The sequence below is a fragment of the Alexandromys fortis genome, unplaced genomic scaffold (assembly GCF_014885135.2).
Source record: "Alexandromys fortis isolate MF-2015 unplaced genomic scaffold, M_Fortis_MF-2015_v1.1 scaffold_218, whole genome shotgun sequence".
Classification (NCBI taxonomy): domain Eukaryota; kingdom Metazoa; phylum Chordata; class Mammalia; order Rodentia; family Cricetidae; genus Alexandromys; species Alexandromys fortis.
Genome location: NW_026068112.1, coordinates 2,005,212 through 2,073,473, shown reverse-complemented (window position 1 = coordinate 2,073,473; position 68,262 = coordinate 2,005,212). Strand labels below are relative to the sequence as shown.

General features: G+C 48.5%; 5 protein-coding genes and 1 long non-coding RNA gene across 8 annotated transcripts in view; 4 read left to right on the top strand and 2 right to left on the bottom strand.

Moving 5' to 3' along the window:
* Positions 1–8,423, top strand: part of Tdrkh (tudor and KH domain containing) — a 10,832-nt gene extending 2,409 nt beyond the window's left edge. The window contains exons 2-14 of the mRNA XM_050124569.1: positions 1,713–1,862; positions 2,548–2,654; positions 3,294–3,483; positions 4,270–4,409; positions 4,494–4,815; positions 5,155–5,309; positions 5,432–5,604; positions 5,756–5,820; positions 6,101–6,252; positions 6,375–6,476; positions 7,181–7,256; positions 7,570–7,659; positions 7,809–8,423. Of these exons, the coding sequence (XP_049980526.1) occupies positions 1,739–1,862; positions 2,548–2,654; positions 3,294–3,483; positions 4,270–4,409; positions 4,494–4,815; positions 5,155–5,309; positions 5,432–5,604; positions 5,756–5,820; positions 6,101–6,252; positions 6,375–6,476; positions 7,181–7,256; positions 7,570–7,622 (1,659 nt within the window). The 5' untranslated portion in view covers positions 1,713–1,738 and the 3' untranslated portion in view covers positions 7,623–7,659; positions 7,809–8,423. The remainder of the gene's footprint in view (positions 1–1,712; positions 1,863–2,547; positions 2,655–3,293; positions 3,484–4,269; positions 4,410–4,493; positions 4,816–5,154; positions 5,310–5,431; positions 5,605–5,755; positions 5,821–6,100; positions 6,253–6,374; positions 6,477–7,180; positions 7,257–7,569; positions 7,660–7,808) is intronic.
* A 1,221-nt stretch (positions 8,424–9,644) lies between these two features.
* Oaz3 (ornithine decarboxylase antizyme 3) lies at positions 9,645–13,021 on the bottom strand (the record flags this gene model as incomplete). The annotated part of the gene is given in 6 exon segments (XM_050124568.1): positions 9,645–9,835; positions 10,578–10,663; positions 11,259–11,434; positions 12,446–12,523; positions 12,525–12,585; positions 12,861–13,021. Coding segments are annotated over 6 exon segments (693 nt in total), but the record flags the coding sequence as incomplete, so codon positions are not given.
* Positions 13,022–20,076: 7,055 nt separating this feature from the next.
* On the top strand, positions 20,077–24,677 carry Mrpl9 (mitochondrial ribosomal protein L9). The gene is made up of 7 exons (XM_050124564.1): positions 20,077–20,251; positions 20,394–20,550; positions 20,980–21,104; positions 21,253–21,303; positions 23,245–23,346; positions 23,999–24,082; positions 24,199–24,677. Exons 1-7 carry the CDS (start codon positions 20,108–20,110, stop codon positions 24,331–24,333), a joined length of 798 nt encoding a protein of 265 aa, XP_049980521.1. The 5' UTR covers positions 20,077–20,107; the 3' UTR covers positions 24,334–24,677.
* A 14,549-nt stretch (positions 24,678–39,226) lies between these two features.
* Positions 39,227–48,025, bottom strand: Riiad1 (regulatory subunit of type II PKA R-subunit domain containing 1). The gene is made up of 5 exons (XM_050124567.1): positions 47,501–48,025; positions 46,874–46,950; positions 41,234–41,280; positions 40,125–40,251; positions 39,227–39,369 (listed from the first exon to the last, which is right to left on the bottom strand). The coding sequence occupies exons 1-4, from the start codon at positions 47,585–47,587 to the stop codon at positions 40,181–40,183; spliced, it is 282 nt and encodes a 93-aa protein (XP_049980524.1). The 5' UTR covers positions 47,588–48,025; the 3' UTR covers positions 39,227–39,369; positions 40,125–40,180.
* LOC126489961 (uncharacterized) lies at positions 46,896–53,349 on the top strand. 2 transcript variants are annotated; one of them, XR_007589063.1, is made up of 4 exons: positions 46,896–47,016; positions 47,120–47,200; positions 47,327–47,490; positions 50,838–53,349. It is a non-coding gene; the product is annotated as an uncharacterized lncRNA (long non-coding RNA). The 2 variants fall into 2 exon arrangements; XR_007589064.1 differs by lacking the exon at positions 50,838–53,349 and adding an exon at positions 48,020–48,101.
* A 499-nt stretch (positions 53,350–53,848) lies between these two features.
* LOC126489943 (CUGBP Elav-like family member 3) lies at positions 53,849–67,234 on the top strand. 2 transcript variants are annotated; one of them, XM_050124558.1, is made up of 13 exons: positions 53,849–54,382; positions 55,408–55,490; positions 60,150–60,198; positions 60,604–60,732; positions 60,847–60,926; positions 61,807–61,950; positions 62,059–62,200; positions 62,408–62,557; positions 63,100–63,165; positions 63,472–63,612; positions 63,863–64,006; positions 64,611–64,747; positions 66,271–67,234. In XM_050124558.1, the coding sequence occupies exons 1-12, from the start codon at positions 54,238–54,240 to the stop codon at positions 64,736–64,738; spliced, it is 1,401 nt and encodes a 466-aa protein (XP_049980515.1). In that variant the 5' UTR covers positions 53,849–54,237; the 3' UTR covers positions 64,739–64,747; positions 66,271–67,234. The 2 variants fall into 2 exon arrangements, with proteins under 2 accessions (XP_049980515.1, XP_049980516.1); XM_050124559.1 differs by lacking the exon at positions 62,408–62,557.
* Positions 67,235–68,262: the final 1,028 nt, after the last annotated feature.

Genomic DNA, 68,262 nt, shown 5'->3' with positions numbered 1-68,262 from the left:
CTGAGTGATAGGGTGAACAAACTTTTCAGGTATATGTGCACCTCTATAAAATGGTTTCTTCCTACTTTACAGGATTGTGTGAATACTGAATAATCAGTGCATATAAAGTGGCGAGATAGTAGCTTCTTGGCATTTTTTTTAATCTTTGTGTTTCCACTGCCAAGGTTGTATCTAGCACATAGAAGTGTTTAATGTGTTTTAACTGCAGGAACAAAGTCAGTAGGTCAGAGGATGCAGGATAACAGACAAGTACTAAGGTAGAGTGTCATGACCCACATCAGTCAGCATTAGGAATCCCTGAGGCTTCAGAAGAGATACTACTATAGATGAAACTTGAAAGAATAGAGGAATCCCTGAGGCTTCAGAAAAGATACTATTAAAGATGAAACTTGAACAAATAGAACTTGAGAAAGACACAGGTGATCTGTGTCAGAGGAAGATCTGTAAATAGATCCTAGTCCCCTAGCAAATATAAAACAAAAATGAGGCTATGAAAATGGCAGGCAAAAATCAGACACAAAGTATCTTTCATCCTATTAAGGAATTTACATGTAAGCAGCTGAGAGCCTCATTTAAAAAAATAGAAATTGTATTCATTCAACAAAGTACTATTGATCAGATAGATGTTAAGTGTATGCTAAACACTGAAGAAAGAAAAATAATTTGTACTCTTGAGGAATTTATATTTTTTTTCAAACTACCTTCTCATTTTACGTACCAATCCCAGTTTCTACTCCCTTTTCTCTGGAATTTACATTTTTTGACCTTTATTATTCCCCCCCCCCCCCCCAAGCTGAGGACTGAATCCAGGGCCTTGTGCTTGCTAGGCAAGCACTCTACAACTGAGCTAAATCCCCAAACCCCAGAATTTACATGAGAGATTAAGTTGGCTTTTAATCATAGTGAAAAACCTGGGATGTTTTGAGAGAAAACATTACAAACATTACTTGAAGTTTTCCAACTTTTTAGGATTAGCTGAAGGGATGGCAAATGCATATTTGATATTGAAAAGTTTCTGCACCCCCAATTCTCTCCGCCAATGCAGCAATCCAAATCAGACCAAGTCAAACTGAATTAGAAAAGGCCCAGGTTTAATGGATAAAACACTCCTGGATGATTTTCCAGCCCACCACCTAACCAAGAGAGGAAACAGGAAAGACCAGAAAACCACACGTCTGTTTACTGTGGGAGAGGGGGACAGTATAGATACCCTGTGGGAGTGGTCTTGCTGGGCAGTGGTGGCGCACACCCTTAATCCCAGCACTCGGGAGGCAGAGGCAGGCGGATCTCTTGAGTTCAAGGCCAGCCTGGTCTACAAGAGCTAGTTCCAGGCCAGGCTCCAAAACTACAGTGAAACCCTGTCTTGAAACAAAATAAATAAAAATTAAAAACATGTGGAATAAGAATTACAATGAGGGAAATGTTATTTGCTTGACAGAAAAGTGAAGATACAATATCAGAGATTCATAGCAAAGCTAGTAAGGTTTTTTTGGAGACAGTTTTTCTGTGTACCTCTGGAACTTGCTCTGAAGACCAGACTGATTTTGAACTCAGAAATCCTCCTGCCTCTGCCTCCTGAATGCCAGATTTAAAGGCATGTATCACCTGTCTGGCTAGATAGTGGGTTTTTGTGTTTTGAATACAGTGTTTTCTCATGTCTCTCTGCCAACCAGACAAGTGGTGGCAGAAAACTACTTCTTGATTTGTTTCAGGACGTTAAATCAGAGTGCAGCAGAAAATGGCCACTGAGCAAACTTCATGGACAAGCCTGTCCACTATTCAAAAAATAGCCCTGGGCCTTGGGATCCCAGCAAGTGCAACAGTCGCCTACATCCTATACCGCCGATATAGGGAAAGCAGAGGTATGTGAACCCGTGTGCACTTGCAATAATATTTTATTGTTAAATTGAAAGCTGTCCTCACCACACCAATACTGTTAAAATACATTTTCAGTGAGAAGGGTTTGAAAATGTCACTTCATTTGTTCTTGGAAAGCTAATTTATGAAGGGACCTTATGTCATTGACTCTTCCCTTTAGCAAACCAACCGTGTGATTTGAACATATATGTTCATTCTGCTGCTTCTCTCCGGCTGTCGAAAGTAGACACAGCTGGACCTGGAGTACAGATCCCAGAGGAATGTTTCAGACTAATGAATGCCTCAGACAACTCTAGCCTTTATTGCTCTACGAGAATCATGTCTTAGAGTAGCATCCCCAAAACTCACAATTTCTAGAATCTGCCTTTCCCATTTTAGCATCTGAAATAGTATCCCACAGAAAATGCCAAGTGGTCTTGGAGGAGGGCAGGTAGAGTGCTGGGGATTAAACTTGCCCTTTTGTATACACACACCCTTATCTCAGCTATAAACCCAGCCCCAGCTCTGGTATTCTGGGATCTTCTAATTTCTATTCAGGTTCTGTGTATTGCATGTGGTTGAGATCCACATTTTGTCTCTTGGATTTATGTCTCTTATATATAGCCTGATTCAGGGGAGGGACAGTTGAGCTCTAGTGTATTTAATTCTGATCTGTCATGGTCTACATAGAAGAACGATTGACATTTGTTGGAGAAGATGACATCGAGATAGAGATGCGAGTTCCCCAGGAGGCTGTGAAGCTCATCATTGGTCGACAAGGAGCCAATATTAAACAGGTAAGTGTGAGCAGGCATCGATTCTACTGACTTGTTTCCTTCCTCTAACCACATTACACAAAACACCCATGTCGCACATATTTTTAAAAGAAAAACTACAGGAACATTAACCTAACTGCACTATTTTCCTTCCAAAATTTAGTACTTCTCCTCAGATGGTAGATGATTAAGCTTGAAATAGTATATGATTGGGGTGGTTCTCAACTTGATAGCATGAATATTTTTATTGGGTAGTTAATGAGCTCCCATTAAATGACAAAGAATTGCTACCTGACTATTCCATCTTTAATCATTGTTTAGCTTAAATGTCCAGAAAGCAAAATCTTTGCTGGGGGTGTGAGTATTGGTAAAGTTTACTAGCACTGGGAAGGATCTGGGTTTGCTCCCTAGCAGAAAAAGAATCTTTAATTGCAAATCCAAACAAAATCAAAGAACATGGGTTGTAACCACAGAGAAATTATTTTAAATTAGCTACTATGTGGATTACCTTTGTCACTGATTTTCTTGCATGAATATAAGTAAATGAGGGCTATTGGTAATTTCTTGATTTAACTGAGGTGTATGACTCTACCTGCTTCCAGGGTTTGATAGAGGTCCTTAGCTAGGACCAAATTAAAGTGTTCTTCCTTCTCTCTGCAGCTGCGGAAGCAGACAGGCGCTCGGATTGATGTGGACACAGAGGATGTAGGCGATGAGCGAGTGCTGCTGATCAGTGGGTTTCCTGTGCAGGTGTGCAAGGCCAAGGCAGCAATCCATCAGATCCTGACAGAGAACACCCCAGTGTCTGAGCAGCTCTCGGTGCCCCAGAGATCTGTGGGCAGAATCATAGGTACAATTGGACAGCTTCCTCTTCTTTATTCTCTGCCTGTCTTTCCCACATTCTCGAAGGTTTTCCTGGCTTCCCCTAGGGAAAACACCTCATTCAGACTTTACTTTTTTTTTCTTCAGAACTGCTGTTTTAAAAATAAGGATGCCTTTCAAATAGGTTTCTGTGAACCAGCAAGATGGTTCAGTGGATAACTGCTGCCAAGCCTGACTACTTGAATTCCATCCTAGGCCTCACATGGTGGAGGGAAAGAACCAAGCTGCCCTCTGACCTCCACACAGGTGCTGTGGCACACCCGGGTCCACACAAACCGCACATGTACACACACAATAAGTAAAGACTTACTTTTTTTAGAATAAAATTTTTTACAGGGATGCTAGAGATGTCCATAGTGTCCTAGACCTTTGAAGAAGGCAGTCATCCAGAGATTACCTGTCAAGCTTTTCCCTAGATCATTCCTTAGTGCTGCTACTAGAGGAGAGAAGTGTCCTGTTTTCAGCTTAGGGTTCTGACACACTCTGGACCATGAGTCTCACAGTGGAAATATAAAGTACAGCTGCTGTGTAGCTGAAAAGTGGAAATGTCCTGAAGTTAATCCTCCAGATAAAGTGGTTCAAATAGAGTTCTATATTCTTTCCTACAGTAGTCGCTTCGGTAGCTCCTTATTTACTATCTTACATTCTATTCAAATTAATTACGAGAACTGATTTCTTTTTGTAACAAAAAAAAATAGCGATTTCTCTATAGTGGATATTGGTCAGGACAGCTTTTTCTTCTGTATTAATGTAGGGAGAGGTGGCGAGACTATTCGCTCTATCTGTAAGGCCTCTGGAGCCAAAATCACTTGTGACAAAGAATCGGAGGGAACCTTACTACTTTCAAGACTTATAAAAATCTCAGGAACACAGAAGGAAGTGGCAGCAGCCAAGGCAAGTATACAAGAATGAGGGTGGCCCTTCTGCCCATCCTGTCATTATCTGGCTACACAGAAGTGACCCCTCTCATTCCCACAGCATCTGATACTGGAGAAAGTTTCAGAGGATGAAGAGCTTCGGAAAAGAATTGCCCATTCTGCAGAAACCAGAGTCCCACGAAAGCAGCCGATCAGTGTGCGAAGAGAGGAAGTGGCTGAGCCCGGTGGAGCTGGCGAAGCAGCTTTATGGAAGAATACCGACTCTAGCGTGGAGCCAGCGGCACCCCTGGAGGCTCCTCTCTGCAAAGGAGGTGGTGATATGGCTGTTACTGGACCAAAAGAAGCTTCCTGGGAGAAACCAAATGATGAAAACTTTCAGTATTCTGATGCCCTGAGCAATCCAGAGACGTCCATGTTTGAAAGTATGTAATGAAGAGGAGCCTATTAGATTAACCAACCTAAAATAGGAAAATTCTGTTTTTGTGATTTCCATCTTTGTCATAATGCCTTTTGGCTAATATTTTATTTACTTGAACTAATACCAAACATTAATAATTTTCCAAGTACAGCTAATGAAGAAAAATAAGATAGAAATATGTTGACAAAAACAGATCTAAGTAATAATTACATTTTTATTAGTTTCTTTACACATTTTGTATATGAGTGCGTGCTTGTATGTATGTATTCATGCAGGGATGGGGTGGGGGTATTCACGTGAGTACACGCATACATGTGGTCACCATCCTTACCTCTGTGTTTAGTTCCTAGTACTGACTTCAGTTCTGATGAGTACCGCGAAGTATATGTTTCTGCTTCTGAACACCCCAACCACTTCTGGATCCAAATCATTGACTCCTATAGCCTCCAGTTGGATAAACTTATCAGCGAGATGACCCAGCATTATAACAGTACTCTGGTGAGTTGCTGGAGGGAAGGCTAGGCTGGGGCTTACCTTTCTCAATGTCAGATGTTCCTTTCCGTACTCTTTTAGCTATCCCTTGGAAATAACCTCTCCTGACCTTCCATCCCCACGTTTAGCCTGAAGACTTGATTCTGCATGTAGGAGACATTGTAGCAGCACATTTAAATCTAGATGGCTGCTGGTATCGAGCCCAGATTCTTGGTACCTTGGAAAGTGGGAATTTGGACCTCTACTTTGTTGACTTTGGAGATAATGGAGATTCCCCAGTGGAGTCTCTCAGAACTCTCAGGTGAGTACAGAGACCTGTTAGGATCCGAGCTGTTGGCTCATATCTGCCGATAAAAAACTGGGGCGCTATTGGCAGATATCATCAAGGAGATTTAGAAGGAAACGTGTATACCTGGGATTCTAATTTCATTAAAATTAATCTCTTATTTTAGGAGTGACTTTCTAAGCCTTCCATTTCAAGCAATAGAGTGCAGTCTAGCACGGATTGCCCCCTCAGGTAAACCAGTTATACCACCTATTGACTTTACTTCCAAACAGTAACTTTCATACAACATGTAAGGAATTGCCCATTCCCAAGCTTTCTGAGTTTTGGAGACTCAGGTACCTTTTCCTTATTAGCACTAGAAAGCAAGACAGAAACTTACTTGGCAGTCAGATCCAGACACACCAAATAAGAATATGAGTAGTACATTCCTGGCATACATGCTGGGGTAGGATGTATCCCACCTCTTACAGCTCTCAGGCTCACACCCTTGTTTTCCCTCATGATCTTCCAGGTGAGCAGTGGGAAGAGGCAGCACTAGATGAGTTTGAAAGACTCACTCACTGTGCTGGCTGGAAGCCCCTCGTGGCCAAGCTCTCCAGCGATGCCCAGACTGGAATCTCAACTTGGCCACAAATCTATTTATATGATACCAGCAATGGGAAGGTAAGGGTGAGGTTCATACATTGCTTGCAGTCACTCTGAAAGATCTGGCTGACCATCTCACCCCATTGCAAATTTACTCTCCCTTAACAGAACATTATTGCTTTCTCGTTTTTCTTTTTTAGAAACTTGATATTGGGCTAGAATTAGTTCGTAAAGGATATGCAATAGAACTTCCTGAAAACAAAGAAGAAAACAGAATTGCCCCAGATATGTTGACGGACACGGTGAGTCACTATAGTCATTTAAGGTGCTTCCAGGAAAATTGAGTGCTTAGAGGCACAATGAAGGCATCTAGTCATTAAACACTTATATCAATTTTATTAAGATTTTAATGATTTTTTTCATATGTGTGTTTTGCCTACATGTTTTATCTTTATACCATATGCATGTACCTGATGAGGAAGCCAGAAGAGAGGGTGTTGGTGTCCCTGGAACTGGACTTAGAGAAAATTGTAAGCTGCCATGTGCATGCTGGGCACAGAACCTGGGTCATCTGGAAGAACAGCCATTGCTCTTGACCTCTGTGCCATCTCTATAGCAGTTGTTTTTTAATCTTGTGTGTGTATCTTTATAATGCATACTAAATGTGTGAATGTCCAAAAAGGAAAGAGACATTGGATCTGCTGAAGTAACAGGAGGTTGTGAGCCATCTAACGTGGGTGCTGGGAATCTGACTTGGGCCCTCCAGAAAAGTAATATGTGCTCTCCCTCTCTCACCTCTAGCTCCACTTCAACTTAATGAGATGAAGCTTATGTCCTCATGAGAACCTTTAGACTATATTTTCCAGGATGAATGAAAATGCAATCAAAAACATTGTGTCTCTCTTATTAGTCACCTTGAGCAACTGCCTTAACCAGACCTGTGATCAGAATGACAGGCTTTTCCCTTTCCAATTGCCAAAGTACTTTCTTTTTCTTTTTCCATAAGGCCGCAGAAGCAGATGATGAGACCAAAAGTAGCCCAGTAGAGATAACAGAAACCCTGACCATCCTCAATGTAACAGGTACAGTTATACTTTCATATAGCATCTGTGCAAGTCCAGATCAGGGAGGTTACTTGCAGCTTGATTTGGGACTAGTAGAGTACTTGACTGACATGCGCAAAGTCCTGGGTTAGATCCCCAGGACTGCATCAGACCAATTCTAGTATTGGTAAGTGGAGGGAGGAGCAGGGTCAACTCCAGTCCACACTGCATGCAACCATGTCTAAAAACACATGGCTCTTAGGACATTGAACACCAACCACCTGTTTTTCTGCTGAGCTTCACTGGCCATGCCTGCTGGAAACAATCTCACGTTCTCATTTCTCCTCACTAGAAGGCGAAGACTCTATGTCGTCTGATATCCTTGATGACATAGTCTGGTATTAGGTCTGGGCTGCAGCTGCTGGACCATCTGCTTTTTACTGTAAGTGGTGCCGTAGCAGCAGGAAAGGAAGGGGGGGACATAAGGGCCTTCAATCCCTCCTCCCTATGCTCTCTGTGTTTCTCTGGAACATCTCTGATGCAGCTTAACTTGCTCTCAAAGCCCTTTTAAGTTTTTTCTCTCTTTGGCAGGATTTGGTGCCAGGAGAAGAATCTGTGACAGATCCATGAAGTCCTTTATTTCAAATGGTGTGGCTTGCTTTGGATCAAATGCGTTTTCTGTTCCATTGGACCTACCACAAAGTGATAGATGGAGACAAATAGATTTCTCCTTCACTCCTGGCTCCTCTCCATCTTTCCGTGTTTGAATGCTGCTGTGAATTCCCAGCCTCGTTTCTGACTCACCTTCCCTGGTGACTATAGTAGTAGGAAGTGTTTGGACTCAAGACTGGAGTCGTCGGGAGACAAAGGGAAATTGGCATGTTTAGAAGCCTCGCAGAGAGTACTACCTCTCACTCTCAGTGCTGAGGTGACTGGAGACAGTTCTTTTGAAATAGTCCTTCAGCTATTTCTTTTTGAACTTTAAAATACAGGCAGAAGAAATGGAGAGGTAGCAGGAAATGCTGTAAATTTCTAGCATGTTTCTGTGTACAGCCACCTAGAGAAAGGTGTAGTTCTGCTTAAATAATTTGGGATCGTTTGCCAAATAAAGTTCTTTATAAAATTATCTAAAACCATATACTCGTCACAACTTGTATGCCTCTGAGTAAAGTCTCTTCTGAGTAAATCTTGATAGTAATTGCCTGCTGCCTCATACAGAGGCCTATCTTGAAAGATGTATCCTTCCCATACAAACATTCATAATCCTCGCTGTTACTTCACAAGTCACACAAAGCCCACCTGCCCTGGATCAGGACTCTAGAAACCGGGGGTCTAGGAATAGGTCTTCATTGTAAACTTGCTGAGCCCTGTCTCCTAGTGTCTCTTCCTTGCTTCAAATTTTTGGACCCAAGTAGCAGAAAGACATTAAGGGAGAAGTTTGAGCACGTCTTAGAGTCCTGGAAGAACCTAAACAGGTTCCGACTGGTAGAGCACTGATGTGTGCTCAGTCTGACAGTGGGGTTCCTATACAACAGGCTCTGAACCCATTCACTTGTTTTCCTCAGTGCTGCTTTCCCTGAAGGTCGGAGGTCATGACTTGCAGCTCATATTAAAGCTCATCAAAACCAACTGGCTGTTCTTGCAGAAAACCCAGGTCCAGCTCCCAGCACCCACAAGGTGGCTCACAACCATCCTGTAATTCCAGTCCCAGGCGATCTAGTGATCTCTTCTAAACCCTGTGGGCACCAGGCATGCATACTGTATACATGTATACATGTAGGCAAAACATTCAGGCACATAAAAATAAAACTCTGGCACACAGACACCTCAGCACTTGGAGAACTGAAAGGATCAATGTGAGGTACCACACTATATAGGCCAACCTAGGCTACATGAGACATTGTCTCAAAAAAAAAAAAAAGTATATCCCCTTTCTTATGCTCATTATGTCTTGAGTGTCCCCTGCCATTTTTGCAGTATATCACAGTACTTGCTGTCTAGAATGTTCTCTTGTTATCTGTTGTAATACTAGTCCTTAGGATGTACATACTTTTCTCTGGTTTTCTCTACATCCAAAGAGAGGGAAATAGCACAGGTCTCTAGTTTGAATTGAAATATATGAAGCATCCTAGCAAGGCTTAGTCTTTCTGAACATTCTAGTTGACTGGTCATTGATCTTGGCAGGTGCTCGGTAAATGGGAACGGAAAAATGGTTGAGGGATAAGGAGAAAGCGAAAGGAGCCCTCCCCTGTCTGACTCAGGTCACTGTGTTCTTTTTAGTCACTAAATATGTCCTACAATGAATATTTCTATCAGGTTCCTATTCCATTACAGCATCCCCCCTCTCAAACAGTGAACACTTTGATTGCACTACCCTTTATTTCCTAGGATGGAAGTATCTCAAATCACATCCTGGGCCCCAGAGTCCCATGTGTTGAGGTTTCCGGCCCCTCACAGAGATGGTATAAACATGTTTAGGGAGGCTCACTAGCCAGGCTGGCCAAGGTCCCTTTCAAGGGGATACACCATAAAGATGACATTATCCCAGGGAGGGAGGGCAGGATGATCTGGTCTGACCACCTCAAAGCCTATGTAGCTAAAGGCTCGCAGGAGGGCACCTGTAGAAGAGAAGAGAACAAGATATTAGAACATCCACTGAGGCTCAGCCCATGACTCCTTATAGAGTGACTCGAAAGCCGTGTAGTGCAGACTTGGGTGTGCTTGGGCCTGATACAGATGCAGGCCTACCCTGCCTTAGTATTCACTTTAACATTTGAGTTCACCTTTCAGATCTCCAGTTTACCCGTTTGTAAACTGAGAATGAGAACCTTCAAAGATTTAAAATGTGATTATCAAGCACTTAGTGCAATGATGGCATTCAAAGCTCTAAAATGGTGACTATTGTTGCTTGCAATCGGCGGCAAACAGCTTTTTTTTGTTTTGTTTTTGGCTTTGTTTTGTTTTAACCAATCTGACCTTGAATGTGGAATTCTCCTGTCCTAGATTTCCAAATAGTAGGATCACAGGCTTGTTCCATCTTGTCTTATACCCAACAGAGTATAAATTCTCTGAAAGATGCGCAGTGATATATTACATCTGCTTAAATATGTTCCTGTCCTACTGTGAAGGCTCGATACATTTTCTTGACCTCCTTTGTCAGTCTACCGCATTCCTTAAATGGATTCTGTGTAATTTCTCCGGTGCTCCCAGGCTCGTGCCTGGTACCACCTGCAGGGACTTCTTGTTAGTCCAGTTGTGATGGGACAGAATAGAATGTTGTGTGCCTTAATTTCCTTTGCAATAGAAGTGGGGACAGGGGGTGCTGAAATGCCAGACTCATCCAAAGACGTCTAAACACACCTCTGTCCTTCCGATCATTGTGGAAGTTCACAAACACAGAGTCCACATTGGTCTTCTCCTCCACATACTCCAATGTTGCTGTCAAGCTAGAGGCCAGAAAGAAAGTTAATACTTAGCTAACTTTATCTAGGAAGTCAGCAGGAGAAATACCAGTGAGGATTTCTCTACCTACTGAAACTAGAAAAGGAAAAGTTGCTGAAGGAGTTTGGCTTTTCTCTGAAGCCAAGGGATTCCAATACAGAAGGGGGTCATGAAGGAAAGGACTGCTGAGTAGCAAAATTATTCAACTATTTGAATCCTACTTTAATGTTCCTGAGTCTGAGTCCAGCAACCATCCCTCAACCTAAAATTATTCCTTAAACCCCAAGATTTTTTTAAAATATTTATTTTATTTATTTATTATGTATACAATATTCTGTCTGTGTGTGTGCCTGCAGGCCAGAAGAGGGCACCAGACCTCTTTACAAATGGTTGTGAGCCACCATATGGTTGCTGGGAATTGAACTCAGGACCTTTGGAAGAGCAGGCAATGCTCTTAACCTCTGAGCCATCTCTCCGGCCCCCAAACCCCAAGATCTTATCTGTGTGCTGTGTGTCTGATCCAGCTCCTAAGTCACTGTGACATGATGAACGGTGGAACAGAGTACCCCATCCCTTCCCCACACCCATCCAGCTCCTCACCTTTCTCGGTTGCCTTGATCCAACGCCTGATGTGGGATATCCAGGAAGAGTCGGTGGTCACACAGAAGGCCGTGCCAGTGAGCAGAGGAATGGGGGGTGAGGCGAAAGCGGAAGTCTAACTGAACTGGGTCTTGGTGAAGCAGGGGGTCAGTTGATAGCACTGTCAGGTTCCCAGCCTGGAAAAGAAATGACTGAAGTAGGGGCTGGAGAGATGGCTCAGAGGTTAGGAGCATTGCCTGCTCTTCCAAAGGTCCTGAGTTCAATTCCCAGCAACCACATGGTGGCTCACAACCATCTGTAATGAGGTCTGGTGCCGTCTTCTGGCCTTCAGGCATACACACAGACAGAATATTGTATACATAATAAATAAATAAATATTTAAAAAAAAAGAAATGACTGAAGTAGCGATCTGCTCGTTGAGTCTTCAAGTCACATCTGGGGTAAACTGGGGTGCTTTTGGAGAATCACAGGCAGATGAGAGAGGCTAAGAAAGTCAGACTCTTAAGAGATATGAAAATATTCCTCAGTCCTAGGGATAGTCTTTCAATACTGAGTTCTACTTGATGTCAAGTGCCTAGGAGAACGTTCTAGTGGTGGGAAGCTCAGGGTGTTGTCTTGCTCATGCTCTATCTCCAGCCCCACTTTTATTTACTTTTTTTTTTTTTTTTTTGGTTTTTCGAGACAGGGTTTCTCTGTGGTTTTGGAGCCTGTCCTGGAACTAGCTCTTGTAGACCAGGCTGGTCTCGAACTCACAGAGATCTGCCTGCCTCTGCCTCCCGAGTGCTGGGATTAAAGGCGTGCGCCACCACCGCCCGGCCTGTTACTTTTTTTTTTTGTAAGGTTGGGGGATAAGATCTTGCTGAGTCACTGAGGCTAGCCTTGTACTCACTCTGTGTCCTCTGCAGCCCTTTCAAGAAGCTGGGATTTTAGCTTTCACTGCCAGGCCTCTCTCAACTACTTCATGTCCCAAGACTCACTTTAATCTGCTATACATTTGTTCCTGCTTCTTTTCCCATCCTGCTCTTGGCTCCCAGCTATAGGAATCCATCTAGAAAGAAGTAGATTTTACAATGTGCTCAGGGGTCTACCTATGTCTAGTTTTCATGGCTATCAGTGTTCCCTCCTCAACAAAGCCATTACAGCGATCAAAGAGCTGGCCTGTCACATCACCGGTGCACTGTACTTACTGAATACAGTTCTTTAAGCTGGCTGTGGTCTTTTTCCTGCTCAGCGCTTCTGCCCTCCTGGAGGCCTCCTAAGGACTCAGGAGCACTGGAGGCAGCAATGGGGCCGAAGCGTCAGGTCCTCCTGTTCTTTGTAAGTGATGCTTGTTTGGGAAAGAGAGACCCAAATTAGTTTACCTCAGAGCCAGGGGTGAAGACATAAACTGAGAAGGTAACTTCCTGACTTCAGCTAAACAGGACCAGCCTTCCACAGTGTCTCCTGGATCACCTATGGAACATCTTATTTTTCCAGGCCAACCAAATAGAAAAATTGTACAAATCCATATGAGGCTTCTACCCTGCCTTTTGTAAGAATCTCTCGACTTGTTTTCCTTTCCTTCACTGTGTGTCAGCCACAGTGACAGATGGGAACAAGTACCTTCTGTAACAACACGGCAGCATCTTCTCCCGGAGGGTGATTCGGTATTTGTAGCAGTAGAGGTAATAGGCGTATGGTGACCAGATGGGATAGAGGTAGTTCCGTGCTTTTCCCCTCTTGATATAAGAAAGGGAGTAGAGAGAGGGGCGGGACCTGTTACAAGGCAGTTTCACGGTTCAGTGCCTCCCTGCGGCAAAGTGAGGGTCAGAGGGCGAGGGGCAGGACTTCAGGCAGCCCTGTCATTGTGACCTGGCAGGCACTATGACATAGACAAGAGGCAGGTGCTTATGTCACCTCAGTTTCAGCCCGCCCTGTCCCATCAGCTGGGGCTCGTGTTCAGCTGCTGGACACTCGACAGCTGTATAGGTAGTTAAAGAGGCTTTCCAACTTATGTCCTAATTGACACATAACCCTGCCTGCGCCCTGGTTCCCACCACCCTGACCGTCCCTACGGACCATTTCTAATTTCAGCAACTGCAGAGTTGGTGTCTGATGCCACAGTAAGCTTCCAAGACCCTGCTCCTGCACTCACCTCATTAGTAGTTGTTTTTGAAAGTCTTTCTTTTTCTTATTATCACTTTCCATAGCATAGAAATACTACAAATTGCAGAACTTTCTCTGTCTTTATAGGTTAGGAATCCCAAATTAAACACTTCTAGGGAACTGTAATGCTACATATCCTTTTGTTGTTGTTGGTGGTGGTGGATTTTTGAGAAGAGTTTCCCTGTGTAACAGCCTTGGCTGTCCTGGAACTGACTTTGTAGACCAGGCTGACTTCGAACTCAGAGATCCACCTGCCTCTGCCTCCCAAGTTCTGGGATTAAAGGTGTGCGCCACCACCCAGCAAATGCTTATCCTTAATCCTGGCAATCAAGAGGCAGAGATGGTGGGATTGCTCAACATCTGGGACCAGCCTGGTTTGCAGTAGCAACGTTCTGACTGGACAGAGCTGCAACACCCTGTTTCAAACACACACACACAGAGACGCAGCCGATAGAAACTGGTGAAGTTACAGAGTAGATATTAAAATGGTAGAAAGCTCACACTAACATAACTCAGCACTAAGTTACTGTGCCAGAACACAGACTCGGTGCTAATTCAAAACGTCAAGAGAATCAAGCCAGGTGTGCTGGCACACCTTTAGCCTCAGCACTTGGGAAGCAGAAGTGGGCAGGATCTTTTGAGTTCCCAATCACAGCTATGCTCTGAGACCCTATCCAAAAAAAAAAAAAACCAAAAAGATTGGGAGTATGGACTATTCAGCAGGGTTTCAGAACAGGTGGTTCAAGTAGGCCTCACTAAAAAGATGATTGAGGCTGGAGAGGCGCCTCAGCGGTTAAGAATACTGTACTGGCTGCTCTTCCAAAGGACCCAGGTTCAATTCCCAGCACCCATATGGCAGCTCACAACTGTCTGTAACTCCAAGATTTGACACCCACACACAGACATACATGCAGGCAAAACATCAATGCATATAAAATAAATAAATACTTTTTTAAAAAAATATTTATTTATTTATTATGTATACAATATTCTGTCTGTGTGTATGCCTGGAGGCCAGAAGAGGGCACCAGACCTCTTTACAGATGGTTGTGAGCCACCATGTGGTTGCTGGGAATTGAACTCAGGACCTTTGGAAGAGCAGGCAATGCTCTTAACCACTGAGCCATCTCTCCAGCTCCCAAAATAAATAAATACTTTTAAAAAAAGATGATTAATCAAAGATGGATGGAGTTAACATTGTTAAGCAATCAAACATGGTGGGGCACATCTTTAGTCCCAGAACTCAGGAGGCAGAGGCAGACAGATGACTCAGTGTGTAGGGACACCTGCTGCACAAGTGTAAGGGCCTGAGTTTGAAAAGCTGGGGCTGGTCACATGCCTAGAACTGCAGTGGAGAGAGAAGATAGCGGGGCTTGCCAGCACCAACCAGCTTCCGGTTTCCTGGGAGACCCTGCTTCCAGGGAATACAGCAGAGCAGGACACCTGAACTCCTCCTTCGGCCTCTTCACACAGAAACAGACTCACAGTCAACCAAATCAATTCAGTATGTGCACAAGCAAGCTTGCTAGCTCGTTCGCTCTCTCCTCCCTTTTTCTCTCCTCCTCCCCTCTCTCTCTCCTCTCTTCTCTCTCACCTTCCCACTCTCTCCTCCCATTCCCTCTCTCTCTCCCCCCTCTCCTCTCTCATGCATGCACACACACATTAAAAAAAAAAAGTCCCTTCCCTTTTTTTTTTTTTTTTTTTTTTTTTTTGGTTAAACAAGACAGGGTTTCTCTGTGGTTTTGGAGCCTGTCCTGGGACTAGCTCTTGTAGACCAGGCTGGTCTCGAACTCACAGAGATCCACCTGTCTCTGCCTCCCGAGTGCTGGGATTAAAGGCGTGTGCCACCACCACCCAGCCCCTTTCCCTTTAATAACCAACTGCTCTTCCTCTTGAACCCATAAAAGAAAGCCCTAACCAGTCACTGGCACTCTTCTTGCTCAGGACCTAGCTCCTTGTAGTATTGCTAATCTGGGCTTTAACTTTACCTCTAAATAAGGTCTTTGTGCTTTTTTTATTCTTTGAACTAAATGCAAAAAAAAAAAAAAACCTGGAAACACTGGGACTCTAGAGCAACCCCTCCCTAATAACATACTCGGTAACCCCAACCAGAAGGGAAGAGAATGAATCCTCGTCTGTCTCACTGATGCAAATCTCCCTCATACAAGCTCCAGTCCCTTTCTGATCTGCCTGTGGCTGTGCATGGTCGCTGTCAGAGAGCCATCACCCTTCGGCCTCTTCCCTTGACGGGTTGGTGAGGAACAGGTAGCTGTGGCAGGAAGGCCTCAGCTGTTTCACCAGGACAGCAAAGGAGAGAAAGAAGTGGGTGTGACGGGCACCGTCCTAGCCAGGCTTGAAACAGGCTCACAGTCAACCAAACCAATTCAGTATGATTTTGAAGCAGAATACAGATATAAAGACATAGACTCTCCTACCTCATTCCAATACTTTTTGTTCCCTGAAGTGAAACCAAAATGTGTTACCACTTGAATTTTTTATTTATTTATTTATTTATGTATTTCAAATGGTTTCACTATATACTATGTAGCTCTGGCTTGGCTGCCCTGGGACTCACAGAGCTCCTCCTGCTCTGCCTTCCGAGTGTGGGATTAAAGGCGTGTGCCACCACACCTGGTCCACCACTTGGATTGTTTTCAATTATTTGTATGTCTGGGTGTGTGGAAGTCACAGGACAGCTTTTCCAGGAATCTCTTCTTTCATCTTGCTTTTGAAACAATCTCTCTCGTGTTATTTCTGCCGCCACACTATGAGCTTGAGCTTCCGGTCAGTTCTGTCTCTCCCTCTCCTCTCAGCATAGGAATGCTGCGGCTGGGATTACAAACAGCCAGCTTCCATCTGGCTCTCCTGGGTTTTGTGTGTTGTGGGACTCTAACCCGGGTTGTCAGGGTGGCACAGTGCTTTCCTACTAACTCGCCTTTCCAGCTCTGCCACTTAGATTTTTTAAAACCTTTTCTTCCTTCCTTTTGCATTTTTTTCCTCTCTCTTTTTCCGCTCACCTTTTCTTTGGTCTCATTTCTGTCTGGGTTTCAGAGTGGAACATTATTACAGGAGCTGACCAAGGTGGTGGTGGTGGGGCTTTGATAATTGTTCTCATGGATTGGGGGAGGAGATGGTTCTGCTATTCCTGGATTTCAATAATTGAAAACATAACTTCCTATCTGCCTTTAGCTTTTCATAGATAAACAATGTGCTTCTCTGCAGAGGTAAGCAGAGAACACAAAGGAAAAGAAACACATTGACATGTCAGTGAGGCCATTGCTTGCACGGTTCCAGCCATGACAGTCTCTCCTCCAGCTCTCACTCAAGCAGGAAGCCAGCCTATGTGTCAGCAGCACCTTTCCCGAGAGGCTCTCCGGGTAATAAAAGAAAAGGTAGAATACATGGGATTTCCTGATGGCCTGTGAGATTTAAAAAAAAAAAAAAAAAACTGTTCTCAGGACTCAGAGGACCAGAGGTGGATCTGCAATGAAAGCCTCCTCCTAGGTTTCATGGTATGGGAAGGTGCCACGCAAGCTTCCAAAGGAGGGAGGCAACTGATAATTCTACCCACTGTGATGCCTACGAATCATAACAGTGGCCAACGTGTCATACATATGTTGAAGGTAATCAACAACTCTAATCGTACTTAAGGTCTTCTCAACAAGAGGGAAATCACACCTGGTACTGAAACCCAGCCTTCCCAGGGCTAGTGAGGTCGTGGATCTTGGAGAACCTGTATCCTCCTCCTTACTAAATCAGCACACTCTCTAGCTACGTTCTAATTTTACTTTATCCTCACGTCCACAGAGAAGTGTAATTCTTGGTTCTCATCAAGGAACATCTCTGTAACAGGTAGACATCATTCCAAAAAACCACAGCCACCAAAATGCAGTTCCAACCGATCCATCTATAACATAACTTCACCTAAAGTTTAAGAACTGTTGTAGAAGAGGTTCTCAGCCTGGGAGGAGCAGGGGTCACAACTCCTTTGGAGTCAAATGGCCCTTTCAGAAGGGTCACATATCAGATATTTCCATAACAATTCATAACAGTTGCAAAATTACAGTAGTAAAGAAATAAGTTTACGATTGGAGGTCACACAATATGAGGAACTGTATTAAAGGAGTGCAGCATTAGGAGGTTGAGAACCTTTGTTGTAGAAGAAGAGGCAGAAAGATCATAAGAGTCAAAGGAACAAGAAGTTTGCTATGAGATAGTGTCTCCTAGAAATGTCAGGGAAGCTCCATCCGCAAAGTCTCACTGACAGGACTGCCTAAACAAGACCTGAAGGAGGTTTCCATGCCCATGAGAAAGGAGAAGGCTTGCAAGGCCTCAGCCCTAGACGAAGAACAAGAAAGTCTTCCCTGGAGAAGGGCACACCAGTTGTTAGCCAGAACCAAATGGCCGGCTCTGAAAACATACACATACAAGTAACATTATACAGACTGAGCAGGCTGCACTTACATATATACACACACACATATAAATAACAACAAATGAGGGGAAAGAAGCCTTGAATTTGAGAAAGCAAGAGCAAGGAAAGGTACACGGGAGGGGGTTAGAGGGAGGAGAAGAAGGGAGAAACGACACCGTCTCAAAACAATAAGGTGAATGTAACTGTTAGCACCAAATGTTGGAAAAATTAAAAATGCTGCAGGATCCCCGGCGGCAGCAGGCAGCAGAAATGCTGTAGGTCCCCAAATGGTGGTAGCGGGCCATGTGGCGGCAGACAGCTGGCCCTGAGAGCAACCAGTCCCAGGCAGAGATGGCTGCTCATCCCTGAGCAGTGGCACCATAGTCCCAGGCAGGGAGACACTTGGCAGGCGGGCAAGAGACAGACATGGATATGCACGACATGCAGAGTGAGGTTGAATATTTATTGGAGAGGTTATGGAGGGAGAAGAGGAGCAGAGAGAGAGACAGAGAGGAAAGAGGGGAGGGGAGGGGAGAGAGAAGAGGGAAGAGGGAGGAGAGGGGGGGGAGGGGAGAGAGACAGAAAGGGGGGAAGGGGAAAAGTGGGAAAAGAGGCAGAAGTGAAGCTGCCTCTCAGACGGGAAAGAGAGCGAGCTCAGGCCGGAAGCTGAAGATCAGCCTGCCTCAGCGGATGGGGGAGGGAGTGGGCGTGGCTTGTCTCTTAAAGAGACAGCACAATCATTACAGTAATAAAAAATTTGTGTCAAAAAACAAAGCAAACAACAAAATGGCGATATCGACTGAAATGGAAAGTCTGCCTGTAGGGCAGCTTGGGAAGAAAAGGGTATAAACTGCTTATTAACTTTAAAATGTCTGTTTGACTGACTAGGCCAGGCGGTGGTGGCAAGCGCCTTTAATCCCAGCACTTGGGAGGCAGAAGCAGGCAGATCAATGTGAGTTTGAGACCAGCCTGGTCTACAAGGGCTAGGTCCAGGACAGGCTCCAAAGGTACAGAGAAACCCTGTCTCAAAAAACAAAAACAAAAAAACAAAACAAAAGTCTGTTTGACATCTAAGAGAGCAAGAAGATGCTGGATATCCATTCCTATGTGAAATTTTTAGGCAGTCTAGGTGAGAAATTTAAACATCACTGATATATAAATAACAGCCATAAAATGAACCAGGAACATCAAGAGAGCGGATACTTAGAAGAGTCCTATTCCATACACTTAGTGTGTGTGGAGGGGAAGATTGTTGCCCTGGAAACCAAGGAGATGCATGTAGGTCAGTCTGCTTAATGGCACATGCAATGAAGCATAGTGCCTCTTTCCACAGACTATAGACCCTCTTCCGTCCCGTTTTTATAATCTATCCAGAACAAAGACTCCACAGAAGGAATTGTGTGGGCCTTACAGTAGTTTCTTTTTCTCTGTAGTTTATGTCTCCTGCAATGTTAGCCAAAATACTATCATGTAACAATATCAGGGAGAGTCAGCAGAGCTTTTAGAGGATCCCACCCTTTAGATACTCAAAGGAAAATTGATAGCGGCATCCATATTCTTTTAGTATTCAGAAATTATAACGTCAAAATTACAAATGAGCTCAACAAGTAGAACTAAATCCATTTTTATTGTTATCATTAATTATTATTATTATTATTAAATTATTTTTGTTGATCTCGCTGGCCCAGAGTTCGGTGTAAATCAGGTTAGCCTGGAAACTATCCTTTTTTTTTTTTTGGCTTGTTTTATTTTATTTTTTTTATATTTTTTTCATTTATTATGTATACAACTTTCTGTCTGTATGCCTGCAGGCCAGAAGAGGGCACCAGACGTCATTACAGATGGCTGTGAGCCACCATGTGGTTGCTGGGAATTGAACTCAGGACCTCCGAAAGAGCAGGCAATGCCCTTAACCACTGAGCCATCTCACCAGCCCCGGAAACTATCCTGTAGAAAGATTACAAGCAGGCACCACCGCGCCCCCTATGCCTCTTTTTTAAGTGAAGCTCAAGAAAAGGTGCTTTTTTTTTTTTTTTTTTTTTTTTTTTTTTTTTTTTTTTTTTTTTTTTTTTTTTTTTTTTTTGTCAGTCTGCTTAATGCTCATTGCATTATCTGTGAAAAGAGGTGACGAAAATAAACAGCAGGTTTCCCGACTCTCCTGTCGCCGTTCCATTCCGGGTTCCCGGGTCTCAGCAGAGCCTCCAGCCCTGCAGCTCAGGCGCGCCGCGGGCAGCCCAGAGGCCTCGACTGCGCCTGCGCGGGGCCCTTCCTCTGTCTCAGCGCCGGAGTCATGGCCGCCTCCGTGGCTAGCCGGGGTCAGGCCCTGTTGTGGGCTGGCGCTGCTTGGCTGCGGCAGCGAGGCGTCGGGGAGCTACTCCGGGCGCGAATGGAAGGGGGCACCCCGGGGCGTGACTTCAGTCTGTCTCATTACCGGGTGAGGGCCGACTGGGGCTTGGGGACGGATTGAGAGCGGCAGGGGCCGCTCCGTGGGGTGGCTGGCGGGCTCTCCTTGGGATGCGGGTGGCGGGGTGGCGGGTGTTCCTGGACGCTCGCTCACCCCAGCCCCCGGCCGCCAGAGCACGGTCATCGTGGAGCGCTGGTGGAAGGTGCCGCTGGCCGGGGAGGGCCGGAAGCCGCTCCTGCACCGGCGGCACCGCGTGTATAAGCTGCTGGAGGACACCAAACACCGGCCCAAAGACCCCCTGGAGCTCATCCTCACGCAGTCAGTGGACGGTAAGCCTGGACCCGGATGCTGACCCACGGGGTTGCTGCTATATAATGTTAGCTCTTCCCGCCTCTCGTTTGTTTGCCTTATGTTTACTACTTAGTGGCTCCGGTGTGTGTGTGACTTAAATAATGACCTCCAGCACGGAAAATTAAAACGCGTGTGCAACACTGTTAGTTGTAAAGAGAGAAGCCAACAGTTTGCATCACAAATAATGAAATCCTTTGATTGAACAACTCAGTCTACACCAGTTTTTAAACTAGACTTGTGACAAGTGTAGTTCCTAATAAATGTATGGTGTGAGCGTGTGCATAGGCCAGAGGCTAGAGCCGTTGCCTCCCCATGGTGCTAAGGTTACGGACCACGTCCAAACTCAGGTCCTCTGTGTGGCTAGGAACTCCTGCAGACTTTTCGTCTGTTCCCGTTCTCATTGGCAGAAATTGGAGTGCGGGGCGATCTGGTCTTGGTGAAGAAGTCTGTGGGTCGCAATAAACTCCTTTCTCAGGGACTGGCTGTGTATGCATCCCCTGAAAACAAGAAGTTGTTTGAAGAAGAGAAATTGGTGAGCTCAAAGGATTTGGAGGAATAAAACATGAAGGTTCTTGCTGGGGATGTCTTCTTCCAGTGGGGAACTGGAGGAAGCCCGGTGTGGTCGGACTGTTACTGCTCAATGTGGGCTCATTTCTTCTACTTGGTTTTGTCTTTTGTAGCTGCGACAAGAAGGCAAACTGGAGAAGATCCAGACGAAGGCAGGAGAGGCAGTGAGTAGGGAATTGTTACTGCCCCTTACAACCGTTGCCAGCCTCCTGAGAGCCTCCTCACTGTTCCACAAGGGATGAGAGCAAGAGTGTCCTGGCCGTCCTGGAACTCACTCTATAGGCCAGGCTGGCCCCAAACTCATATCTGCCTGCCTCCCCCTCCTGAGTGCTGGGATTAAAGGCTTTTTTTTTTCTTTTTTTTTTTTTTTTTTTTTTTTTTTTTTTTTTAGAAAAATGTGCCAAATTTTTAATTTGTTAATTTCTTGCATTAGAAGTACAACATTTGAAGACATCTTTGTCCTGGGAATTTTTTTTTTTTTTTTTTTGCCAAAAATGCAGTAGCTTTTGAGGGAATCACCAGTCTGGGAATCAGGATCTGTGGGAAAGTATAAGGTGAGGACAGACAAGAGAATATAGACGCATGAGAAGGTAAACCGTAAACTACAGGCATTAAAGCAGGCAGCAAGTGGACTCTAGGGGGACTGGAGTTACTGGGGGGAGGGAAACTTTTTTTCCATACATAATATTAAATTAGGCCTTTTCAAATTAGTAGGTTTTGGGCAAACTAGGAAATATGTGAATTTTTAAGGTACATTTGTTGGGGTGGGAGGCAAACTGGCCTTGAATTCTGTGTAGGACCAAGGGCAGCCTGACCTAATCCTCCTTCCTCTTCCCTTCAGTTGGTAGGCTACAGATGTGTGCTTGTGATTGGGTTAATAAAAAGCTGATTGGCTGATAGCTAGGCAGGATTTTCAGGGCAGAGAGAATGCTGGGAATAAGGGTGGAGTTTGCGAGCCGGATAAAGAAGCAGCAACATGGGAAGCTCACAGATGAGGTAAACGAGCCTGGGGTAGCACACAGATTAATAGAGATGGTTCGTTTAAATTGTAAGAGCTCACTGGGGCTTACATTTATCATTAGTAATGTCTCTGAGTGGTTATTTGGATAGCTGCTGGGACACAGAGAAACTCCACCTACACAGACGTGTACCACAAATGGATGCTGGGATCAAACTCGGGCCTATGTATGTTAGGCACACATCTCAGCTCTAGGGCGTATTTTTTTTAAATATTTATTTATTTATTATGCATGCAATATTCTGTCTGTGTGTATGTCTGCAGGCCAGAAGAGGGCGCCAGACCTCATTACAGATGGTTGTGAGCCACCATGTGGTTGCCGGGAATTGAACTCAGGACCTTTGGAAGAATAGGCAATGTTCTTAGCCACTGAGCCAACTCTCCAGCCCTCTAGGGCGTATTTTTAAATGAGGATAGCACAGTCTGCCTGAAGTAGAAATATGTATTGTGTAGTATTAGAAAATATATGACTGGAAAGAGGGTTGGGACAAGATGTACAAAAATAGCTCGACTCTTGAAGTAGTTTATACAAATAATCATTTTATAAGTAGGAAAAGCAGTGATGGCGTGTGAAAGACTTGAAATTCCATAAATGTCAAGTTAAAAGTCACTGCATCCCAAAATATACCAGGAGCCTTCCTAGATGACCCTAAGGTTATTGTGTTCATGTGTGTGGGGTCAGGGCACATGTGCAGTCCAGGGGACAGCTCTCATGAGTCAGTTCTCTCCTTCCTCTGTGTGGACCCTGGGGTCAGACTCAGGTCATGGTTCTTGGCAGCAGGTACCTTTACCCTCCGAGCCATTTTGCCAGCCCTAAGCCCTAGTTTAATGCATTACTTTCTCTTTGCCTAAAAACAGCAGGGTATGGATGAAATCCCCTATGAAGTCTTGGAAAATATCTTTTTTCTATATCAGAGTTGAGAAAAAAGGATGTTCCGGGTTTGTTTGTTTGTTTTCCCCCATGAGTGTTTTGTTTTCACCTGTCCTAGCTGCAGGGCAGAAATGATGAGCTTTTCCTGAAGTCCCAGATGCTGTGACTCTGGCTCTGACTTCTGCTGACACAGCCCTGATTTGTGATTCTTTTTAGACAGTGAAATTTCTGAGAAGCTGTCATCTAGAGGTGGGCATGAAGAACAACGTCAAATGGGAACTGAACCCTGAGATAGTTGCCCGCCATTTCTTCAAGAATGTGAGTGCTCCCAAACTTAAGTGTCCCCTTGGGTCAGAGCCACCCCTAGACAGACCCAGGATTGAACCCTTTCCTATAAAATGGTTTTCCCAGCTAGAGTTGGGAATTAATTACTCTTGTTTGATTTGCAGGGAGAAAAGAGGAATGTAGCTAGGAAGTAAAGTAGTTACAGATTTAAAGACTAATAGGAAAAAGCAATTTATTTTATCTCTAGCTAGGAGGAGCCTGGGGATATGTGACTTACTAGAGAATTGTTACTTTTGTGTAGAAAGCAGTGTTGGTCTCAAGACCTGTTCTGTTTGTAATGTTTATAAACTTGCCACCTTTGCTGAGAAAGACTGAGCCTGTCTGCTGTCATCTTCATCTGTGGGCTTTTGTTCCTTCCCAAGGTCAGCCAGAATCATTTCCCCAGATGTGGGGAACTGTGCAGGTTACCTGAAGGCTGAAGTTAAAGGCTTTATCTCAGCGGTTCTCACCCTGCATATCAAATATTTACATTACGATTCATAACAGTAGCAAAATTACAGCTATGAGTAGCAACAGAATAATGTTATGGTTGGGGTCACCACAACATGAGGGACTTTATTAGAGGGTCGCAGCATTAGGAAGGTTGAGAACCGCTGGTTTATCTGTGGTTGGTTCTATCTTCCAGCTTGGTGTTGTGGTTGCCCCGCGTGCTCTGAAGTTACCCGAGGAGCCTATCACGCGTTGGGGCGAGTACTGGTGTGACGTGACCGTGAGTTTCAGGGATTCTCTTTTGATTGGGAGAAGAGTCAGCATGAGAAGCTGATCGGGTGGTGTCAGTTCTGCCTGACTGATCTCTGGCTATTCCTCTTTTTAATGTGTGTTCAGGTAAATGGACTCGACACTGTAAGGGTTCCTATGTCCGTAGTGCTCTTTCAGAAGCCCAAAACCAAAAGATACAAGCGGTGGTTAGCCCAGCAGGCTGCCAAGAGCGTGGCCACCACCAGCTCCCAGGCAGCCTGAATGTCCTCTGCCTCCAAAACGAAGCAGTCAGAGGAGCATTGGAGCGAAGCAGGCCAGCACATGAGGCTGTCCCAGCCCTGAGCAAGCATGGATCCTAGAGAACGTGGACTCAGCAGACTGGACATGTAAGGCTCGCTGTGTTTGTCACCTCGCAGTCACCACGGCCATCTCTGCAGGCAGTAGATGTCATAAATGAGTATCAGTGAACTGCAACAGTCTTCTTAGCCCTTCCTTCCGTTGGAGAGTCTTTGGGAACCAGTGAAGGGCTGAGCCATTGTGCCTAAAATGGCTGTGTTCTCATCCAGACTGTGTCTCATGCAGAAATAAAGAGCCGTTGAACTGGACTTGAGTTGGTATGAGCAGGATATCCAGGTAAGGCGTCCTGCACCGTGGAGGAAAGCGCGGTCACTGTGTCCTGTGGTTGCCCTGAGCAGACTGCTGTAGCCAGTCATGTTTGCTCTTAGAACTTTCTGTCTCCGTGTGAGTGAGGCAGTGAATTTCATGAAGATCTGAATCAGGCCTAAGGATGGTTGGTGGGGAAAGTGGAGTTGGATTAAAGAAGCTTAAAAGAAGAAAGAATTTCTGTATAAATTTCTTAACCAGCTCCTCACATTTCATAAAGAAGCCCTGACTTCCAGACCAAAGATAAGCCTAAGGTGCTTAATTAATGCCATGTGCTACCTCCGACCAGCCCCATACATGGGTTGGGTTTGGTTTGGTTTGGTTTGGTTTGGTTTGGTTTGGTTTGGTTTGGTTTGGACAGGGTTTCTCTGTGTAGAACTTAGAACTCATTGTCCAGACCAGGCTGGCCTTGAACGCACAGAGATCTGCCAGCCTCTGCCTCTGTCTCTTCAGTGCTGGGATTAAAGGCCTGCGCCACCACCCAGCCCCACACACGTTTGTTAAAAGCACTTACTTTCAGTTCTAGTCTCTGCATTAACCTTTGCCCACGACAAAAAGTTTGCCTGGCCACAGCTGAGAGCAGCAAGAGTGTAAGGACTTAAACGTAATTGTGAAGGGGCTGGAGAGATGGCGTGGCGATTTTAAGAGCACTGGCTGCTCTTCCAGAGGTCCTGAGTTAAATGCCCAGCAACCACATGGTGGCTCACAACAGTCTAACTCCAGCTCCAGGATATCTGACACCCTCACACAGACATGCATATAGGCAAAACACCAATGCACATAAAAATGAACAAATCATTTTTAAAAAATCAGACACCAAAAAAAAAAAAATACTTGTTTTAAGTGTGAAATGACTGTTGAATGCTCATCCCTGAATCGGGTATTCCTATCACTTCGTGTAAGACTAGGGAATATCAAGGAGTAAGACAAGATGATTGTAAGACTGGGAGCAGGTGGGCGGGAGGAGTGCCAGAAACTAGAGACATGGCTTAGCTGTAGTGAATAGCAGTGACTCCTGTTACCTGCACAAAACCTGCACACATGTTCAACCCCAGCACTCGAGGCAGAGGCAGGAGATCTCGCTGACTTTGGGGCCAGCTTGGTCTACGGAAGCAGTTGCGGGTCAGCCAGAGCTGTACAGTTAGACCATGTCTCAAAACAGCAAGAAAGCATGAAGGGCTGAAGAGGTGGCTCAGCAGCTGAGAGAGGTGCTCCTGCACTGCCCTTTTCTGGCCTTGCAGGCACTGCAGGCGCATGGTAGGCACCTCTACATGTCAGCATTTTTTAAAAGACGGGGCTGGAGAGGTAGCTTACTGGTTAGAGCACTTGTTCTTGCAGAGAACCCAGGTTCAGTTCCCAGCACCTACATGGCAGCTCACAACCACCCATAGCTCCAGCTTCAGGGGATCCAATGCCCTCTTCTGTCTCTGGTCACACAAGGCATGCATATGATGCCCATACATACATGTAAGCAAAACACTTTGCATGGTTATTTTCTTAAAAATAAAAGACATGGAAGTAGACATGATTGGTTGGGGGAAATACGGGGTCAGTAGTGGGAGAGAGACAAAATGGTAAGGGGATTAAATACAATCAAAATTCATGGTATCCGTGTATAAAATTGCCCAAAACTTTTAAAACATGTCTTCAAGTGACCTTGCCACAGAATTTCTGAAATTCTGAAGCAGAAGCAGGCAACCCAGTAAAGCCAGTGTGGGAGGAGCAAAGTAAACCACTCTGCCTTCTACCCGCTCGTGGAAAAACTGACCTTAATAAAGCCGGCAGGAAAAGAAATGTTTTCCATTTGGCTTCCCATCTGCTTGAGCCGAGGCTTCCCTTTGTGTCTGTTGAACTGAGAGCTTACACCGTCAGCTCTCCTGAGCTGAAGCCTCCCTGAATTACACACTATCTTTCCAGGGTCTCCAGATGGCAAACGGGTACCACTTGGTGTTACTTTCTATGGGACGGCTCTGGGAAGCATGGGGAAAGCCAGCACTCACATTAAGTGTCATGGAAATGGTAGGACTTCTGAGGGAAGTGGGCTAGCTGCGGTGGATGCCTGTAAGCTTAATATTCAGGAGACTAGGGCAGGAGGGTTGGAAGTTTGAGAATAGCCTGGGCTATATTGAGGCTCTGTCTCCAAAAAAGAAAGGGCCGAGCATGGTGTCGTATGCCTTTGATCCTGGCACTCAGTAGGCAGAGGCAGGCAAATATCGGGTGGATCTCCAAGTTTGAGGCCAGCCTTATCTACAAAGTGAGTTCCAGGACAGCCAGGGCTACACAGAGAAACCCTGCTCAATAACTAAACAAATAAATGTGGGCATATGTACTATTAGCTTTAATTTTTTTTTTTTTTCGAGACAGGGTTTCTCTGTGGTTTTTTTGGAGCCGGCCCTGGAACTAGCTCTTGTAGACCAGGCTGGTCTCGAACTCACAGAGATTTGCCTGCCTCTGCCTCCCGAGTGCTGGGATTAAAGGCGTGCACCACCACCACCGCCCGGCATTATTAGCTTTAATTGTTAACACATCCTAGAGTCTTCCGAGAAGGGGATCTCGGTTGAGGGATTGTTGGGTCAGCTTGGCCTGTGGGCATTGTCTTGGTTGCTAGTGGATGCAGGAGGGTCTAGCCCTCTCTGGGCAGGTGCTTCTGGGCTGTATGGGAAAACTATCTAAATGCAAACCTGTAGATTCCCAGGGTTACTGGCCAACCAGTCTCACTGGCAGGTGAATCCTAGATTCGGTCAGAAACCCTGATCAAAAAATGAGGTAGAGAATGAATGAGGCAAAGAACCACACTGACCTGTGGTTCTGCGTGTGCACACACATGAACATGTACCCGCATGCACATGTGCACACACAAAGGAAAACTATAGGATGTCAGTCAAAGGTCTCAAAACCTAAATGGAGAGACAGTTATCACACCAGTAAAGATGTCTTTGGGGGGGGGGGGCTGGAGAGAACACTCAGCGGTTAAGAACACTGGCTGCTCTTCCAGAGGACCTGGGTTCAATTCCCAGCACCCACATGGCAGCTCACAACTGTCTGCAGCTCCAATTCCAGTGAATCTGGCACCTTCACACTGAAGTACATGTGGGCAAAATAGCAATGCACATAAGAATAAAATCTATTTTTAAAAGATGTCTTAGGGGTTCCCTAAGGGAGTATAACCATTTGGTGATGTTCTCTGGCACGCTCTTCTAGTTCCCTCCCTGTTGCCGACCAAAGGCAATGTCCGGGAGGAAATGGCTAATGCAGCGAACAGTCTATCATTGAGGGAGGTCGGGAGTAACTCAAGCAGAAACCATGGAGGAAGGCTACTTGCTGACTTACTAGTTACAGATGGTGTAACCCTGCTCTCCTCAGTCCTGTGTCCTTGGCTTCCACACCCAACTCTCCTCTTTCCATCCCCAGCCTGCACATGGTACAGTGCTGGCTAAGCTCTCTGGTTTCCCTAAGGTGAGGCGTTCAATCAATGTCTATATCTGTCTATCTGTCTATCTACCTACCTACCTACATATCTATATCTATCTGTCTTATATTTCTCTATATCTTATCTATCTCTCTATCTCTCAGTTTTGGGGGACAGGATCTCTTTGTTAGCCCTGGCTGTCCTGGAACTCATTCTGTAGACCAGACTGGCCTTGAACTCACAGAGATCTGCCTGCCTCTGCCTCCCAAGTGCTGAGATTTGAAAGACCCTCTGCCCCCCCCCCCCAGAACCCGCAGCTGGCCTGCTCCCGTGAGAACATCCTGTTTGAAAGATTTTCAGGACCTGCAGTCGGCTGTTCCCATGAGAACAGCCTGTTTGCTTGAGACCCTCAGGACCCCCTCAGGACCTGCAGCCAGCCTGCTCTCATGAGAACATCCCGTTTGCTTAGAACAGGATACCTGTAGTTGGCTCATATGCCAAACTTAGAATGTCAGCAGTTCACAAAAGGAACAGCCGCCCCTACAGATGTTTCCCTTATCACGTAGCTATTCTCCTGTCCTGGAATAGACCAATCACTGATAATAACCCTTTGAATAAGCCAATCCAATAAGGTGGAAAACAACCTACAGGTCACACACCCCCTTGTGTCTGTGGCTTTTTGCTTTAAAAGATGGACTGTAACAGCTATCGTTGTCCTTCATATCCCGAACCTGAAGGACCCTGTCATGACAGAATACAAATCCTCTTGCTTTTGCATCAATTTGTGGTTATGTGAGTGCTGTCTGGAGCAACTCCTCCCTGACATTTGGACTTCTAGTCCAACAGATTAAAGTGCCACCATACCCAGCCTGGCAAGGTCCTTTTTTTTTTTTTTTTTTTTTTTTTTTCTCTTAGGGGGCTCATAACTGGCTTTTGTTTATTTGGGGTTTGCCTTTATTTGTCCTCTGGGTGAGACAGCACTCAAAGTGCCACATCTGCAGATGTCAAGAGCAGCTTTTAGGAGTCCATTATCTCCGCGGGGATCCCCAGTGTCCCACTCGGGTGTTCGACTTGGGATAAATTTTAAAAGGAGCATGTGAGGGTTTGGGGAGGTGGCTCAGTCGGTAAGTCAGTGCACGTGTGAGGGCCTGAGTTTATACCCTCAGCACCCAGGTAAAAAGCCAGGCGCACAAGGTGGAGAAGCGATTACGGAAGACAACGATGTTGCCCTCTGGCCTCTGTGCACACATGCACACATGTGCATCTGCACACATGTATATTCCCACACAAAAACAGGAAGGGGAAAGAAGAAAGAACTGTCTTTCCAGGGAGCAGTGGTACCATTAACAAAAACACTTTTGCAGGCCCAAAGGATGAGAGGGAATTTGATGGGAAGCATTATCAAGTCTGGGCTCCAGGCTCAGTGTTTTGTGTCCTTTATATGCAGGAGATGTGAGCACCTTTGTAAGGCTGGAGAGAGAGTTCCACAGAGCCCTGTCTTACAGATTTGCCTTTGTAACTTGAGGGCTTCAAACACTTAGCTTTTAATTGGTGATCAATCACCCTTAGCTTTTATTGTCTTTCTCCAGTGTATTGATTACCTGTAGCCACATCCTTTATGAAACCTGATACATTAATTTCTCAAGCCTATTTCTCGCCAATAGCATCCCCTTTCCCAGGCCCCCATCGCCACTCAGCACAGTGAAAGCTGCCACAACCAAAATAAAGTGGCGTTGGCACTCACCAGTCTGCTTCCCACGCCGTGGGATCTACAGGTGATTCTGCTTTTAAAATTGGCCTGCAAGCCTTTCTGTGTACCAGATGCATACCTACCCAGTCCAGGAGAGGGCATCAGATTCCCTGGAACTGGAGTTTCAGGTGGTTGTGACGCCCCATGTGGGTGCTGGGCAGTCCTGGAAAGGGCCCAGCCAGAACAGTCAAGCACCAAAGGTTTAGCGGCACTTGGAGTTAGCACTTGAAGTTAGTATCTTGAAGTAGTTTAGAACCTAGGGATAGGTTCTAAAAGGACACCAGGCCTCTACTCCAGATATTTGGGATTTCATTGTTATTGTTTTTGTTGTTGTTGTTGTTATTGTTTGGGTTTTTGTTTTGTATTTTTTTTTCGAGACAGGGTTTCTTTGTGTAATGGTAGTAGAGACCAGGGCGGCCTTGAAATCACTGAGATCTGCCTGACTGCCTCCCAAATGCTGGGATTAAAGGCATGCATCACCACTACCCAGTCTTGTTTGCTTGTTTGTTTTTACTCCAGAGCTTCTAAACACCCTAATTAGCTCCGAGTTGCCAGTGAAGGGGAAATGTACATCATGGTGCACACCCAAACCTCTCTTGGTACAGCCGGCAGAACACTGACTGCTGTGTTTCATTTCAAAACTGTCCTTCCTGTCTCCACTCACTAGACTGTGAGTGCCTTGAGGGAAGGGTGTGCCCAGGACTTTGCTGCAGGAGAAAGTGGTAAACCTGGTGCTTGAGAAAGGAATGAAGGGAAAACAACCCTGCAGGGACGCTCTTCAGCCTTGGGGCTGGAGAGATCTCCTTGGTTAAAAGCACTTGCTGCTCTAGCAGAGAAACCAGGTTCAATTCCCAGACCCCACATGACAGTTCTCAACTGTCTATAACTCGTAATTCTGAGAGATCCCGTGCCCTCTTCTGGCCTCCGCAGGAACCAGGCACACACACGGTGAACGTACACACATACATGCAAAACACTCATACCCATAAAATCAGAACAAATCTTTTTTTTTTTTTTAGGGGAAGGAGGAAGAGCAGGGAGCATGTAGGTGCTCACTGAGGCAGCACTGCCAACAAGAGAAATGCTGGATTCTGTTATTTTCTAGGAAATGTTCTACTTCAGAAATCAGAAAATGGGGAACTGGAGAGATGGCTCGGGGATTTAAAAACACTTGCTGCTCTCACAGAGGAGCTGGGTTCAGTGCCCAGCAACCACACAGTGCCTCACAGCCATCTGTAATTCCAGTCCCATAGGGTTTCTTTGTGTAGTCTTGGCTGTCCTAGAACTTGCTCTTTAGATCAGGCTGGACTCGAACTCACAGAGATCCACCTGCCCCTGCCTCCCTAGTGCTGGGATTAAAGGCGTGTGTCACCAATGGTGCACATAAGAAGTTCCAGGACAGCCAGAACTACACAGAGAAACCCTGTCTCAAAAACAAGTTTTAGAAAGAAATATGATAAAGTATTTTTATTCCCCACTCCTACCTGATTCCTCGTCTGCTAGACTTCATTCTACAATGGAATTCTCCTGATTTCATAGCAATGCCCACAAGAGGGCAGTAGAAACCTGAACATGAAGACAGGGTGCCCTGGTTTCTAGCTCCTGCCCTCCTTCCACCCAGAGAGAACAGCAAGACCAGACTGTGAGTTCCTTGAGGGAAGAGTGTACCCAAGACTGCATCAGGCATATACAATGAGTCCTGGTCCTCGGTAACTGCATCATCACAGGGATGACAGATAGACTTAGGGAAAATCGTCCCCAAGGGAGTACTTCTTGCTGCAAATCCAAGTGAGAGCTATGGCCGACTTGGGTGGATGAGACCCCCAGCACAGAAATCTCTTTAGGTCACTAGGTGACAGAGCTGGAGTGCCTGGGCTCCGAATCAGCTCTCTGTTTGTTCCTGTCAGATCCGGTCTTAACAGCACTTTCAGAAGCTCCTAATTCCGTAAACCTAAAAGTAAAATAGAGCAGGGGAGATGAAAATAGCAAGGCTCTAGAAGATCCAAGTCTCCCGTTCCAAGAGCCTGCTCTAAATGCTGGCGGTCTTGGCAGAGACTCCTTATCCTGGCTAGTTTTACATCTGCTTGACACTAGAGGTGTGTGGGAAGAGAAAATGCCCCACCAGACGACCTGCAGGTAAGGCTGAGGTGCTTTTCTTAGTTGAAGATGAATATGAGAGGATCCAGCTCTCTGTGGATGGTGCCAGGCCTGAGCTGGGGGCCCTGGGTTTTAGAAGAAAGCAGGCTGAGCTTCCCTCCGTGGCCTCTGCCGTGAGCTCCCACCCTGACTTCCCTTGGTGACAGACTGTGATTGGGACATCTAAGCTAAGCAGCCCTCTGCTCCCCAAGCTGCCTTTGGTCAGAATATTTTATCGCAGCAACAGGAAGTGAACTAAAATACCCTAAATCCTGTCTCCTTTCTGGGGTCCAGGGAGTGCAGGCATGCCGCCCAGCCCTCAGTTATCTTGAGGCTTGAGGGTCAAAAGGGGGGATGTCTCCAGAAAGCCACCCACACTGGCCGTGTGGCACCCTCTCCACACACGCTCATGCTGTAGGGGCTGCCAAGCCCACTGTTGACTTCTGCCTCCCCCACTGATGCTCTTCACATTAATTCCTCCCGGGACCCAACCACAAATCCATGCAAACCTGAACTTAGTTCATCCCTCCATTCTGATCGATGCCCCATTGCTTCCCTTCTGTATTTATGAATCAATCATTGCTTCTCCCAGTAAGCAACCCTGGAAGTCTCTATAATACACACTTTCCCTTACATCTAACCTCCATTCCAATCGCAAGCCCCGTCTCCTCCTCCTAGTCCTGGAACTCATCTGTGTTTGCACCACTGTGTAGACGAAGATGCACCCTGTAGCCCAGTCTTCCATCTGTAAGATGTGTCCGACACTGTTGAGAGGCTGGCCTTGGAGGGCTGAGCAGACGCCGCAGGGCTGCCATCACCGGAACGCACAGGTTTGCGTCACAGACATGAATAATCAAATAACAGCGGTGAGAAGCACTGTGAAGGAAATATAGCAGGCAGTGTGACGAGTGCTGAGTGAGATGCTTTTGTTTCTGAACACTTACTTATGTGTTTTGCTTGCATGTATGGTGGTTTAAATGACAATGGCCCCCATAGGTCCACAGGGAGTGGCACTATCAGGAGGTGTGGGCTTGTTGGAGGAAGTGTGTCATGGAGGGTAGGCTTGAGGTTTCAGAAGCTCAAGCCAGGCCCAGCGTTGCGTTCTTCCCCCTGCCTTTGGATCTGGAACTCTTGGCTCCCTCTCCAGCATTATGTCTGCCTGCCCACTGCCATGCTTCCCACCCTGACAATCACGAACTAAACCTCTGAAACTGTAAGCGAGCCCCAATTAAATGTCTTCCTTTATAAGCATTACCATGGTCACCATGTCTCTTCACAGAACTAGAAACGCTATACCATGTGTGCAGTGCCTGAGGAGGCCAGAAGAGGGCACCAGATCCCCTGGAACTGGAGTTACAGAGGGTTTGTGAGCCACCCTGTGGGTGCTGGGAACAGAACTTAGGTACTCTGCAAGAAGAGCAAGACCTCCCAGTCACTGAGCCCTCTTTGTGGCCCCCTGGTTTGGAATGAGAGTGGTCTCATATGGACTGGCCTCTGTACTATTTGAAAAGGACCTTGAACCTTGAACACCTAATCCTCATATCTTCACCTCCCAAGTGATATGTAGATTTTTAATTATTTAAAAATATCTGAGGGAAACTACTTTAGTTGGATTTCCAGGAAAGGGTCATCCAAATCTGACAAGCAACAATCTAGGGCTCTGTTGCTGCCTAAATATTCAAATTAAACCTTCCTAAGCATTCTGAACGTGGAGATATCTGTGAAACCAAGCCAGGGCAGAGGATGTATTGGGCTCACGTTGCTTTCCAGAAAAGGAAAACATTGGCAGTTCATTCATCGCTCCACTTCTGCCCCTGCAGTCCTGGAAACTCCAGAGACGCCGGTCCTGAACAAGTACCAGCCGCCTCCAGACAGCTGTGTGAGAAGCCTTGCGTGCGGAAGCTGCCCCCAGTGAGCTTTATCTGCCCTCAGTGAGCTTTATCTGCACAGCATCCTAGACCCCAGGCATGGGGAAGAGAAGTGGGCAGAGTTCCAAACTCCCAAGTGGCGCAAAGGCACGCTTGAGGAACGAGCAAATGAGGGCAGCTGCGCCAGAGTAAGGAGAAGTGGGAAGGCTGATGTCTGCAAGGTAGACAGGGACAAGGTTTTGGAAGTTTTGTGGCCCCAGGCTAGCCATTTAGGTTCACGGGACACTAATAAGGCCTTGGGCAGGGGACAGAGAGATGGCCCAGTTGTTAAAAGCACTTGTTGCTCTTCCAGAGGACCCAGCTTCTGTATCAACACCTGCATCAGCTGACTCACAGCCACTTGTAACTCCAGTTCCAGGGGATTTGACACCTCTGGCCTCTTCATGATTTAAAATAATTTTTCAAAAAGAGGCCTTAGACAAGAGATTGGCACGTTCAGATGAGGGTTCTTTTTTTTTAAGATTTATTTATTTATTTATTTCTTATGTATACAACATTCTGCCTCCATGTATGTCTGCAGGCCAGAAGAGGGCACCAGATCTCATTGCAGATGGTTGTGAGCCACCATGTGGGTGCTGGGAATTGAACTCATGACCTCTGGAAGAGCAGCCAGTGCTCTTAACCACTGAGCCATCTTTCCAGCCCTCAGATGAGGCTTCTTAAGATGGACTCGGTGGTGGGTGCCTGGCTAGCACACTCAAGGTTTGATCCTCTGCCCCAAGACAAGATGGCTATTAAAGTTCCTCTCCCAGATCCTCCAGCTCTTCCCTAGAAAATGGGTCACAGAGTGCAGGGACTCCCTACCTCTTTTGCCCCCTGATCTGGTCTCTGTTAAATCCCTGGAGGGTCACATGGCCCTGAATCTGGCTCTGTCCACCTTGCCAGAAATGCACTGGAGTCCAGGGGGCCTTGGTGACGGCTGTGGCTGGTGAAATGGAGAGCCAGGAAGGCCAGACTGGGTACCTGTCACCATCTTGGGATCCCCCTGCATTGAAGCCATTGTAGACGGACTTTCTAGGGGTGAAACGAAGCACATTCTCTGTGGGTACTCTGTAGACTGAGGAAGAATGGGCTGCCACCGTGGCTCTTGTCTCCTTCCCCACAGGTCTTGTCCTCATTCCCCTTATTTTCTCTTCCATACCACATAAACACGTCTCTCTCCGGGGTCTTACGATCTAAAATTCTTTGCTAGCTCTCCATCTCAAAGATAAGCATCCAACCTTTGCCTTTTAGTAAAGGCTTTTGCTTTTTGTGGTTTGTCTTCTCTCTAGCATCTCTTCCCACTGCTCCCTTCCCTACCAAGATGTCATCAAGGCCTGGCGTCTTCTGATTTTTTTTTAAATAAACATTTATTTATTATGTATACAATATTCCATCTGTGTGTATGCCTGTAGGCCAGAAGAGGGCACCAGACCTCATTACAGGTGGTTGTGAGCCACCATGTGGTTGCCGGGAATTGAACTCAGGACCTCTGGAAGGGCAAACAATGCTCTTAACCTCTGAGCTATCTCTCCAGCCCCCGTCTTCTGACTTTTCCTCCCTTTACCCTGACCCTTGTTATTTCATATGTTCTTATGATGCCTGCTTGGCTCCAAGCTTTACATCCAGGCCTGAGTCAGAAAGAAAAGCAAGTGCTTCATCTACTGTACCAGCCCAAGAGCTTTCCAAGAACCTCTCAGCATCCCACAGGCACATGTGCTGATCCTAGCTGCAAGGGAGGCTGGGAAATTAGGATATGTCTTGGCAATGACAATGTCAATCATGTCCTGTCAATAGACAATGGTAATGTCTATTAGTCTCTATCCCTTATGATCAAATACTTGAGGCTTTGCTAGCTACAAACCTGCAGTCGTCAGTGAGGTTTATAATCTGAGCTGAGGGTAGTGGCACATACCTGTAATCCTAACAAAAGGAGGTAAGGATAGAAAGAGCGGGAGTCTGAGGTCAACCTTGCCAGCATAGCAAATGTGAGGCCAGCCTGGGCTACATGAAACCCTGTCTCAAAAAAAAAAAAAAAAAAAAAGGGGTGCAGGCCAGTTGTGGTAGCTACACACCTTCAATCTCAGCACTCAGGAGATAAAGGGAATCTAATTTCTGAGTTCGAGGCCAGAGTGAGTTCCAGGTAGTGGCTAGAAACGTTAGCAGGTGATAAGCAGGCTCTGTCCCCGCCTCATGTTCAGCATAATGGGAGCAATGGTACTTGATTTCCCACTGCTCTACAAATCTGCCTGGAAAACTCTTGCCCGTCCCACACCAGTTTCCACAAGGCCTCTCCTTCCTCCTATCCCACCTGCCTACTTCTGCCGTAGGCAGATGCGCCTGCCTTTATAGTTGCCGATGTGCTGAACCGTGAGGGCTCATCCAGCTACGTCACATTTAGTCTCTCCACATGAATTCCAACTCGGTGAACGCCTGAGAGCCAGACCTGGTTCCCACCCTGCTGGAGTTTTCAGACTGAAGACTGAGATGTTCAGCCAGGCAGTAAGGGTGTACATCTTTAATCCCCAGCTAGAGAGGCACTTGGATCTATCTCTGAATTCAAATTCAAGGTCTGCCTGGTCTACAGAGTGAATTCCAGGACAATTGGGGCAAAAAAAAAAAAAAAAAAAAAAAAAAAAGAAAAGAAAAGAAAGAAACACTGTCTCAAAAAAACAAAAACAAACAAACAAACAAAAAGAGGTGTTCAAGTAAACTTTTGGAGGTAAAGACTATCATTTCCCCAGGCCACAAAGAGCCTTAGAGCAGGAGAGCCTCTTATCCCAAGGACTAGCACAGCATCTGGCTGAACTCCTGTTTTCCTTGGGAAGACTTTGAAATGCAGTTTAAGTGTACACACTTGAAGAGGGGTGGGAGGACAGGGGCTGGCGGGCAACAGGACAGGAAGGAAATCTAAGGACATGCTGTATGCTGTGCTGGCTGATCTCGGTTGTGGACTTGATTCTACCAGGGATCAACTAATTCCAAGCAGCTGGGCACCCGGTGAGGGCTTTTCCTGATGGTGGAAGAGCCCACCCTGAATCTGGATCACACCTGCTGGCACCCACATAAAAGGTCACGGAAGAAGGAAGCTTTTGCTTTGTGCCTGCTTGTTCTCAGCCACTCGGTGACCTCATCTACCCCACTGCCGAGGCGTTCCTTTGCTAGAGTTAGAACCTAGTCCTTCAGGATTCCAAGTAGACAGCACTGTTGGACCACCAGCCCACAGTCTGTACACCTCTGTAAGAAATCTCCTTTTAATGAATAGAGATGAATTCATTCTATCTGTTCTGCTCCTCTAGAGACTAGCACATACATGTTATGTATACATGCATACAAATATCATTGTGAAACCTATTTCTTAAAAGTCACATAAAATAGGGTGGTTAAGAGCAGCGGCTGCTCTTCCAGAGGACCTGGGTTCAATTCCCAGCACCCACATGGCAGCTCCCAATGTTTGTAACTCCAGTTCCAGGGGATCTGACCCCTTCTTCTGGCGTACTTAAGTATCAGGCACACATGTGATACACAGGCATACATGCAGGCAAAACACTTATCCACATAAAATAAAAACTTTAAAAATGTATTAAATAAAAAACAACAAAGGAGACATTGTCCTCATTTCTATCAGGGATTCCCCCCAAGACTGAGCCAGCATTATAGCAGGCGCTCAAGGACATCAAGATCACCATGCTCCCCCATCTTTCCTTTCTTCTCATGGGAATGGGCCCAGGAACATCTAATATGTATGTTTTCTGACCAACGTTTGCTTTGTCTGTTTTTAAGATTTGCTTTTATTGTTTTGTTATGTGGGGGGAAGGGGGTATGTGCACATGAATGGATCAGAGGTGTCACACTGGCCTGACGCTGGGCTTACAGACAGTTGTAAGATGCCGGATAAGGGAGCTGGGAATTAAACTCAGGTCCTCGGGACCAGAAGTATGGGCTCGTAACCAGTTTTGTTTGTTTGAGATGGGACCACATGCAATAGTCTGCGCTGGCCTGGAATTCATAGAATTATCATGCTCCATCATTCTGAGTGCCGAGATTATAGAGGCACACATGAGGACCAGAGGACAGCTTCCGGTGCGAGCCGCCACACCAGAGGGCACACATGAGGACCAGAGGACAGCTTCCGGTGCAAGCCGCCACACCAGACGGCACACGTGACACACGTGAGGACCAGAGGACAGCCTCCGGTGCTGTTCTTGAGCCACTGCCCACTGTTATTTACCTCAATTTGTTTTTTGTTTTTGAAACAGGGTCTTTCATTGGCCTGGGACCCATCTACGGGGCCAGGCTGGCTCAACCAGGAACCCACAGCCTCTGCTTCCCCAGTTCTGAAATCACACACACACACCACCACACCTGGACTTTTTGTTTAATGTGGGCTCTGGGGCTTGAACTCAGTTCCTCCACCTTAGAAAGCAAGCATTTTGCTTTCTCCCCAGGCCCTTTTTTTTATACTTCCTAAGCAAGGACAGCTCTGTCCACGCCAGAGACGCTGAAGTCTAATTCTGAAGCACAGAAGGAACTCCTCTAAAGCCAGGGCAGCGAGCGGCAAATGCCCACAGGCCCAGCACCTTCAGAGCCATGGCTGAGGCAGGAGAATCATGGAAAATTCGAGGGCAGCCTAGGCTACAGAGTGGGACCCTACTTAAAACAAAAACGAATCAACCTCCTGAGGGTTCCAGTTCATAACTTATGTGGTTTCTGGGCCTTCCTTTTCTGTCGCCCGTTTTAACCAATGCAAGTGAGGACAGTTAGGAGCCAGGGAATACAAATAACACTCAGCCTGTGTTTCTGTTGCCATGGTGATGCTGACACGTGAAACTCACGTGAGCTCTTTATACAGTGAAGCCGGCTGATTGCAGAGGCCAAAGAATGAGGTCACAAACCTGAAAGGTATACAACACACACACACAGAGACACACACACACAGACACGAGGTGGGGGCTAACTGTGCAAAGGGCTTCATGCCACCACCTGAACTGTCTTGCTGCCTCTTATCCAGATATCAAATAGATGACCAGCTTGCTCCTAGAGCTCCCAAGAACCAAGTCCTCCCCCTCCCCAGAGGCCTGTCAGGTATATGTTTTACAATATTCATGGCCCCTCTTGAGTTCTCACCGTCTGTCCTTCTGGCTGGAGCGAACAGTCCCTGCCACTCCCAACCCCAGGCCACCTCAGGGAGAAAAGGAGAAAGGCAAGAACAGCAGGCCCCATGCACGGCGCTCCCCTCCTCCTCCTCCTCCTCCTCCTCCTCCTCCTCCTCCTCCTCCTCCAGCCAAATGAAGGTAAGAGAGAGAGAGAGAGAGAGAGTGGGTGGGTCTGGATTTAATGAGCATCTCTGAAAACCTCTGTGGGAGGAAGAGGCCCATACAACTTGGAGACCCAGTCTGATGGCAACAGGGCTCTCAGGCCTCCAGATGACCCTGCAAGACAGAAGTGGTTACGCTAGATTAGGATTGCGGCCTTTCCCACCTCACAGTAAGAAAAAACAGCTGGGCGGTAATGGCGCATGCCTTTAATCCCAGCGCTCAAGAGGCAGAGGCAGGCGGATCTCTTGTGAGTTCAAGACCAGCCTGGTCTACAGAGCAAGTTCCAGGACAGGTTCCAAAGTTACACAGAGAAAGCCTATCTTGGAAAGCAAAAACAAACAAACAAAAATTAAAAAAAAAAAAAAAAAAAAAAAAAAAAAAAAAAAAAAAAAAAAAAAAAAAAAAAAAAAAAAAAAAAAAAAAAAAAAAAAAAAAAAAAAAAAGGAAGAAAAAACAAACAAACTACTAAAAATAACTCCAGCTTTCAGAATGGTTCCAGGAATTATCCTGCCTGTGAGGGGCGGGAATAAAACACGAGGTGCTCTGTCATGTTGTATAAGTAGAGAACAAAGTAGCAGGGAAGCTGCTCCCAACCTGAAGCTGGGAAAAGGCCTCGGCGTCGACTCCCTCCATCCCCCACCCCCCAGGACACGTCCCACACCCACCCTCTCAATTTGCCTCACTAGATCCTGCCGCTGACACAGAGACACTCAGGGCCTCGGGTCCCAGCCTCTAAGCCCCCTAAACTGTCAGGGAAATGGCACACCCGCCCCACACTGCTCTGCTCTGCAGTTTCCCCGGCTTGCGTTCCTTCACACCTAGACCCATAAGCCCGTGTTGCTTGTCACAAGAATAAGGCTAACACCCACCCGAGGCTGGATTCCTTCTGGCTTCTCCCCGCAGCTGAGCGTTGTGGCTTTGCTAATTAGACTCCTTTCTTGTCTTTAATTAGCTGCATGTGAATCTTGTGGGGAAGTCTTGGATCTGTGAAATAGTCTGGGACAGAAAATCAGAACGAAATTATCTCTACTGAGGGGGAAAGCCTGGGCAACAGCATACTCTACTGACAAGTCGGAGGCTTTGTCCTAACCGCACTCACTGGTGGTCCCCACTTCACAATACCACCTCGGCGCTCACCGCTAGGCCCTGGCAGCTGCCTTGATGAATGAATGCCAGGAAAGCAACCCAGGCAAGGCTCATGCAGGTTGCCCAGTCTGGGCTCTTTGGCCGACTTGATGCTCAGGGAGCCAGCCACCAAGGGCTCAGGATCTGAGTCCATCTTAGAACCCAAATGAGCACCAAGTATTATTCTGATCTCCACTCGGCTTGCCCGTTGGTATCTCTGAAATACAGACCTTTTCTAGGAACACGTCTCACGGCGCGACGGCAGAAGAATCCTTCCGCCAGGAAGAATGTGAGCCACAGCTCTGCTGTGGCAGCGAAAGCGAGCCGAGAGCGCTGTGGGCTCCCAGGGTTAACCGCACCCAAGACACCCGCCCAGCTCCCACTCTACACAGTTTGACCCGAAGTCAGCTCGGCAGCCGAGTCCATTAAAAACCACCTGGGGAGCCTTCAAAACCTTGGCTGCTGGGCCCCCGCCCCAGACTAATTAAATAAAAATCTCTAGAGGCGGAGCCTGAGCATCTGTATTTTTCAAATGCTCCCCTGGCGGTCCTAAAGTGCAGCTCGGGTCAGGCGCCACTGTAAGATCCCCCGCGGACTAGGGCTGCCCGCTCTCCTTTCTGAATCTCAAAACTCATTTGCCCTCCAAGAGAAGTCCTGCCTCGGTGCCACTCTGGCCTCATTTTGAGGAAAAGTTAGGGGTTAGAAAGGGACTTCAAAGAACAGCTCCTGTTGGGGTGACATCAAGTGAAGAAGACCCCAGGCCCCACAGAAAGCCCTGGGCTTGCCCAACTCTAAATCCCCAATTCTGCTTCTGGCTCGGGCATGTGTGACACCCCGCTGCCTCTGTACTCACGCGCAGCAAATTCAAGGATGTTGTCTGGTCTCTTCAGAAACATTTCTCTGAAAAACAGGAAAAAATAAAAGGAAGGCAGGTAAAGGGGGGTCTGTGGGTGTGGCCACTGCCCCATCTGGCTCTTTGGGAAGCAGATTAATGTCAGGCCTGCCCATTCTAAAAGTCATCAATAAATCAGAGGATCTTCAACAACAACAACAAAAAAACAGAGGGTCTAAGGTAAGGAACAAAACCAAAACCATGGAGTGGCCAGGTGTGGTGACCATGACCATGCCATTAGTCTGGGCACTCAAGGGACTTAGGCAGGCAGATCCCTGTGAGTCCAGGCCAGCCTGGTCTACATAGTTGAGTTCCAGGCCAAGCATCGAGCACTAATGAACCTAGGCCGTTTTCCTGCCACAGAGGAGCTGTGGAGCGGCCAGCAGGCTTTGTCCCCTGACACACTTACAAACACTGGACCAAACATGGCAAAAAAGAGTATCTTCCAGGTCCCCGAGGATCTCATGTTGAGTGGACATGAACGTGACCCTGGAATGGGCTGAGGAATTTTACCATGGCTTTCTCAAGGCCAGGAGACAACAAAGCTAAAAAAAAAAAATTATTTAACAACTTTAGATGCTATTAGCTCTACTACACAACAGGCAGACATGAAAATGATATCACCAGGATGCTGGAAGTGTCTGACAGTCCAGAAAGTTCTAGGTTTCGTAAAACATTTACTAATATTATATTGCTTTATAACATCCCTGTAAAATGGCAATTATGTCTCCATTTCCCATGTAAGAAAGCAAGCCTCAAAAAGGTTAATCATAGCCAGGCGGCAGTGACGCACGCCTTTAATCCCAGCACTCGGGAGACAGAGACAGGAGGATCTCTGTAAACTGAAGGCCAGCCTGGTCTACAGAGCAAATTCCAGACCAGCCAAGGCTGTTTGAGAGACCCTCATGTGGGACGTCCTTCAGTATATGTGTTGCTTTTATTGGTTGATGAGTAAAGCTGTTTCAGCCAATGGCTTAGCAGAGTAAAGCCAGGCAGGAAATTCGAACAGAGATAGAAAGAGTAGGTGAAACTGACAAGATGCCATGTAGCCGCCAAAGGAGAAAGAGGTACGAACATTACCAGCAAGCCACGAGCCTCATGGTAAAATATAAACTTCTAGAAATGGGCTAGCTTATAGCAAAGCCATTGATCAAACAATTATATTTAACATATTAGCCTCTGTGTGGTTATTTTATAAGTGGCTGTGGAAACTAGCAAGTGAGAGAGAAACTGATGGGGGGGGGGGCAGCAGGACAGAGAAAACTTCCAGCCACAAGACCCTGGCTTGAAAACAAACAACAAACCAAAAAAGGTTAATCATTTGCCCAAGTTTATACAGACAATAAACACAGGCGAGGGCCAGGTCTTGGGTGCCCGAGGCCAGTGTTCCCTCCTTGTTTGCTTTGCCTCTGGCTGTGGTGGCCGCCAGCCACCTCCATTTCCAGGTGCTCTCGTGGCCAAAGTCCAAGGTCCAATAATTTTGCTTCCCTCCTCCTTCAGTTCAATTAGAAGATTACTGAATGTAAATTACATGTAACTACAATTTATGAGAATGATTTTAAAGTAAGAAACAAAAAATCGGGGCTAGGGAGATGAACTAAACCTCTGAAACTGAAGAACACTTGCTGCCCAAGCAAGAGGCCCTGAACCCAGAGCCCCAGTACCCAAGTCAAAAGCTGGGCCCTGACCCCGTGTCTATAACCCCAGCACTGAGGGAGCTGGAAGCCAGGGGATCACCCAAGCTCTCCAGCCATCAGTCAGCCTCACGCCAGATTCAGGGAGACCCTGTGAATGAGACTAGACATAGAGAAAGTATCCACATGCTTGTACATGTGCATACACGTGCACACACACACACACCACAAACACACACACACCACATAAACACATACATCACACAAACACACACACACATACCACACACACACACCACACACACACATACCACACACACACATACCACACACATACATACCACATACACACACACAAACACACACACCACACACACACATACCACACACATACGTACCACATAGACACACCATACACAAACGCACACACATATACACACACACACATACACACACGTGCGTGTACTCGGGTGAGTGAAAAATACAGGCCTTCCTGGAAGACCTGACAAAAGGTAAGTTTCCTAAAAGGCCAAGGAGCCTCAAGTGGTTGCTAAAAGACTATTAAACAGTGCTTTGGAAGAATGGTGTAGTGGTTTGAATAAAAATGGCTCCCATAGGCCCATAGGGAGTGGCACTATTAGCAGGTGTGGCCTTGAGGTTTTAGAAGCTCAAGCAAGGCCAAGTGTCTCAGTCTCTTCCTGCTGCCCGCAGATCCAGATGTAGAACTCTTAGCTTCTTCTCTAACACCATGTCTGTCTGCAAGCTGCCAGGAGTCCTGTCATGATGATGGACCGAACCTCTGAAACTGGGAGCCATAAGAGTTGTCCTGGCCGCAAGGCGGTGGTGGCGCACACCTTTAATTCCAGCGCTTGGGAGGCCGAGGCAGGGGGATCTCTCTAAAGTTCGAGGCCAGCCTGGTCTACAGAGTGAGTTCCAGGACAGGCTCCCAAAAATCTACAGAAAGAAACTCTATCCTGAGAAAAGCAAAAAACAAAACAAAACAAAAACCCCCCACCGAAGTTGCCATGGTCATAGTGTCTCTTCATAATAATAAATAGAAAACCCTAAGACAAGACATTCCTAGTCCAGGGAAACAGCAAGAACCAGATATGGAAACATCAAGAACCAGATATGCAAACAGCACTGGGTCGTGTGACTGCCCTGAGGTTAGCTGCTGGGTTGTATCTACTCTATCTGTTTCACAGTGCCAGGCAACCCACTGCTCAGTGCAGTGCAGGAGAAGTGAAGGACTCCTGATGGGAGGGGGGACAGGGTGGGGGGCATGTGCTTAGCACGGGGCAGTGGGTTGCTGGCACTGTGAAAAAGGGAATGGGAACATGTGTTGGACTCACACAATCACAGAATGAAGACAAGATCGAGTAGAAGGAGGTGGGCCCAGAGTGGCAAGGATTTGTGCCATTAGAAGCCAGCAGCATAACTCAGGCCACCACCTGGGGACTGAGGCCAGCCTGGCCGGTGTTGTGAGACTGTGTGAAGTCATCATAGTAATAAGTAACGGGTCCCTTTAGAATAAAAATGTAAGTATGATCCCCACATCTGGCACTGGCACATGACATATATATCAGGAGAGAGATAGAAATACAGATAGATATACAGATTTTTTAAAAGACAGATTTCAAGTATGTAGACATGGCTGATCTGGAACTCACAATGTAGACCAAATGGGCCTTGAACTCACAGAGATCTGCTTTCTCTGCCTTCTAAGTGCTGGAATAAAATGTCTGCATTAGCACATCTGACTTGCATCATGATATTATCTGCCCTGGCCACAATGGATCTGCTCTTCAAAGAGACGAGGTCTCAGGAAAGGAGTTCACTAACTCCTTTCCTCCCTGTTGTGTGACTCTGAAGCTCCTCGGAGAAATGGCCAAAATATGAAGACTAGTGAGATCCAAGGAAAAGCAAAAGGGGTTTGGAAAACCTGGTGGTTTCTGGGGCTTGAACCAGGGCTTCAGGCATGGCAAGTGAGTGTTCTGCTGTGGGGGGTCCCAGGTGCACCCAAGCAGGCAGCACCATATGGTGGAGAGAGCCAGGGGCTGGAACACTTGGTTCTTTGGTCAGAAGCCTGAGAAAGAAGTATACTTCCCATCTCCGAGCTTAACTTGTCTCATTTGCAAAATGAAACAATAATGTAAACTGTCTTTTATTTATTTTCAGATTCATTTTTATTTTTTTTATTTTATTTATTTATTTATTTTTTTGTTTGTTTTTCGAGACAGGGTTTCTCTGTGGCTTTGGAGCCTGTCCTGGAACTAGCTCTGTAGACCAGGCTGGTCTCGAACTCACAGAGATCCGCCTGCCTCTGCCTCCCGAGTGCTGGGATTAAAGGCGTGCGCCACCACCGCCCGGCTCTTCATTTTTATTTTATGTGTGCTTTTCTTTTGCATTTTTGTAAATGTACTACATGCATGTCTGATGCCTGTGGCATCCAAAGTTGTCAGATCCCCTAGAACTGGAGCTATAGGCTGTTAGCCACCATGTGGGTACCGGGAACTGAACCGAGGTCCTCTGTAAGAGCAGCAGGTGGACTTAACTGAGTCATCTCTCCTGCCCCCATTAGATGGTTTTAAAAAAATAATAATGGGGGGGCTGGAGAGATGGCTCAGTGGTTAAGAGCATTGCATGCTCTTCCAAAGGTCCTGAGTTCAATTCCCAGCAACCACATGGTGGCTCACAACCATCTGTAATGATGTCTGGTGCCCTCTTCTGGCCTGCAGACATACACACAGACAGAATATTGTATAGATAATAAATAAATATTAAGATAATAATAATAATAATAATAATAATAATAATAATAATAATAATAATAATGGGCTGGGCATGATGGCACGCCTTTAATCCCAGCATTCGGGAGGCAGAGGCAGGCGGATCTATGAATTTGAGGCCAGCCTGGTCTACAGAGTGACAGCCATGTCACATGTAGTCCAGGACAGCCAGGACTACAAAATTAAACTCTGTCATGAATTTTCTTTTATAGAGTTGCTGCGGGGGTGGGAGGGCGGGTGAGCAAATGTTACCAAGACGACATCACAGTATGGATGCTGTGGAGACAGACACACAAGGTACCACTAGCTTCGAACACTGGGCTAATACCATAAATCAGAGACTGACAACACCGTCACAACAGTTTGACGGCTGCTGATGTAGGGAAACGGCAGAGTCTAGAAATGGACACCAGGGTTATTTCAACCGCGCTGGTCTCTATCCGTGTCGCGTTTCTCCAGTTCTTTTCCTGTTATCTCATTAGGAAATTATTTCAAGACAGGGTCTCACTATGTAGCCATGGCTGGAACTCTCTCTGTAGACCAGGCTAGACTCCAACTCACAGAGACCCAGCTGACTCTGCCTCCCATGTACTGTAGCTAAAGGTGTGTGCCGTATCCAGTGTCTTAGGTCCAGTGCCACCACCACTTGGCCATTCTGGTTCTGAGATTTTACTATTCTGATGGAGTGCACTGAAGAAACATGCCCTAGGACACACTGGGAAATGGGAGTTCTATTTGTTTCTCTATTAATTTTTAGCTTTTTAAAGAGAGGGTTTCACTCTGTCGTCAGCCTAGCCTTGAACTCCAAGCTAGGCCGAACTGGTGCGTTTGTGTAGTTCCAACCCCTGGGAGGGTGCAGGCAGGAGGACCATCACAAGTTCAAGGCTAGCCTATGCTACATAAGGAGTTTGAGTTCAAGACCACTCTTGGCTATATAAGACTCTGTTTTTAAAAAGGGGGGGCAGTTTTGCTGTTTTGTTTTGTTTTGTTTTTCCTGAGTCTCACTATGCAACTCAGGCTGGCCTCGAACTGAAGATTCTCCCCGAGGGCAGCTGTTAGAATGTCTGAAGGAAGATGAGAGCACGCATATTCATCTATCCATCTATTCCCGGCGAGATTTGGCGAGATCTGGGAAAACCCTTACTAGCTCTCTCAGGCCTACCTGTCAACCCGCCTACCTGAAGAAGCCGCTAATGAGCAGCGACACCTCTTTGTGGGTCCTCAAGTACTTTTCATTTGCGATGCGAGTCTGGATCTGAGGAGCAACAACCAAGAGTCAGAGATCTGGGGAGAGAGATCCAGGTTTCAAGCCTAGAAAGAGGTATGAAGAGGGGGGGACAAGCCAGGTCTTTTCCTGGAGTGTTTGAAAGCCGGAGCAGTTTTCAGATTTTCCTTTGAGGCAGCCGCATTTCTTTTCTCTAAAGGCAGAGAGTTTCATAGTGCCTGGGCTGTTCTGGACCGTGATGAAGCTGGCCTTGAACTTCTCTGCCTCTACGGCAGTGCTGGTGTGTGTAGTGGGTGTGGGGGTGTGGGGTAGAGAGGATTGGGACCCAGAGGTTGGTGCAGGCTAGGCCAGCATGCTAGCTCCCACCAACTGAGCTACACTTCCTGTCAATTCTTTACTTGGCCAGACCCCTACTTGGTTCTTCTTGCGCTTTCATACCCGGCGGATTGGGCTCAGGGATGCTCCATAGTCCTCGGGCGTTTATCTCCAGAAACAGACCCTGCTCTGCTCTTCCCGGGGTTCTCTTTCGAGGGACCTTTGTCCTAAGGAGCCTCACTTTGATCAAAACAGGTAAACGCACCTTGAAATCTCGCAACTGCTCCAATTGCTCTGGGCTGAGTGATCCCGGATCCGGCCCCCCAAATAAGCGTTGTTGAAAAGTCTCCATCTAGCCGCAGGAGGTTGTCTAGGCGACAGGCCGCGGAGAAACGAAGCCCCGCCCCGCTGTCAGCCCCGCCCCTGGCCCCGCCCTCTATAAGTCCTATCCTTTCCTGGCTGTGAAGACAGAATCCTACTGACTGAAGCAAGGTGGAGGCTACTCTTCAGCAGAATGAACTTGGACTTGGGGTGCCCAAGGGATCACTTTTCCCAGACTTAAAGACTGATTTCTGAGTTGAATTGTATCTGAAATGCGCCTTTCTTCTTGACCCCACTCGACTTCAAATAGTGCATTTACTTAGCTAGAACAAACCACAGATGAGGTTCAGAGCAGTCTTTCAGAATACAGCCCCCAGCTTGGGCAGACTGTGCTTGCGTAGAAAAATCTAGGCTTCTTCCCTTCCTACTGGCCCAGAAGCCAAGCACTCCATCTGTTCCGTAGACAGACACTAGATATTGGAAGTCTGGGTTCCTAAAATACGAAAGCACCCCAGAGCGTGGAGGAAGCCAATCTCTGCAAAGACAAGAACATTTTCAAACTCAGAATGCTGGACCTGGCCAGCGCTCTGGCAGAATATGACTTTCTCAGGTAGATCAATTTTCTCTTCACCCTAGGCTCCTCATAAATTGTAAATTACTTCTCTCTCGACTGAATAAGGGAAGGGAAAGGGAATGAACTGGTTGCAAGATTTGTTCTTTTAGTATCTAATTAAGAAGGGTAAGTGAAGCTGGGCGGTGGTAGCGCACGCCTTTAATCCCAGCACTTGGGAGGCAGAGGCAGGCGGATCTCTGTGAGTTCGAGGCCAGCCTGCTCTATAAGAGCTAGTTCCAGGACAGGAACTAAAAAGCTACAGATAAACCCTTTCTTTAAAAATTAAAAAAAAAAAAAAAAAAAAAAAAGGGGTAAGTGAAACACAGAACCTCAGCTCTCAAAATAGCTGCCTGACAACACACACACACCACATGTGCACACCAGTTTCCCTTGCTCACAGAAATGGCACCCAGCAGAGACCTTCTGAGAGGCAGGAGACAGAATCCCAAAAGAGTCTGGGACTTGTGAACACTGCTCCCCAGAGCAAAGACATAGCGTGAGAAACAAGCTGAATGTCTGACCATGGAGGGATCTCCCTGCGATCTGCTCACCTCTACATTTCCGAGAGAACAGCAGATGCAGGTGGGCCAGTCAGTGGCTGTAAGCGTCCTCCCAGGAGCCCATCTGGGTTAGCAATCATTTGAGTTGTTTATCCGTTTTTTTAGGAGAGAGGGAGATAAGCTGCCATCTGTCGGAAGTGATGTTTTCCCAGCAAGAGCAGAGGTTACCCAAGGGTGATAGTTTCTATAAGCTGAGGCCAACTTCCTCCTATTCCATAGAGGGAGCGGTCACAGTGAAATCCGCAGACTTGTAGGTAGTGTGGCTGTCACAGCCTCTCAGTTCTTGAATGTTTGAGATGTGGCTGTGTTAGATAAGCAGGAAATTTAAAATACACATTGGATCTTGAAGGCTTTATGGAAGAAAATAATATAAACTATCATATCATCTCAATAACTTTATATGTACTGCATGTCAAAATAGTATTTTGAATAAAGTGGGTTAAATAAGCTGTCTTTGTGTATGTGTATGTCTGTTGTACACATGTGAAACCAAGTGGCCATTGTCCATTGTTAATCACTCACCATCTTCCTTTCACTGAACTTAGAGCTCACTGGCTGGCCAGACCACCCATGACAGCCCAGAGAAGCAGGAATCCACATTTCCTGACTGCCCAGTGAGGGGATTCGGACTCAACAATGCATCCAACATTTTATGTGGGTGCTAAGGACTTGGACTCAGGCCCTCATACTTCTATAGCAAGTATTCTACCTCTGAGCCACCTCCCTAGCCCCATAAAATGATTAAAAACAAGACAGGGTCTCACTGTAGCCTTAGCTGTCCTGGAACTCAACATGTAGACCAGGCTGGTCATAAACTCAGAGAGTTGCCTATATCTGCTTCCCAAATCCTGGGATTAAAGGCATAAACCACATCTCCTAGCTCCATTATTATTTATTTATTTTTCTTTTGCTTTTTCAAGGCAGGGTTTCTCTGTATAGTCCCAGCTACCTTGGAACTCACTAAGTAGACCAAGCTGGCCTTGAACTCAGATCTGCCTGCCTCTGCCTCCCAAGTGCTGGGATTCAAGGTGTGCACCACCACTGCCTGACTATTTATTTTCTGGTTTTTCAAGATAGGGTTTCTCTTTAGCTTTTTGGAGCCTGTCCTGGAATTCGCTCTGTAGCAAGGTTGGCTTCAGACTCACAGAGATCTGCCTGCCTCTGCCTCCTAAATGCTGGGATTAAAAGCATGTACCACCACTGCCCGGCAATAAGATTATTTTTACATGTAGTTTTCCAAAATGGATGCAATCTTGGGAAATGGAGGCTGGAAGATCAGGAGTTCACCCTGTGCTACATAGCGAGGTTCGGGCCAGTTTGTGATACAGAAGATCCTGTCTCAAATAAATCGATAATTTGTAAAAAGTCAGTAAATGAGCCAGACATGGTGGTGCACACCTTTAATCCCAGCACTCCAGAAGCAGAGGCAAGACGGTCTCTGTGAGTTTGAGACTAGCTGGTCTATGTAGAGAGTTCCAGGATAGCCAGGGCCACATAGAGAAAATCTGTCTCAAATCAATAAACAAACAGGTCGGCAATGTGATCAATGCTTAAAACACTTGCCACACAAACCTAAAGACCTGTGTTTGATTCCCCAAAACTCACATTAAGGTGGAAGTAGAGGCTCCACCCTTAAAAGCCGTTCTTTGCTCTTCACACATGTATTGTAACATGTGTGCATGTGTGTACCCACGAAGACAAATACAAATCAATAATGTAATTTAAAATGTTTAAAGGAGGAAAGGGGACTCCACAGAGTTGCCTTCTGATCTCTGCATGGAGTTGCCTTCTGATCTCTGCATGCAAGCCATGACACACACCTCAATAATCAAATAACACAACAATAATAAATAGGAAGTAAATAAAAATTTAAAGTTAGCAGCTTTCTTGGGAGTAGTTGAAACAGGCTCTCTTGGTGTAACTCTGGCTGTCATGTAGCTTGCTATATAGCTGGCTTTGATCTCACAAAGATCGGCCTGCCTCTGCCTCCCAGGGTGGGCTTATAGGCATGTGACACCACTTTTGCCCCCATTTAAAAAATTATTTTTATGTATATAGATGTTTTACTTGTATGTATGTTTGGGTACCATGTGCATGTATTGCTGCAGAGGCTAGAAGAGGGCATCAGATGGCCTGGAACTGGGGCTACAGACGGTCGTCAGTCATGATACAGGTGATGGGAACCGAACCTGGGGCTACAGACGGTCGTCAGTCATGATACAGGTGATGGGAACCGAACCTGGGGCTACAGACGGTCGTCAGTCATGATACAGGTGATGGGAATTGAGTCTGGGGCCTCAGAAAGAGCAGCCAGTGACCATCTCTCCAGCACCTTAAAGGCAGAAATCTTCTCATACATGGCAGCTTAGCTTTGACTGAGGAGGAGGAGGAGAGAGCTAGCTTGCGGATGGTGGGCAGAGAAAATCCTCCGCTCCTGGGGCTCCCCCTTAGTCTTTACCTCACAGAGCTCCCATCCCCCCGAGACTGAAAGAACTTCAGAGATGGTGCCCACAGCCGCTCAGCTTGGGGAGTCTGATTGACAGCCCCAATCTGGACTGGACACTGAGCAAAGGGTCTCAATCCTTTTGATTGCCGTCTGCAGCCGTCTCCCGGTTACTGCTCGGGAGGAGGAGCCAGAAGGGTTCATTGAAATTCATTTTTGTGGATGTTTAATATTTCAATTAAGATGATTAGGCCCAAGCCTGAATGAGCAGCAGGGAGGCAGACCAGCCGAGAAGACACACAGTAATGAGATCAGTGGGCCCATCCACAGGGTCCCCCATGTTCGCAGGGCGTGATCTGTTTAACATCTCCACAAATGCCAAGATCGGATTAGAAAGGCAAGAAAGGAGAAGTGGGGGTGGGGCCGGTGAATGGAAAGTTACTGTGGAGAAAGAGCTTCCCACTTCCTGGTCTGCTGGCACTGCCATGGCATCTCCTGGCCACTCATCATAGAGTCCCATGACCCCCACCCTCTTGTTTCATTTTAGGGCACCCTGTCGGGAGGACCTGCACATCTATCTGTATGGTGAAATGTAATCAAGTCTCCACACAGACATTCACTCAACATACACACCTGCCAGAATGTAGTAGCTTCAGGCCACAGAAACCCAGGTTAAAGGAGGTGGACATGGTCACCAAGGAATGGGGGAGCAGGAGGAAGGTCACCAGGGACTCTCATGCAGTGCTTCAGGGGCACAGAGGGAAAGATGGCCAGCCAGGTTCACATCACCACATTCCCACATGGAATTATGGGTGTGGAACCCAGCCTACCCAGGCTGGAGTCTCAGCTGGACGCATTTCCAACTGTGTGACTTCGGGCAAGTTATTCAACCACTCTGTGCCTTGGTTTCTTCATCCATATCATTTAGGGCGGTGTGTTTAACAAGTTAGGAACCTCAAACATTTGGAACAATGCCTAAGACACGGTTCTGCTATTTCAGATTCAGAAGAAGAATCTGCTTGTTGTGATAACTCAGGAACGGAAGCCTCCAGGGTACATCTGGGAGTCTCAGAGACACCCACAGCACCCTAGAGACATCAGCTCCACCCAGGGTAGAGGAACGGAATAAGAAGAGCCGGAAGTGGGAGGGCTACAGAAGCTGCCAGTGAAGTGGGGACGGTGAGCCTGGACCGCTACCACTGAGAGCTGATGGCCCCAGACCCTCCCTGCTCTGAGCAGGCACCGTGCTTGAACAGAGAGGGCCAACCTTCCTCTGGATCATGGAACACATGATCAGGTTTTGAAGTATAATTGGTTTCTTTTGGGGGCGGAGGGGAATAATGGTCCCTAAATATGTTTTTTGGCTCCTCTCATCTGCCGCCAAGTGAAGGAAGGAGTAACTGGGTATTGGCCCTCAAGGGAGCCTGGCAGCTGTGTGTGTTCCCATAGAAGGAATCGGGACTCTCCACGTCACAGGTTCTTTGCATGTAAGCACCTACTATGTATGAGCAAGACACCACACTAGACTCTGAGCAGTGGGATGCCGAATTAAAGGGAATCTTGGACTTCAAGAGACTTCTTCCCAGTGAGGGCTGCCAGCAGCTGGGCTCCCTGCCCATACACTTATACACACAAACCCCCCAGAGAGAAGCAAGGGGGCGTCTCCAAGTGCCAGACTGCTATAGTTCCCCTTGCTTTCTTTTCGGGAAAATTATGCAGCCCTCTTTCTGCACTCGCTTCCACTAGCTCTCTCTCCCCACACCCCTTTGCATTTTCCTCTCTGCCTCACTTTTGCTCTTTTCCCCCAACCCTGTGACCGCTTCTTCATCTACACCTCCCTTTCTGCCCCTCAACCTGCTGCCTGTTCTCTCCCGTTTCTCTTCCTTGATTCCTCATTTTCAGGCTCCCCAAACACCAGACTCCCCTCTACTCCCCACCCCCAGATTCCATCCCCTGGGTCTTCTCTTCCCCTTCCAGCACCGGGGACAGCTCCAGCCCCCGGAACAATGGACCCCACCTTAGGGCTCCTCTATAAATTCTCCATTGTAGTGTATTGCCCAATTCCTGATTGGGGAGTAAAATGGGGGAAGGGTTGTTAACAAGACCAGCTGCTCTTCTAGGGTGGAAAGGGAGTCAGGGAGGATAGAGATAGAAAGAGGGAGTGGCTTTTGCCTGGGTTGTGCGTCTCTCTCCAGAGTAGAGAATTTGTATTCTACCCCTGAGACTGACATCACTGATGTCAGGGGAAAGGAGGTGGGAGTGGGGATGGGGGGTGTGGAGGGGGGGGGAGGTTTTTGTTGAGGAGAGCGCGGCCGGAGAGCAGAGCTCCGGGACCCAGGTGACCGGGAAAGAAGGCAGCCCTAGTGTCGGAAGTAGCCGGCAGCGGTCCAGGCCGGGGAACCATCCAGGGTGGGGGTGGGAGGGGGGTCGAGGGAGAACCCGAAGGGGGCAGGGCAGAAGGGACCCCCGGAACCCTGCCGCCATCAGAGATCAAGTATTTGGCATCAGGGATCTTCGGACCCAGCAGAAGGATCAGCCACAAGGGAGGTGTCCTCCCTAGGAAGCCAACGAGAGAGTCACCTCTCCCACATCAGGAGCAGGGACCCCTCATGACGCCGCTGGCAACCATATCAGGCCCCTAGCCCCTCAGCCTCCTTCCGATCGCCCTCCTCTTACTCTTTCCTCGTCTCTTGTGGCATTTGTGCCTTTACTCCCGCCCTCTGCGCTCCAGCGCTCCTGTTACCACCCAAACGCCCCAGGGCTTAGCTGCCCTGACCCCCATCCTGGGATATTTGCCAGATCTCTGGGAGGGAGATCATTTGTTTGGGCTATGCCCCCTGGTGGCCTGACAGTATCTGCCTAGACCCCTGACCCCTAGCCCTCAACTCCCCAGTCCTCCTTTGTGTGAAGAGCCCTCCTCTGATCAGCACTGTGGTTGGGGGCCAAAGGGAAAGCCGGCCCTGCTGGGCCCCTGGGCCCCACCACCTGCCTCCTTGTTGGGCAGCTTCCCTTGTCTTTGGGCCTCTCCCTGCTCCCCCCCTGGCCCCTCCTCCTGGGCCGCCCCAATGAAGGAGCCGGATGCCATCAAGCTGTTTGTGGGGCAGATCCCGAGGCATCTGGAGGAAAAGGACCTGAAGCCCATCTTCGAGCAGTTTGGTCGGATCTTCGAGCTGACTGTCATCAAGGACAAGTACACCGGGCTGCACAAGGGTGAGGGGTCAAGCCAGGCTGGAGAGGAGGCAGCAAGGATGGAGGAAACCGGAGGGATTGAATGGCTGGGAAGGAATGATTTGGAAGCAGAGTTCAGGGGCTGGGGACTGGATGGAGAAGTTGAATGAGAACTCAGTTGAGTGACAGGGACTTTGGGGTGGAAAACTAAGGAGAACTGTACTTAGAGATGGAGAAGGGTGCTGATGGCATGGAAGGAACTCCAGAAGGACCGGAGGGACAAGTTTGAGGAGAGAGGACCGATACTGACAATGTGAGTAGCCACAGATGATGTTGTAACGGCCAGCCAGGTGTTCAACCTAGAAAGAGTGGGGTATAGCCAAGCCAGGGCAGCGCAGGACGAAAGTGACGAGCAGAGGAGAGGGACGTGGGGAAGAGAGACTGGACAAGGTTTGCAGGACTTAGGAAGTTATTAGGAAAATGCTCCTCAGGGCTCTCCAAGAGCTGCACTGCTAAACGGGGCTGGTCTGGGATCAGCACTTGGAGAGCTCCAGATATGCTGGGAACCCGGGCCACACCACCTCCCCGCTCTCTGGGCTCAGGAAAAAGCACTTCCGGCTGCTGCTTTCCTCTTCCATCTCTATGCGCAGCCTGCACCTGCCTCTGGTGGAGTCTGGGAGACCTGAGAAGTAGGGGAAATGGAAGAGGAGAGGGTGATGATGACCAAGATGGAGGGAAGAAGGGGAGAGAGAGGAAAGAGGAGGAGAAAGGGGGAGGGAAAGAGAGAGAGAGCCCCACATTGCCCTACCTGCTTGGAAATCACAGCTCTTCCTGTCCCAGTCCCGTCTCTCAACACATCAAATGCTCTCCCTCCTGTGTCCCTCACCTCAGGTCTCTGCTCCAGAAAAGGGTATAATTTTTATCCCTCTGGGATGCCTCCCCAACCCAGCCGGCAGAGATGGCAAGAAGGGGAAACGCCTTCCCCATCCTCAGTCTCCTGGGGAAACCCTAGCAAGGGGAAACTGGGGACTCACCCCAACCCTGCCTCTCCACCTGTGTCTCCTCAGGATGTGCCTTCCTGACATACTGTGCCCGCGATTCAGCCCTGAAGGCCCAGAGTGCCCTGCACGAACAGAAGACTCTCCCAGGGGTGAGTTCTGCGCTCTGCAGGGTCAGGGGGCTGAGAAGAGTCTCGGGAGTGGCAGGGGACCTACAGCCCTCCCAGGACACTGAGCTGTTTTCTCTTGTCATCAGTGGGAAACCCTTCTAGCATCCTTTCCTTCTGTAGATGTGTGGAAAAGAAGGATTCCTGGAGTAGATGGGACCTTTTCTGAGGGGTGCATGCCGCCCCTCCCCCACACCTCAGTCCGTCCCCAGGCCACGCTAGAGGGAGGACCTAGCTGTATGGGAGGCATGCACAGTAGACTGGACACCTGTGTCAGAGGGAGCGCGAGGCGCCCAGGCACTCTTTTGTGGTACTGGATAAGGCAGGCTGGGTGGCTGTGAGAGGGGGGAGGGGTGCTTCCCTGAGAACAGGCAGCTGGGCTTCTGAGACCATGCAGGCTCCCTTCCTGTCTCCCAGGAAGAAATCCAAACAGAGCCACAGGGCATCAAAGCGGAGCAGGGTCTGAGGCGGACAAGAGTTTGGGGACAGCAGGCAAGGGGAGAGCTGAGGTGAGCTTGAAAGACCCCGCCAAGTGCCCCGGGAGGTCAGGGAAGCAGAGGTGACTCTGAGGTGGCTTCCCTCTTGCAAAGTTACATTTCTTTGTCTCTTGAGCCAGCCTCCTACCAGCCTGGGCTGGTAACCTCTAGAAGCTTCCCCCTCCTCCCCAAGCTCCTTTGCCCGTCTCTCTGCTCTTGGCTCTCAGACTGTGAGTACCAGGTAGCCTTTCCTGAAGCCTCATTGCCCACGGCAAACCTTGGCTCAGCACTGTCTGGGGGTTGGAGACATTTGTCCTAGCCTCCATGCCTTCCCCACGTGGGACAGAACATGGTACTGACTGACCATCCTGAAAGGAAACAAAACAGATGGGGTGGGGATATAGAAAATAGAACTGCTTATACCTCCCCCGACTTCAAACTTTCTGGAGGTCCCCTCTAGCCCTCCCCACCATTTTATCCCAACCAACAGGAACCGCCACTGCCCAGAGTGGAGGGTTGGTTCATGCTAGGTGCATGCTAGCCAGCTGGCCAAGGGAGAGAGAGAGAGAGAGAGAGAGAGAGAGAGAGAGAGAGAGAGAGAGAGCATGTTCATATGCATGCACAAATGAGCACCTTAAAGGCCAGGTGAGGGGTACATGCGAACGGCTGAGTTCCAACTTTCCCTTCTTTTCCTCTCTGGAGGGCCCCCACAAATCAGTTTTTACCTCCACTGCTGTGAGTTTCCTGTTCCGCATTTCAGAGCTCCTGCAGGAACTGGAGGGTCAGCGGAAGGAGACCAAAAAAGGCCAGAGAAGGAACTTGGATGACTGACAGTGTGGGCCGGGCAGGCGCCCCAAAGGCAGAGTACCAGCTAGGGATAGCTCCCCTGTATCTGGTCCCCTCCCATTGCCTCTGAAGCTCAGACAAAACTCTGTCTTGGATAAGACACCGCCTGCCTTTCCTGAAATCACAGTGGGCTGGGCACAGGAGTGGGGGAAGGCCCCTGTCAAGAATGCTCCTCTCGCTATGCTCCAGGCCTCCCAGGTGACACAAAGTTCCCACGGTGGCCTTTGCCACAGTTGACAGAATCCAGAGGGACTGATAGAGTTTCTAATAGGAAATGAGGGGTTCCGTTCTTCCAGGAGAATCACATGCTAAGGGGTTGAGAAAGCTGGCACAGGGCAGGCAAGGGAGAAACCCCTGGAGAAACCTCATCCTGCCGTTTGCCCCGTCAGGTGTGTGTGTGTGTGTGTGTGTGTGTGTGTGTGTGTGTGTGTACACGGTGTCAGACAATACACAGTTCTGTCAGTAACTTTTTGTTCCTGTCTCCAAGTCCTCCTGCAAAGTGTAAATATTTTAACGAGGACACTTTAACCTGCTTCCTGCTCCCCGTCTTCGTCTCCCAGAACCTAGAAGGCACTACCATATTGAGATGTTTCAGGCACGTCTGTGGCTGTTGAGCCTGTTCTCTCTTCTCTCCAGGAAGAGTTCCCAAGGTGGCTCTGTCCCAGGTTTCTGGATCCATTCTGAGCAGGGTGTGGCCTCTGGGAAGTCGCTTGTGGGTTGCCTCTGCCTGGCTGATTCTTTCCTGTCGGTTCTGGAGATGTAGGCATTCCCATCAGCTTGAGGCCGCGAGGGTGGGCTCTGGGGCACCAGGAACTGTGGAGCCCAGAGTGGCAGGGCTCCTGGTCTGCACCCTCAAGAGAATTAGATTTTGAGGAAGAGCGAGCTCTTTTTGGAGGTGGGAGCTTGACTGTTTATGAGAGGGATGGACTGAACAGTGGTTCTGTTAGGGAAAGCGGCTCAGAGCACCTTGGCGGGAGGAGTGTCGATAGCCTCTCCTTCTTTGGGAGGCCCCTGGGAGGGCTTATCACCTGGTGGGTGGTAACCAGGGAAAGGCGCCTGGCTGGTTGCCGAGTAAACACAGCGCAGCTGGACTCAGGGGAGGGGGCAGGTGTGCCCAGGCAAGCTAACAAAACTGAGCTTCCCGCAGGAAGTGCCAGGCCAGGAAGGAGTGGGACTGGAAATGCGCACTGGGAGTGCTGAGGAGTCCTCTGTGGGGGTGTTGTGGGGGGTTTGTCCACACTGGTCTGCACGGTAATCTCTGCGAGGATGGACACCAGCCATGGGTATTTACTGACGTGCTATCTTTGTGCTGGAAGCCTGGGCAGGCACGACATCATTCCTCTCCCAGGGTCTCAGTCTCTGAGAGAACAGCAACTTCCCTAGAGACTTGTCGGAAAGGGCCTAGTGCCAATCCTAAGAATGTCCATGCTGTGGCCCTGACTGCTGGACTGTCTCCACATCTTGACAGGGGATGTGAAGTAGCTGCTGTGGGGCCTGTGAGAGAATCTCCTGTTTTGGTTACAGTACAGAAGAGGTGACTGACCATAAGTCTCTAGCCCACAGACCTCCCCTATCTCTCTCTCTCTCTCTCTCTCTCTCTCTCTCTCTCTCTCTCTCTCTCTCTCTCTCTCTCTCTCTCTCTCTCTCCTGCTCTCTCTCTCTCTCTCTCTCTCTCTCTCTCTCCTGAGGAGATTGAGTCTCTCTCTGGATAATCCCAGATTGGTAGGAGGTAAAATCTGGGGGGAGGGCAGATTGGCAGGAGGATTTATGAGACTGTGACCCTCCCACCCCCCACCAGCTGCTCATAGACCCAGAGATTTGGGGGAGGGAGGCTGGGGCAGGAATATCATTGAAGATGAGTCTTAGGTTTGATCTGAACACCTGGCTGGCAGAGTCCGGCCAGGAGCTGTATTTTTGTATTTCTCCTTGTTAATTCCAATCACTCAAGGTCTCCAAATGCTAGAGGGCCAAAGGTAAGGAGCCCCTGGCTACAGAATGCCTGGTCTGTCTTCTTGAGGAAGTTGAAGCCCAGTGGAGAGAAATGACTTAGCCATGGCTCCTAGCGAAAGGCAGGGCTCCTAGGACCTAGGTCTCCTCGTTAAATGACTTTCGTTAGCCTACCCTTAGCTTCACTCTTAGCAGACTGTCCCGCCACCACGTGAGTGAGGGTACCGGGTGTGACCCTAGCAGTCAAAGTCCTCACTAGTGACAGAAATTCAGCGCTGAATCCTGAACGCTTTCGCTTCCCAGCCGCCACCACGCTCGCCATCTTGGTTAAGGAAATCAACCTGTGGGAGTTTCCCAAGTCCACTCACCAAACAAGACAAGGGGAATAGAAGTAGGAATTTTTCTACCCTCACTGAACAAAGGGTGGTACTGTGGGTGTCAGGGAGAAGGTAGCGCTCTGGGGTACCAGGGAGCCAGGGAGGATTAAAGGGAGCACAGAGCCTCCGCTCAGTCATCGCTTTCTCAGCTCTTCGACCATGGATTGGTTCTGGAGGAGAAAACAGGAGACCGAGCAGTGTGGCCCTTGCAGGGCTCACTCCACTCACCTCCCTCCCTCCAGGACCAGGAAGCTTTCCTGGGCCCCTCCCCCACCTCCCAGCCCCTCCCCAATCCTCCACCCCCAGCATACCCTGTTCCCACCCCCCCTCCAGTCCTTCTCTGGGTGTGTGTGGAGAAGCAGAAGTGATGACATCACCACGGTCGCCAGGGCGACGGGGACGGATAAATCAGGCTGAGTGGGCGGTTGCCATGGTGCGCATTCTCCCGTTGCCACGGAGACTGGGCATCTGCTCCCTTTGTGCTGCCCGAGTGCCTTCCCCCTGGGGTCAAGGGGTGTAGGGGAGCAGAAAGAGAGGCAGACACACCTCCAGTGGTTAGAAGGAATTCTAGGCCTCTGTGGGGGTCTCCCTCATCCTTCCTTGGGGGTTCTCCATGGGATAGCCCCTGTCTGCTCCACTTTGCAGATGAGGGCAGCTTTGGTTGACCAGGCCCTTGGCTGAGCTCTGACTTCAGAGCTGGGTCCTATGAACTGGCATTTCTCACCTAAGAGAGCAACACCTATGGTGGTGGCCCAGGCCTTCTGAGGCCAACCTGAGCCCAGAGCTGCACCCCATGAGCCATCTTCCAACACATTCCCTCTCCTCAGTACCTTTAATCCTTTCAGGTCTGAATCCTAGACAAGCCCTGCCCTTTCCTTCCCACCATCTTAGAGGGCTGAGGCAACTTTGTTCCTGTCAGTCTCTGGCCATCTCAGCTGGGGAGGGCTCTTGGATGTTCCAAGGAGGTCCTGCCAGCTTCCTTCTTTTCTCTCCGATAGATGAACAGGCCGATCCAGGTCAAGCCAGCCGACAGCGAGAGTCGAGGAGGTAGGTTCTACAACTTTGGATTCAGCCCCTTTCCTCTTATCCCCAGGCCCAGGGTTTGAGAGAGATGAATGGTGGCCCTTCCTAAGGAAGGAAGGCTGATGGTACTGGAGAATTGTCTCAGGCTGGGGTTAAGGGATGGGCGAGTGTGTGGTAGGAGGTGAAATCTGACCCCTTCACAAAGATGACAAAAATGAGGCCAAGGTTCAAGTCCTTTCTTGACCTGAGATGAGAGTACTGCTCATTACTAAATCCCAATTTTCAGCTACCACTCCTTTACACCTAGAGATATTGTCCCCCAGGACGGGGGAAGTTTTGTCAGGAGCAACAGGTACACATAGAAGGTGAAAGGCTGGGAGAGTGGTCAGGGGGTCTGAACATTACTCCCCTCCCATGCCCCGCCCCCAGAAGACCGGAAGCTCTTTGTGGGGATGCTAGGAAAGCAGCAGACAGATGAGGACGTCCGGAAGATGTTTGAACCATTTGGGACCATAGACGAGTGCACTGTGCTTCGGGGGCCAGATGGGACCAGCAAAGGTAGCCCTCCCACGGCTCCCCTTGTCCACGGAACCCCAGAGGATGCCCTCATGTGAGGTATGCCCAGAGGTAGGCATTTACCCTCTTCTTCACCCCAATGTTCGTTCACCACAGGCTGTGCCTTCGTGAAGTTCCAGACCCATGCCGAGGCCCAAGCAGCCATCAACACCCTTCACAGCAGCCGGACCCTGCCGGTGAGCCCCACTCCCCACCCACCAGGCCCTAGCATAGAGCAAGATTCTATTTAAGATAGGACTTCTGATTTATTATTTTTAAGTTTTTGCAAAAGAATCAATGAATTAAATATTACCTCCTATACCTACTCTTCTCCAGTCCGAATTCTCTTACTCTCCTCCAGCCTCCTCTGTTTCTCAGTCTTATCTCCCATCTCTTCTCTACCCTCCCCTGCCCCCCACCTCGCTCCCTGGGGTGTCAGCCTTGCTTAGAGGCCCCACCTGCCCAGCACACACTGATACTGCTGCTCCTGAATGTTAGCCTTGGGTCACTTGAGTGCTAGCCGGAACCTAACTAGGTGCTTCCAAAAGATGTGGGGCTTCCCACAACTCAAGGCTCTCTAGCAGAGGCAGCGTGGGCATCAGACAGGAAGAGGACTCAGCATCTGATAGAACTGAACCCTGGGCCCTTCAGCTCAGAGAGTCTAGGACTCTGTGATAATCCTTGCAAACATCCCAATTGAAATTCGATTTGGCTCAGGCTAGCATGAAAGTGTGGAGAGGCATCACCAAGCCACCGAGCGCTCCCTGAGACCTGGGGAGTGGGGCTGGAGTCTCGGCAGGGAGATGATGCAGCTGGCAGACTAACACTCCCCACAGCTAATCCACTATGGGCGCTGTCCTCTTCATCCCCACAGACCCGTCCAGTCTGAGCATTTAACTTCACACTCCTCAATTCTATCTAGCCTTTTACAAACCCAGTGCAGGGAGACGGTGGGATTAGGATCCCATTTGGACTGGGCATTGTGACGGCTGTGCTCCCAAAGAGGCCTACGACCAGGTGCTGAGGCCCTAGGGAGCAGGCGTTGACTCTGCCTGTGACACATGGGCCTGTGCCCAGGGTGCCTCATCCAGCCTGGTGGTAAAGTTTGCTGACACAGAGAAGGAGCGAGGTCTCCGCCGAATGCAGCAGGTGGCTACCCAACTGGGCATGTTCAGCCCTATCGCCCTCCAGTTTGGAGCCTACAGCGCCTACACCCAGGCCGTAAGCATGCCCCCCCCCTCCATCCCCAAAACACCGAAGCAGGGCTCGGGAGGGAGGTGGACAGCAGTGCCGGGGGCCTGGCCCTACTCTCCTCTCCCCATCCCACAGCTGATGCAGCAGCAGGCAGCGCTGGTAGCAGCTCACAGTGCCTACCTCAGCCCTATGGCCACCATGGCTGCCGTACAGATGCAGCACATGGCTGCCATCAATGGCAATGGCATCATCGCCACCCCTATCACTCCATCCTCAGGTAAGGCCTATGCTGAGCAGCTAGGGCTAGGGAGAAACACAGCCAGGCACATAGCATGGTGGCTGTGAGCGGGGGGAAGCCACCAGCTCCAAGAGGTGCTGGGGTCAGAGAAGGGCCGCTTGCTCCACCCTGCCCCCAGTGTGCCAGCTCGTTCTCTGCATCTGTGTGCCTGTCTCTGCTCTGTCGCTATCATTTTCTCCTTCCTAGGAACCAGCACCCCTCCTGCCATTGCTGCCACGCCTGTCTCTGCCATCCCTGCTGCCTTGGGCGTCAACGGCTACAGCCCGGTGCCCACCCAGCCCGCAGGGCAGCCTGCCCCTGATGCTCTGTATCCCAACGGGGTTCACCCTTACCCAGGTGGGGCTCTTTGCCTGCCCACCTTGCTCCATCAGCCATCCTGGCCACCATTCCCTTGCTGGCAGCCATGACACACCTTCCCTCTCCAACCCCAGGGCTTAAGGTGCTTTTCTTGCTCTCTTCCTGGGCAGGAGTGCCCCTTGGGTTCTTTTCTTAGTGTTTTTGAGACAGGGTCTCTCTGTGCGGCCCAGGCTTTCCCAGAACTCATTATGTAGGCTAGGCTAGCTTGGAACTCACAAAGATCCGCCTGCCTCTGCCTTCCAAGTACTGGGATTAAAGTCATGTGCTACTCTACCTGGCATTCTTCGCGTTCTTGGCTAGGGCAGCTGAGACTGAGAGGTAGAGCGATTTGGCCGTGGTCAGTCATAGACCTGTCTGCGGACACTGGGCTCTTTCCCTTTTCCTACTGCCATAAGCATCTCCCCTTCTCATCTCACCCCTCACCCCTACCCCACGAGGCTCTGTTGGCTGAGAGGGAAGCTGGTGGGGTTCCCATCATGTCCCATCCCAGACCCACTCATGGCTTGTGGTGCTCCCTTCAGCCCAGAGCCCTGCTGCCCCTGTGGACCCTCTCCAGCAGGCCTATGCGGGAATGCAGCACTACACAGGTGAGGATGCGGGCCTGGGCCTGCGCATGCGCAGGGGGGTGGGACAGCGTGAGGAAAGCAGACCTAGAAACTATACACCTAAGCCTCCTTCGATGCTCTCTGCCAACCACGCCCTCAGGCTTTCCTGACAAGCTATGCCTGTGAAAGTGGATGCTTGAGGAAGCACCCCGGGACTTGATCCGAGGAAGCCCCTTCCCTGACACGCTCAGTCCTGTGGAGTCCACTGGACTGGGCTGGAGAGGGAGACAAGGCTGGCTGTGAGAGGTCGGGGAACCCCATTTGCTTTTCCTGTTTTCACTACTCTAGCAGCCTATCCTGCAGCCTACAGCCTGGTTGCACCTGCGTTCCCGCAGCCTCCAGCCCTGGTCGCCCAGCAGCCCCCACCACCACCTCAGCAACAACAGCAGCAGCAACAACAACAACAACAGCAACAGCAACAACGGGAAGGTGCCAGCCAGGGGCAGGGTCCTGATAGCTGTGAACCACCCATGTTGTGGGCTTGGGTACTCCCGATGGCTCTGCGCCAAACTCGGCTCTGGCCTTATGTGTGAGGATGGAAGGAATGGGGACCCCGGTCCCACATTGCCGGGGGCCTGGATCGGCAGCTACTCTCTGCAGCAGCCCGCCCCCACCTCTGATGGTCCAGTCTGCATTTCCCAGTCTCTGAGCTATCCCTTCTATCTCTGCTGCCACCCAGGCCCTGATGGCTGCAACATCTTCATCTACCACCTGCCCCAGGAGTTCACGGACTCAGAGATCCTCCAGATGTTTGTCCCTTTTGGTCACGTCATCTCAGCCAAAGTCTTTGTTGACCGGGCCACCAACCAGAGCAAATGTTTTGGTAAGAACATGATGATTCAAAAGACCCCATGGACATTTTTGTTTGAACTCTAACTTAGAACAAAGTTTGCCACATTCGGAGGCATTTAGGGTCTCAATGAGCTCAGCATTTGAAAGCCCGATTATACAAGACCACAAAAGAACCATTTCCAACACACCCACCAGCCCATACAGTTGCCATCCAAGCCCGGGCTCTTGTAAAAACATCATAGCTTCATCTTCCTCCTTAAGAACCAACCTTGGGGCTAGAGATGTAGCTGAGAACACTGAGCACGTGCAGTGGCATGAGATCCTATGTCCACATCACACACATGTACGCACACATGTACACATGCGTGTAGTAGCATGAGATCCTATGTTCACACACACACACACACATGCAAAGAACACTGGGAAACACATCCTAGATTGTGAATGGCTGGACTGGATTCACTCATTAAACCTATCACAAACCACTTCTCTCTGCCTCCTGTGTGTCAGGCAGGTCTCTAGGTTTTAGTTGCTCAGAGGGAGCAGGGTGGTGCTGGGAAACAAACAAGTAGCCCTGGCGCTACGGCTGGACAGCGCTGTGGGGCCAGGCCGGCCTTATGCCCTTCTCACCCCAGGCTTTGTGAGTTTCGACAATCCGGCCAGTGCCCAGGCTGCCATCCAGGCTATGAATGGCTTCCAGATTGGCATGAAGCGCCTCAAAGTCCAGCTAAAGCGGCCTAAGGATGCAAACAGGCCCTACTAAGGGCTTCAGGTGGGTGCTGCTTTGTCCTGTGACCTCATCTCCAGACTCCACACACTGGGGCTAGACCCCTTAAATGAACCCCCCACCCTTCTTCCACTACCGACCCTCCATGATGCTGAGCAAAAGAAAGTGGGATCTGGGCCACTCCCTCAGCTACTAAGTCATTTGTGTCTCCTGCAAGCACGCACACACATACACACCCATGCGTGAGCACATGTGCACACAAACACACCACCCCAGGGAGAGCCAAGTCTACACCTGTGTCTGCTCCCAGAGTTTCCCACAGAACCTGGTCTTGTTTGTCTGGTCAGTGTCTGTGTGTCTGTGTCTTTCTCTTTTCTGGTTTTCCTTTGGGTTGGATGTAATTAGTGAAGTAGGTTTGGGGGGGCCAGGAGGCTGCTTTAGAGAACTGGAGGGTCACAGAGCCTCTTGGCTCGGAAACCTTGTCTCCCAAGAAGTGGGGACACTCAGGTCCTGTTGCCTGTTGCCCTAACTGCAGGTGATTTTCCCAGGGCAATGGACTCTGGGGCAGAACACAATACAGATGGGAGTGGGCGTGGCTTGGCTTAGTGGAGAAAGTGGAATAGCACCGACCTGGGATTTGTACTGAGTAGGGCCCCTCCACCCCAGTGAGGCTGCCTTCAGACTTGGGGCACAGAGCTGTGAACCCTGGCTACTTTTAATTTGTTTAATCTCCTTTGGACCAAACCTTGAAAAAAATCACAACCCAAGAACAATACCCACATTTCTGTTTCTCCCCTTTCCCCCCAATCCTGGCTGCTTAACTCCCCCCACCCTGGGGGCCCCCAGCCCAGGGTCCGTGTCCATTGTCGGCTGAAGCCCCCATCCCGGACCCCTGCTCCGGGCCCCTGTAAGTTGCATGGAACGAGCGTGTTGTCTTTGGAGCCAATTGTTTGTTATCTGGGGAGGGGCTGTGGAGGGAAGCGCCCCCCCAGCCCAGGTTCAGGGCCGGGGGCAGCTCGCGGGATGTGCTTGGTCAACAGTGGTTGGTGACTGTGGTTTGTGGTCTGTGCATTTTTCTCTTGCTTCCTTTGTTCCTTTCCAAAAAGGAATGAGAACAGTACCTTAGGGCTAGGAGTGGTGTCACTCCATCCCTAAGCCCCTCCTGGGTCACCCCAGTCTCTGCGGATGCTCCCCTCTCCAGGTGTCTGTCTTGTCCGTGCACCCTCTTCTCCTTCCTTCTAGTTATCTCTGCCTGCCTGTTTGTCTCATTCCTTTGCCGCTCTCCCTCTAGCTCTGTCCTGGTCTTTCTTCCTAATAGCTTCAGCTTCTGTTTCGTTCCACCCTTTCTTCCCCATTTCTCTCTCCCTGCTCTATGCCCTCATAGCTGGAGGGATGGGGGAGGTGAGTGGATGGTTCTGTTGGGACATGGCCTTTCGGATGGCCTGCCTTTCTCAAGTAGCCCCATCATAGGTGCCATCCCTCCCTGCCACCACCCGCCCCCTTCCCGGAACCCATGACCAGTATCAGCCATCTTCCCTGTGCGTCACCCAGATTTCCTTTCTTCACAGGTCTGGAGATACCAGAGGAAGGGCACTCTCTTCCCATGACTGGCCCGGCCTTCTCTGCACATCTGCCCTGGGCCTTGATTGGACTCTGGGGCAAAAGCTGCTTCATGGCCCTAAGGGTCCAGGACCTGGCTCACTCCCACCACCTTGCCTCTCTGAAGGGCCATGGTTTTGCTTCCCTGGCTCCAAGAGCCTATTTCCTCCCCAGTGCCCTTTTGGCCTTTGTGAGGAAGCAAGGAATAGGCTTGAAGGCCCAGGGGTATCTGCCTTCTGCTAAGGCTCCGGAGTCGGGCCTCTGCACCCACCGTTCGCACTTGTCTCCCCTTAGTGGGCCTGGAGTAGCTGTGCCCCCCTGAGGGCAGCCAGGCATCCGCTCTCCGAAGCTTTCTCACCCCAGCCTCCTCCCCACTGTAGGGGCTTCTCAGAAGCTAGCTCTCACTTCTCCCTCCACCCTCAGCTAGAGGTAGGATATCTCCAAATCCCAGGCTCCTAGCCCTAGCACTCATTGCCTCCCCCAAGAGCCCCTCAAAGGAGGGTGTGGGGGAGCCCTGAGGGCTGCCTCTCTGCCAGCCAGTCAGAGACCCTCCTTTCATGAGGAAAAGACCTTCCCTGAATCCCTAAAATGTTTACAGTCTCTGCTGGCCTCCATGTGAGTACCAGGACCACCAGGGCCTCACCCAGCTCAACCAGCCAGGCGCTGCCACCCTCTTTCTGAGAGTTTAGACAATGTTGCCCTTGGATTTTTTTTTTCTCTCTCTCTTGATTTCTCCCTTTGTTTTGGGGGTAATTGGGTATTTGGGAGGAAGGGTGTGGGGAGGGGTTAAAGGGGTTTATTACCTGATCATTTTCTTTAGGAAGAAGTTTTAGGGAAAAGAACACGGGTGGGGGTGGGATGGTAGCGGGCGAGAAGGGGAGTCAATTTCTGACACTCTATGCTTTACTTATTTATTTATTCAGTTTTACTTTTGAAAAGTTGGTCTTTTCTGTCTAAATAAAGAAAGAAGTTTAAAAGCACCCAATATGAGTCTTGGAAGGTTGAGAGTAGAGCGTTCAAAATGGGGGGGGGGGGGGGGAAGGAGATTAGGGTTAGGGAGACAGAACTTTGAGGAAGGTCAAGCCCTTGTTTTGGTCAAGCCTTGCTCATACCTTCACTCATCTTTGGGGGCTTGATTCTAGAATGCTGTTCAGAGTCAAGCACAGCGGAAGGACCTGCAGGAGTGTACTGGTCAGCAGGCCTCTCTGAAGGTTGGGGTCTTGTTTCCGGTGACACTAGGAGCTGGCTAACACTACCATTGCTGTGTGCGTGTGGTCTCGTACTGACCCTTTGCGTTCATTCCTTATTCTCCAGCAGCCCTATGGGCAGGAGGTAATTAGCAACAGGCAGGGAAGATGCTTGGAAGGGTAGCTCCTTTCCCCAGAGTCACAATGCCAGAAAAGAGGAAGCTGTACACCCGTCCAGCCACTGTCTTCTCACCTGTTCCTGAGGTGAAGAGCACCAGCAGTGTCAAACAGGGTGCTAGAGCGCTCCATCCGGCAGGTCTCAAAGTCAATTCCTGATTCTTTCCCAAGAATGCTTTTACTTGTCACACCAAGGGATCATATGGTGTGGGCTCCCTTCACTGGGCACAGCCCACTGGTAGGCAGCAGCTCTCCCCAGGTTCTTACAGACTTGCCCTCAGCCAGAGCTGTTCAATGGAAGTGTGACTGCAGGCTGGGGATGTAGCTCAGTGGGAAAACACTTGCCAAGGGTGCCCAGGGCCCTCTACACCAACAGAGATAATGAGAAAGAAAGCAAGGAAGAGAAGGAATCGTGGGGTGGGGGTAAATATCAGGGCAAAAGAGAAACTTACAGCCATGTGTAACTCCTCAGAGCTAACCCCACCTTTCCCCCGCCCCTCCCCTCTTAGCAGGGTCCATAGTTTAGAAGAAGGCAGGCGCAGCAGCACAGGGCTGTAATTCCAGCACGTGGGAGATTTGATGCGGAGGACTTGGAAG

Coding starts and splice junctions, on each gene's coding strand:
- Mrpl9 (XM_050124564.1), top strand. CDS start 20,108: ATGGCCGCCTCCGTGGCTAGCCGGGGTCAGGCCCTGTTGTGGGCTGGC. Junction 20,252..20,393: donor TCAGTCTGTCTCATTACCGG/GTGAGGGCCGAC, acceptor CCCGGCCGCCAG/AGCACGGTCATCGTGGAGCG. Junction 21,105..21,252: donor TGTTTGAAGAAGAGAAATTG/GTGAGCTCAAAG, acceptor TGTCTTTTGTAG/CTGCGACAAGAAGGCAAACT.
- Riiad1 (XM_050124567.1), bottom strand. CDS start 47,587: ATGGAGACTTTTCAACAACGCTTATTTGGGGGGCCGGATCCGGGATCA. Junction 46,951..47,500: donor AGCAGTTGCGAGATTTCAAG/GTGCGTTTACCT, acceptor GTTGCTCCTCAG/ATCCAGACTCGCATCGCAAA. Junction 40,252..41,233: donor CATCCTTGAATTTGCTGCGC/GTGAGTACAGAG, acceptor TTTCTGTCCCAG/ACTATTTCACAGATCCAAGA.
- LOC126489943 (XM_050124558.1), top strand. CDS start 54,238: ATGAAGGAGCCGGATGCCATCAAGCTGTTTGTGGGGCAGATCCCGAGG. Junction 55,491..60,149: donor AACAGAAGACTCTCCCAGGG/GTGAGTTCTGCG, acceptor TCTCTCCGATAG/ATGAACAGGCCGATCCAGGT. Junction 60,733..60,846: donor GCCAGATGGGACCAGCAAAG/GTAGCCCTCCCA, acceptor CGTTCACCACAG/GCTGTGCCTTCGTGAAGTTC.